Source organism: Papaver somniferum, chromosome 7, assembly GCF_003573695.1.
Source record: "Papaver somniferum cultivar HN1 chromosome 7, ASM357369v1, whole genome shotgun sequence".
Lineage (NCBI taxonomy): Eukaryota > Viridiplantae > Streptophyta > Magnoliopsida > Ranunculales > Papaveraceae > Papaver > Papaver somniferum.
Genome location: NC_039364.1, coordinates 201,039,893 through 201,111,981, shown reverse-complemented (window position 1 = coordinate 201,111,981; position 72,089 = coordinate 201,039,893). Strand labels below are relative to the sequence as shown.

The following is a 72,089-nucleotide window of genomic DNA, read 5'->3' as shown; positions in this document are numbered from 1 at the left end:
CTTGTGTCACACACAAATGAAATGTATTCATTTAGGTTTGAGTAACCGTACCTAAACGTGTACATTGGGTTGGTTCACAAATAGTTAACTAATGATTAGCCATATGAGCACTTTCGTATTAACCGTATTCATCTTTCTCATAACTAGTTCAAATGACTCATAAGAACCAGTTCAAGAGTTGTTCAATTGCTTAGATCTTTGCATAGACACAATTGAAAAAAAATCGGGTTGATTTACTTGAATCAATTCATGAACAATATAGCCACAATTTGCAAAGATTGCATTCCTTATTAAGTTATTGTTTAAGTTCATGAAACTACCGATTTGAGAAATATAACCATCTTAGGTACGCGTACGGGTACGTGTGCCATAGCTACGGGACTTGAATTTGGAAACTCAGCAGAAAATTTCGGTTTGAAAACTTCCGTAGGTACGCGTACGGGTACGTATACCTAGGTGACTGGTTTTTCAGTTTGCAAACTTCACAAATTACAGCAGAAATTTTCGGTATGAAAACTTCCGCCAGTAAGCGTACGGGTACGTGTACCTAACATGTATCCTTCACCAATACCGCATGCACATATATGCACGCACTTGGTTTCCATCACATGGATTTATACACTAATGTGCGAACACACTATGTATGCTTATATCCATAGTTGGTTACGTAATCTCAACTCCACATTTCAATCATTAAAACATTCTTCTATAATGTTATAGTAGTCGTTAGACAAAAAGAATCGACTATCGTCATCAAAGCTATTTTCAAGATGGAAACGTCATCATGACTTTCGTCACAGGTAAAGATGAAATTGGTTAAAGCAAAAGCTTACCAACACATATTTCGAGAAAACGATAGGAGAGTAAACTCGGCTCGAAATAACAAATGTGTATGTATGAAAACTATCATACTTATACGACTTTTGTCTCAAGAGTAGGAGATAGATTAGATAGACTTTTAAGTGACAGATGAGTTCAAGTATCCACATACGTTTTGGTCGGATGAAGTTCCACTGGTTCCTTGAGTAGTTCTTCGTCTTCATAAGATAATCGTCATGGAGTTTGGAGCTCAATTATACCTAACTATCCTAGACCGATTCTTAGTCATAAGTAAACTAGAAATCAAGATATATAGTTTTGATCACTAACATTGACAAACATGCTTGAGATATCAACGCATGCGAGTTCGACCGAGCAATGCTCTAACAGTGTTCTTGTGTAATTCTATGATAATATACCAATTGAACAACTCTTTAACTAGTTCCATTTGAGCCATTTGAACTAGTTATGGTTAAGATGAATAAGGTTGATATGAGAGTAATCATATGGCTAACCTCGGTTAACTATTTGTGAACCAACATGGTGTACACGGTTGGGTACGGTTACATAAACCTAAATGAGGGTACATTTCATTTGTGTGTAACAATCTAAGTTCGATCTAACGGTTGAAAGATATTAGCTTGGTTGAATCAGGTATTTCATCTAACCGTGATTATTGAATGTTTTGTTACCAAGGTAACTTGGATTCCAAACCCTGATTTGAAAACTATATAAAGGAGAACTCTAGCAACTGGGAAACCTAATCCCCACACCGCCTGTGTGATACTAATTGCATAACTAGAGTTGATTCTCCTTTAACCTTAGGTTTCTTCTCGAGACCCTGTAGGTTAACGACTTAAAGACTTCATTGGGATTGTGAAGCCAGACCGAACTACTTTTCTTGTAGTTAAGTGATCTGATCTTGTTGTATCTATCGTACAAGTACAATTGTAAAATTGACTGAGATTTATTTCTCCGATAGGCAAGATAAAAAAGTAATCACAAACATCTTTGTCTAATCGTTTGTGATTCCACAATGTATAGTTACGCCATCATACGATTTAGATTATTGTGAGGTGATTGATAATACTAGGTTGTTCTTCGGGAATATAAGACCGGTTTATTGGTTCCTGTTCACCTTGATTTATCAAAAGACGGAACAAAAACTCTTGGGTATTAATCGAATTTTAGATAGTGGTAAATAGAGTTGTCGTTCATTCGGACTTGATGAAATTGAATTTTAGATTTAAATTATAAAACTAGCAAATATATACAAAATAATAACAATGTTTCGAGAGGTACTAGGACTAGGATTCCACCAAATATTCAAATTCATGTGATTCACCTATTTATTCTAAACCATTATAGCTCATTCAATATGAATTTTGACTCTATTTCTTTACCTAAGGTAGATTCTTAAAATATTAATTGTAAATGTTAAGCATGGCATATCAAAAGAATTAATCCTAAGCATAAACCATCAAACGAAATGACAATTAATTAAGAAAATCTTTTTCTAATTTTAATTTAATGCAAATAGTCATATAAATAATTAAATGAATTTACCACATGACGAATTTTGGTTTCCTCCGTGGTCCCAGAGAAAGGTTTAGCTCCACATAGTGAAAAACACGCTCAAAATATATTTTATACCTCAAATGGTGTTTACAAAGAAGAAAAGGGAGGAAATTAATATAAACCAGAAGTTTGCAACGCTTAATGGTCGTTACAACTCACTGTTACAACTGTTACGAAGCACTATTGTTATATGGTGTCGCAGAAGATCTGTCGTGTATGGTATAAATATGTGACGGTCAAGAACGACAGTTCTTATTGGTTTATCCTTCTCTGCAGCAGCAGAGAAATCTTCTTTGCATCTTCTTATTTTTCTTTGTAGCCTCTCCCAACTCTCGATGTCCCTTTCTGTGATCCCAGAAGCGTATATATACCCATTTGGACCGAGAATAAATCCCTAGAACTCCAAATAATCTCGGAAATCAATCAAACATATTTTATTTTACTCCCATGCAAGATACGGGATTTTTCTTCCCTTTCAAATCAATCTTTAACTGACACACTTCAAATTGACTGAAACACGTTCCAGAAGTAGTTATGGTCGTGCTGTCTCATGAAATCTTTCAAAAATACAACCAATCCCGTGACTATCTCTCGGTCAAATATTCCTTCTTCAAGCGTCTGTTGATGTTTGTAGCTATTATTTTCTCCCTTTTTATCTCCTACACGTTTCAAATTGTAGTATAAGTCCTCGCAAACATAGTGAAGATTGATTCCAACCCACAACAAACTCGGGACAGCAAGGAAAACCCGTGATTATCCCACTTGTCTCTGTTTTATTCCACGCGTGTATATATCCTTTTACCTCCGAAACAAAGCCAACTATCATCCCTAGTTTATCAAAACATTCCCATATGCATCCAAACCAACAAGGAAATCACTAGAAAATCTCTCCACATTCATTCCAGAAATACGCAAGTGATAAACATCTTTTGCCGCCAAAATGATTTTCAAAAGGTTAGGGATGGAGTGCCCTTATCCTGTACGGGGTCTGAATAGAATGTGGGGTGCAAATAAAAATGGGGTGTAAATAGCAGCGACTGTCCCTTATCAACTTGAGTGCCCCTTATCCGAAAGTGAGAGCCCGAATAACACGTGTCCTCCGGGGTGCCTTTAACAACTTTTCGAGCCGAATTTTCCAAAAACGTTTATTTCCAAAAAATACCTACAACTAAAGTTTATTAGTGATAAAAAGAGTCCCAGCTAATGTAGTTATGGGTGAAAATGCGTCGCACTTTCGTGCTTATCAAATTCCCCACACTTACATTTTGCTAGTCCTCGAGCAAAACAGAAGAAGATCCGCTACACAGCTGGTCATATCATAAGAGAAAATTAGACCCGCTACACAGCAAGTCATAACCCTAAAAATCATAGTGATAATAAATATTTTTTTTCAGACCCGCTACACAGCTGGTCGTAGATAATACCCTATAAAAGACCCGCTACATAGCTGGTCATAATACGCAAGCAAATTTCTGAAAAATAAAAAGACAAAATTAATAACCACTCCCCCACACTTAAATCTAACATTGTCCTCAATGTTCTAAAGATGGAATTAAAAACATGAACAAAAAGAAATTGTTACTATTTAAATGAAGTGAGGAAGGATATTACCAGAGTACCGAAAACATGGGTTACCTCCCACCAAGTTCTCAGCCAGACTAGGAAAGGATTAGTCACCTCATAGAATCATAAAGAAGTAACCTGAACAACTGCGGGTCATCTGAATCAAAAAGGGCTATCACAAGTAAAAGGAATCTGCAACATGCCAAGAAAATTAACAGATAAAGCACACCCTTGTCTCCTGTTTAAAACAACCACATCTAGTTGTGGTTCAGGTTCTATAACCTGACCACAATGAGAGTGGTGGTCTTCCTTAAACAAATGTGTCGACCCTAATCTCCTAAAGTAATTAGGTTTAGTTTCAGAACTTAATAACAGACACATTTGAAGCTCATATGTTCCCACATTTGGAAGAAAAATATTTGGTGGGAAAACAAAATCAATCTCGGTATCATAGCCTGGGTCAACCACATCAACCAGAGGATGGGTTTCTAACAACTGAACTTCCTTATGGACATTACTAGGCTCAGGAAAACGTGTATGAAGATAATCATGTAAAATGGTTGAGACACAAATGTCAAGTCCCAAGTGAGGGTCCTTTCTAAGAGTTAAAGCACATGGAGAATGATAATCACCCCCAAACTTAGAATTTTTAGTGTCTCTAGAAAGACTAGTCACAATTTCCTAGTTTCAAGGTCATCAGATTCCTGAAAATGGTCAATCGATTCTTCTAAGTCAGGTTCATCCTCACTCATCTCTACGAGTTCATTTTCTTTTTCTAAGTCTAATGTTTCTAAATCACTAGACTCTAAAACAATATTCTCAGAATAAACTCGTTCCTCAAAACTATCATCGGCTTCGTAAAAAGGAAATGCAACATCGTCTAAAACTGGGGTATTTCTAGTCAAATCCTCATCCTTTTGAATAGGTGAATAATTATTAAAATTATTTGGATTTAAACCAGAAATATTACTATCATTATAAAGCTCAATTGGAATAACAAATTCCTGATCACTATGCCTAAAAACTTCAGATTCTTCATCAACACTATCCACATCATGATCATCATTATAATAACATGAAAATGATCGAACCTCATCTAAACAAGTAGTGTTACCAACTCTAACCTAGTCATCTTGATTATAAAAATTTTCCTCATTTTCAAGGGTACTATTGGAAACACTATATCGAGCATTATGCGCCTCTAACAAACACTTCTGAATCGACTCACAAGACTTCCTGATGGTATCATGTATAGAAGGTTCACTCTTGGTTACGATTATTTCGTCCATAACTAAGTCATTTGTCTCAGTTGACTCATACGTCGACTCAAGTAACTTACATGTTGACTCAATTATCCTACGTGTCGACTCTAGTTGAGGAGAAATATAAGAATCTTGCTCGTATGACCGGTACGCGTGTGGATAGTAATTGGGCTCACCATGGTATGACCCATATCCTTCAAAAGGATGGCGTTCTCAACCACTATTCACACTATGATTATAATAGGAATAATGTCCATGTTGCTCAGTCGGATATTCGTTGTATTGGCTATTATAATACCAGTTCGACATTCTCAACACAAAATAAACCCACTGACAGGGGATTCATGGGTGTTCAGAAAACCTTACCTCCCGTTCCAGATGGGGGATGAACTGCTGAAGTCGACCTAGGCCACCAACTCCTATGTTAGTGTACGAACCTGAGGGGCCGAGACAGTATCGTAACTGTCGTCCTTCCCTGCAGCAGTTTTATTTAAATTAACCCTTCCTTAGGGTTTTAAAAATAATAAAAATGTCCAATGTCCCAAAAATAAAGTCCAAAAAAAAATGTCCAAAAATAAAAGATTATAAAAATATAACCTTAATTATAGTTTCTAAAAAAAAAAAAAACAAACAAACAAATATAAAAAATAAATTAAATAGGGGTAATTTGCGTTACCTCCCCTGTAAAAATTGGTAATTTGCATTACCTCCCCTACAAAATTTAAATTAGCAAAACCTCCTCTCGACAATAATTCCGTTTATTCCAAGTTAGCTGTCTCAGCACTAACTTATACATGGTTTTTATTTTTTTGGAGTAATTTGCATTACCTCCCCTGTAAAGATTGGTAATTTGCATTACCTACCCTGTAAAGATTAGTAATTTGCATTACCTCCCCTACAAAAAACCACGTATAAGTTTGTGCTGAGTCAGCTAACTTGGAATAGACGGAATTATTGAGGAGAGGAGGTTTTGCTAATTTTATTTTTATAGGGGAGGTAATGCAAATTATCAATCTTTACAGGGGAGGTAACACAAATTATCCCAATTAACTATATACAAAAATGTTCTTCTTTACTCCTTTGGATTTCTCTTTTCTTTTCTTCTTTGGTTTCGCTTTACTTTTCAACACTTTCTCTTTTTCATAAGCTTCACACCAAATCTGAAAGCAAACAGAAAATACCAAAACGCATAAAAATGAACAAAAATAATAAAAATAAAAACCTAAAAACAAATCTAAAAACAAGTCCGCGCCGGCGGCGACAGAAATTGATGGTTATTTTTAATGATGGTGGTAAATAGAGTTGTTGTTCACTCCGACTTGATGAAATTGAATTTTAGATTTAAATTATAAAACTAGCAAATATATACAAAATAATAACAATGTTTCGAGAGGTGCTAGGACTAGGATTCCACCAAATATTCAAATTCATGCAATTCACCTATTTATTCTAAACCATTATAGCTCATTCAATAAGAATTTTGACTCTATTTCTTTGCCTAAGGTAGATTCTTAAAATATTAATTGTAAATCTTAAGCATGGCATATCAAAAGAATTAATCCTAAGCATAAACCATCAAAAGAAATGACAATTAATTAAGAAAAATATTTTTCTAATTTTAATTTAATGCAAATAGGCATATAAATAATTAAATGAATTTACCACATGACGAATTTTGGTTTACTCCGTCGTCCCAGAGAAAGGTTTAGCTTCACATAGTGAAAACACGCTCAAAATATATTTTGTAGCTCTAATGGTGTTTACAAAGAAGAAAATGGAGGAAAATAATATAAACCAGAAGTTTGCATCGCTTAATGGTCGTTACAACTCACTGTTACAACTGTTACGAAGCACTATTGTTATATAGTTTCGCAGAAGAGTTGTCGTTTATGGGATGAATATGTGACGGTCAAGAACGACAGTTCTTATTGGTTTATTGTTCTTCAGAAATCTGCTCTGCAGCTTCTTATTCTTCTTTGTATCCTCTCCCAACTCTCGATATCCCTTTCTGTGATCCCAGAAGCGTATATATACCCATTTGGACCGAGAATAAATCCCTAGAACTCCAAATAATCTCGGAAATCAATCAAACATATTTTCTTTTACTCCCATGCAAGATACGAGATTTTTCTTCCCTTTCAAATCTCTGCTCGCGAAAATCTTCAACTGACACACTCCAAATTGACTGAAACACGTTCCAGAAGTAGTTATGGTCGTGCTGTCTCATGAAATCTTTCAAAAATACAACCAATCCCGTGACTATCTCTCGGTCAAATATTCTTCTTCAAGCGTCTGTTGATGTTTGTAGCTATTATTTTCTCCCTTTTTATCTCCTACACGTTTCAAATTGTAGTATAAGTCCTCGCAAAAATAGTGAAGATTGATTCCAACCCACAACAAACTCGGAACAACAAAGGAAACCCGTGATTATCCCACTTCTCTTTGTTTTCTTCCACGCATGTATATATCCTTTTACCTTCGAAAGAAAGCCAACTACCATCCCTAGTTTATCAAAACAGGCTCATATGCATCTAAATCAACAAGGAAATCACTAGAAACTCTCTCCACATTCATTCCAGAAATACGCAGGTGATAAACATCTTTTGCCGCCAAAAATGATTTTCAAAAGGTTAGGGATGGTGTGCCCTTATCCTGTACGGGGTCTGAATAGCATGTGGGTGCAAATAAAAATGGGGTGTAAATAGCAGCGACTGCCCCTTATCAACTTGAGTGCCCCTTATCCGAAAGTGAGAGCCCGAATAACATGTGTCCTCCGGGGTGCCTTTAACAACTTTTCGAGCCGAATTTTCCAAAAATGTTTATTTCCAAAAAATACCTACAAATAAAGTTTATTAGTGATAAAAAGAGTCCCAACTAATGTAGTTATGGGTGAAAATGCGTCGCACTTTTGTGCTTATCAGGTATTTCTGTGGAAAACAGATTTATTCAATCCTATAGACTTTTTTGTGTGAGACAGATTTGTTTATCAAGTCTTCGACTTTGGGTCGTAGCAACTCTTGGTTGTGGGTGAGATCAACTAAGGGAATCAAGTGCGTAGTATCCTGCTGGGATCAGAGACGTAAGGAGCGCAACTGTACCTTGAATCAGTGTGAGATTGATTAGGGTTCAACTATAGTCCAGTCCGAAGTTAATTGGTAGTAGGCTAGTGTCTGTGGCGGCTTAATACAGTGTGGTGTTCAATCTGGACTAGGTCCCGGGGTTTTTCCGCATTTGCGGTTTCCTCGTTAACAAAATTTTGGTGTCTATGTTATTTCTTTTCCGCACTATATTTTGTTATATAATTGAAATGTCACAGGTTGTGCGTTAAGATCAATCAATTAAAATATCCAACCTTTGGTTGTTGATTTACATTCATTGACACTTGAAAATTGGTCTTTGGTACCGTTCAAGTATCTCCTCTTATATTCAATTGGGCTCGCAGATTTCTATTTGTTGATTACGGGATTGAATTAAGAGTTAGAGATATTAAACTCTTTGATATACTTTATTCTTGATTGACTCTGACTGTCTAGTTGATTCTCTAAAAAGTGTATTGGAGTAAGTCCTCTCAGATTGCCAAACGAATTGTTGGGTGTGGTTGTTAGACCCCCACATTTTCACCTTCCCAGATGCAATTGCAATTATATCCTTGGACGCTTCGCGGACTTGGTTTTCACTAAAACCCAGAGAATCGAAGAACTGTTGAGCCAAAATAATTTGAGCAAACTTACTAGCAACTCCATTCACATCCGGAAATACTGCTGCCTCAGAAGCTTCACATGCTTCTTCTTCTTCCGTATCTTCCCAAGGCCTCAAAGTTTCTCCCTAGGTAGGGTCATGTGAGATCATCATAACTTGATGTTGAGGAAGCGGATCGTTCTTGATGCTTTGCTCCCCTATCTCTATCTCGCCTCTGGCTCGTTTCCTTTGTACAATATACCGAAGGGAATAACACTCCACGGTCGGATGGTGAACTCTTTTATGGTAGTGGCAGTATCGCTCGTGCGTCTTATCCGTTGCGGTGGGTTCTGCAGATACTGGTAGTAGAGTCTCTTCCTTGTTCGATACCCATTGTTCCAGAAGCCCTATTATCTGTTTTTTACTACACGGTAAAGGTGGTGGAAGATTGGACCTTCCTCCATCCGCTCTTCCTCCTCTTCTTCCGGACTGCCTGCGGTAGGAACCAAAAGCATCTCCACCTTTTCCTCTTTCATTCACTTGATCGTTAAAAGCAGGTGTGGATGCAACGTTAACAGAGTGTTGTTGCCATGTGTGTCCACCCACTCCTGAGTGCATAGCGTCCGTACAATATGATATCTGGGTTGCAGCTTCTTCGACCTCCACAAAGGTTTGGAATTTGAAGTTTGTCAGATTTAGCCGGAAGAAAGCATCCATTCCTTTGATACAGATATCCACTAAGCGCTCCTATGGAATATCCTCATGGAATTATAACGTGAAATCTCGAAAACGAGCGATGTATTTTCCGATTTCTTCTCCTACCCGCTGGGTACACCTTCCCAAATCTATTGTTGTGACCCTTCTATGGGCTGAGTAAAATTTCTTCAAAAAAAGTTGCACCATGGCGGACCATGAGCTGATACTTCCGGGTTTTAAGTTGTCATACCAGGTGAAGGCATTGTTTGTCAGTGACTTTGGGAATTCTCTCATGCAGAGGCTTTCATCCTTAGCATAGGCGTTCATTGCTGATATAAAGCGACTCACATGTTCTCGTGAATTCCCTTTTCCTCCATATGTTTTTAACTTTGGCGATGTATAGTCCTCAGTATATAAGTAGTCGGCGACCTCCACGGAGTATGGTGGTTTTATAAAGTCATATGTATCATGCTTTGTTACTCAGTAATTAGTTTCCAAGTACTTCGCGATCGCGTCTTCCGTCATACCCTGAATGGTGTTCTTCGCGCTGACCATCATGGATGTTGTCACATTTTTCTCCCTTGCTCGCTTCAGGAGTCCGCGCAGTTCCTGCTGCCTCTTGATGGACGCGTCTAACTCCTCTTGTATCTCGGACATCTCTCGCTCACTTGTCTCAGCTGCGCCTTTTTCTTTAAGAGTCTCTCCTTTCTTCTGAGACGTTCCGGCGCCCTGGGATGTTCCTTATCCTTGCACAATGGGTGTAGTAACCACTGCTCGGAAACATATCTCCTCATCACTTTCTCCATGTACGTCTTCAATAGAAATATTATCTAAGTTTTGGGGTGCTCCGCCCGCTGGTACTTCTTGGATCACACTTGGGAGTATCATGCTGGAAAAGAGGCTAAGAACCTCCCACTGTGGTCGGAATGTTGATAGGGTAAAACGTGGGAAGGAGGAACTAGCCCTAATCACAGAAAGTACTCTCATGATGTAGAGAGGTTTATGAGAAGTAATGGTGGATTAATGATGTCCCATAAGTATGCCTTCTTTCTCCTTTTATAATGACCTTCTTATGGATAAATGCCCATAAGATTAATATATTACTAAACTACCATTTCGCTTTCCTTAAGTTATTATCAAACCCTAAGAGGCTTTCTTCTTGGACTAAATCCCAACTAGTTTAATATACTCTTGGATGGACTAGAACTATCCCATCCTTGTGGGTTAGGCCTAGTCCCCTAGTTTCTATATCCTATAGGGGACCCTTGATAAGTTAAGGGGCTATCTATTTTAGGATTGGTTATTTTCATGTATCAGCAAAGATCAACCGAAGATTTTGAAGAACTTCATCAACAAAAGGTAAGTGAAGACTGAACCGCCTATTTCTCAAGTTATATTCAATTTTCTATCCTTGAGACGATTGTCGTATAACTAATTAGACTAGCTTGCATAGACAAGAATTTCGAGTCGAGAACTAATTATTTAGTTTGCGAATTTCTTGAAATATAATGAATAATCTTAATGAGCATTTGTTCATACTTGATCAAATTTCGGTGGAGAACAATTTATTGTTCGGAACCAAATCATGATTCAAGTTCATCAATCGAAAATAGCCTGGAACAATGATATGTGACATTGATGTTATTCAGGAATGTTTCAAATTGATTTAGAGAAATATAGAACTACTATATTCGGAATACAAGACAGTGTTATCAGTCTTACAAACTGAGAAAAGTGTTATATGTCTGAAATCGTATTACATGTATTCGTACACCTAGCGGAGTAGCTATATATCGACTTTCAAATTTGTGTGATATACATATTTGTATGTACATCATGGGAAAATCTATTTGTTTCGTGATCCAGATAGGTATGCATATTCGTATGCAAACCATTTTGGAACTGTGGTAAGGGAACCGGGTTAAAATAATCAAAGCGGCATGCGAGACAAAACAATTCTATGTTCTAGAACCAGTTTCGTACCCAAAACGGTACGTGAACTAAAAAAGTTATGTTAACTCTGGAACCGGTTAAAAGTCTTAAGTTTGCAAACCGGTACGTGAACTGAAAAGGTTCTGTCAACTCCGGAACTTTGAGTTGCACCTAAGTTTGCAAATCGGTACATGAACTGCAAAAGTTCTGTCAACTCCGGAACTCGGTTATTACTTATAAGTTTGCAACCCGGTCCGCGTACTATGACTCAATCGATTCAAGAATGATTCAAGTAATTGTACTTTGTACATTTACAAACTATGTCAATTATGATTCAAGTATAATTAAATTATTTCTATGAAGTGATTTGCATTTGATCAATTCTCTAATTAACACTAGACTCATTTGATCACATAATTGTGACTCAATATTAATGTCTTAGTGAACATGAAAATGAGTGTTAAGCTTTTAAAGTTCAAATCGGCTAGTTTCGGCTAACCATGTTGAACATAGTCTTTATACACGGTTCGGTTACGGTTCTACCTAACCAGAGCGTATATCTTGTTTACGTGATTAAGATTCAAAGCTTTTATCTAACAGTGAATATTGTTTGCTTGGTTCCAAAGCTATCTTAGCTTAAACCTAAAGCAACCTAGGCTTTGAAGTCTATATAAGGGGAACTCTTGGCAACTGGGATCTTTGAATCCTGACACTACTTTTTTGGTGTGTCCTAGTTATATCTAGAGTCGTCCTCTCCACAAACCCTGTTAAGGTGTAGAGACTATAAAGACTTTATAGGGATTTGTGAAATCAGGTCCAGTTATCTTTTATCTTGATAACTCGAGTATCCTGATCTTGATTGTTTGTAGAGCCTTGCTCCATCAATCAAGATAGACAGTAATCATCAAAGTTCTTTTCGTCTCAGACTTTGTTGATTCCGTAAGTTTTATACTTGTGATGTGAATAATAATCTATGCTGCACTTAGGGTTGCATAAGTTTGTATTTTGAGGATAGCCTGATTTTTGTCAAGTTGATATCGATTTCCATCACATGGATCTTTCATTTGATCTGATCATCCGTTTAGATCGTAAATCAGGAAATCAATCGTAGGCTTAATCTGTGGGAGGCAGATTTGGTTTAAAGTCTTCAATTGAGTTGAAGCAACTCTTGGATGGTGTGAGACCGTCTAAGGGAATCAGTTGCGCGGAGTCCTGCTGGAATTCAAGAGGCGTAAGGAGCGCGACTGTAACTGAATATGTGGGAGGCCGAGTTCGGGCTCAACTACATTCCAGACCGTAAGTTAATTGGTAGTATGCTAGTGTCTGTAGTGGCTTAATACAGTTTGGTTTTCAATATGGACTAGCTAGGTCCCGGGGTTTTCCTGCATTCGCGGTTTCCTCATTAACAAAATTTATGGTGTCTGTGGTATTTCTTTTTCCGCATTATATTGTTTATCTTTATAATTGAAATATCACAGGTTGTGCATTGATCAATCACATTAGATAGGTCTAACCTTTTTTGTTGGATAAGACTTGATTGATCCTTGGATATTGGTCTTTGGTACCGTCCAAGAACTCTCTTTGTAGTGAGGTTCACGGATATAGTTCTGTAAACTTTCTAACAACAAAGAGAGATATAACTCTAGACACTTTCCTTGATTGAGTTTTTACTCTCGGAGTTGTATTGAGTTTGTCCATACAGATTGTCTAAGAAAAAGTTGGTTGTGTATTTTGGTACCCCCGGTGTTTTCAAGCAGCATTTATCAAGGAGGAGTCTCATCAACCTCCTCAATAATTAAGCCGACATGATTTTCGACAATACCGCTAAACATTATTTGGCGATTTTTCTTCGAAGGCGGAAAATTAATTATGGAACCCATGTCATTGAGACTAGTTGCTGAGATTTTGTTTGGATCACTAAAGGATTTAGGGAAGAAACCCGTAGTTTTGGATTTTAAACTTAATTTTCTATTTGAAATCGAAAATGGTTCCGACGAGGACGGTTTTTTGATGCTCAGCTCTGAGTCTTCCACTACTAACTTTGAAGTAGCAACCTCCTCTTCTTCAATCCCTTAAAATCAATTGTAAGTTTCAAAATGGGGGGATGGATGGATCAGTTGAAGAGGTGCTTCCGCAACCGGATTAGCACATCTTTTGACCTCCTTATCTAACTTAATACCTTCTTCAATCTCTTCAACTGATAAGTTTTTTTTATTATTTTTGGATCTTCGTTTTTTCTTCTTAATAGTTTCTCTAGTAACTTTAGTAGCTTCAATCTTATTATATACAGTTGAATCCTTAATTTTTAATCTACATTTAGAGACCAGATGTCCTATAATTTTGTAATGAGAGAAAAAATTTGGGACTTTATGGATCTCAACAAAATGCCAAAACCCTTCTTCACTGTTGTCATCATCGTCTCCCATCCAAGCTCGATCTTGAACCTTCTTCGTAAAACCACTTCTACATATACTAGCAAAAAAACCAAAATCCATAGAGAGAGTGTTGTAATCTACCTGAATATGTTTACCGAAAGCCTTGGCCAAAGCCAACAAATTTTCCTTTGTCTTGTATTCCAAGCATAGCCCATGAAATTTGATCCAAACCTTTGCAAGAGAAGTTCTCTGATTTTCCGGCTTGAATTTCGGCTCCCAATCTCTTACCTGCAAAGAATGATTAGCCACCTTTCATGAAGCCCCTGACCAAATCAGAATCTCATCTTTTTCATTGTATAACTTAATTTATAACAAAGAAGCCTCTCCCCATTGGAATCATTTTAACTTCCCCTTCAATGTTCCATTGAGATAACAGTTGATCTATGGCATCTTCGAACTTAATCTTGTTTAATCAAGTATACCAATTAGACTGAACCTCCAGATTTAAACCTTTTGAATACATACCATTAGTAAGATTAACGACAGGTAAATCTTCTCTCAAATAAGGAGAAAAAAGAGCATTCAAAATAACAGAAGAAACAAATCTTTTACTGGGAGTCTTTGCCTTAAACAAAGAAGAAAACCCTCCATGATAGGGCCATTACTAAATGAAATTGACATGAGATCCAAAACCAAAACCAAAACCAAACTACTTCAAGAGACCCAACAAACATGAAGACATAAGTAATTCGTGAAAAGACCCAAAGAAAGGCTTAAATATGAAGAAATTGAAAGAAAAAAACCCTAAGAAGAAATTAGAAAGAAACTTAAAGGACTGAGAAGAGATCAGGAAGTAGACTAGGAAGAAAAGAAACAAAGAAAATCAAAACAAATTAGAAACATAAAACTGAACTTAAGAGCTCAATCGGGTATTCAAGATGAAATTAAACCATAAAACTGCACCTAACTGAACCAACAACACCGAAAGCATCAACCTATTTCAGTAAACAAATCTATTAAAGAGAAAATCAAGCACAGTGGAGAAAATAATCTAAACCCTAAAAAGGTCAAAATTGCATGAGTGAATTAAAAAAACTAAATCGCCCTTTTATGCTCTATCTCTCTCTTCGGACGAAAATGGATGTTACATCATCAATAATCTTTCCCCAAAAATTTCTTCTACTCTTTCAGTCCAAATGGTCTACCGGATTACAAATGGAAGTAAATCCCAAAGCTTTCACTTTTTTGCACTCCGTTTCTTCTTATTCCATTCTCATAATGCAGCTCCAATAGAATCTTGAATTACCCAATGGACATTAAAACTTGAAAGAAAATAGTTCCATAGCAGTGTGACTTCGCAGTGAAGAAACAAATGCTTGTTGAACTCTATGGCTTTCTTACACATTAATCATTCAGTTATAATGATCACATATCTTAGCTTGTCCAAAGTCGGAGCAACATGGTAACAAAAAGACAAATGAAAGATTACCGTTTTTGGGGAATATTGTGATTCCATAGCAATTTGTGGGGAGAACTAACAAACCATCTACTTCCAATTGAATATAATAACTTGCCACTCAAAAAGTAGAGCCAGGTCTCCAAAATCTACTATCATTTGGCTTAGGGATACCTTTAATCAGCTGACTGACATCATTAACTTCTTCATTTTTCAAAATTCTTGAAAAATTAAAATTTCTTAGTCAGATTACAATCAGTTTGAGTAACCATTTGTCTTACAGTATGATGTTCGCTTCTAGATTAAATAGAGAAAGGAAAAGGGTATTTAGGATCGGAAAAAAAAATGTAATTACAATGTTTTTTTTGAAGCATGTATTTTTATTGAACTACGTATTAGAGGGCTATTACAAGAGAGTATTCGATACCTAAAGATTCGAATACAGATGGACCGGAATGCCAAGACATTACAATAACATAATATTGAAGCAAAATGCAAGTGTCGATCTCCGAATTAGCATTGCATTTGGGGTAGATGTTGTAGCTGATGGGGGGATATAGATAAGGTTGTCGAGGATCCGTAGGCCTTCGACGAATGATTTCCATAAAAAAAATTGTATGTTTGATGGACATGGTTGCGTCCATAAGAACTTGGTCGTTGGTGCTGAGGGTTGATGCAACTGATCCGAGTTATGTCTACTACCTTGTTTTCGGAATTTATCCATAATTTCGACCCGAGTCTTTAGCTCTAAATGAGTTTGATGAAGTGTCTAATCTCTGCCCATGAAGTGTATAATCTCTTCCCCAGAAGGATTAAGTTCTAAATAAACTAGTAACGCTATTACAAAGATTACTAAGACCAAAATACAAGCAGAGTTACAACTAAAGTTACCAAACTGTAGAAAAAAAGGATAATTGGTGTTTGGTACTCAAGTTTTGACCAACATTATGCTTTGGTCTAACATTTGTCCAACGTTAGGACTTGGTACCTGGACTGAACGTCGACTACAATTGACTAGGTTAAATGTTTAGAAATTATTAATTAAATTAAAAACAAAAATTTATAAATAAAATAAATGAAATTAAAAGATGACTTTCCTATTATAACCTTCTATTACATTAAGGTGATTATTTCATCTTCTCAACCTTTCGGATGACCACCACCAGCTTCAAAGGAAAAAAATCACCATCTCTGTCTCTTTTTCTTCCCATCAAAAATGCAACCACCATCACAACCAAAGTCCCATCCTTCCCTGTCTCTTTCTTGCCATCGTTAATTTACTGATGAACACAATCAATAAATTTTCACATCGTTAATTTATCAATTCCAATTTCAGATCTTTCATTCTCCAAAGTCCTTTTCTTTAATCAGTAATTTGGAGGTTTCCGATTAGTGAAATTGGGGGTTTGTTTAATTCAGAAATCAGGGTTTCCATTTAGTGAAATTGGGGGTTTGATTCAATTCGTAAATTGGTGTTTTGTTTGATTCAGAATTTTCGGTATTTTTTGATTTAGAAAACTAGGGTTTTATTGTTAAGATAAAGGGAAAAGCCATAAGTTCAATCGGGTGTTGCATAAGATGTTGTTGTTGTGGTTTAATCGGTTTTGTGAAAGGGGATCTGGAACTAATTCATAGAACAGGATGAGATTAAAGAGGAAATAGGGTTTCTGAAGAGAAAGAGGAGACGGATTTGTTGCTTCTAAAGAGGAAATTGAAGAAGTATTGATGTTGATTCTAGGTTACAGGTTAGGGTTTGCTTGAACTGATTCGAATTGGTTGAACTGGGAAGGAAATAAAGACTGGGTTCTTCTGTTGAGATGTTGGTGATGTTTCTGCAAGATGGTGGTCTATGTGAAGACAAGAAGAAGAAAGTCGAGAGAACTCAGGGAGTAAGATTTGAATATGAATTTGAGAGTGATGAGAATTGAAGTTCATCTGAATCTGCTAATCGATGGATCTCAAGAAGATCCAGATAATGACTTTTTGGTGGAATTTGAGATAGAGAGGAGTAGAAGAGTTATGCCCACTGATTGTTATGGCTAATGGAGAAAGCCGAGACTGTGATGTTGTTGCCCTAAGGAGAAATTGGGTTGGGTATTGAGGCGAAGGAAGAACAATTCTCTCTTACATCTATGTTTTCTTTTCCAACCATTGGATCTTAACCCACTTCAGGGATAAAAATGTAAACTCGTTATTTTTTTCTTTACGAAATTAATTAAAGTTAGGTCAAGACAGTCAACTTGGGTCGATGTCCAGTCCAGGTACGAATCCCTAACGTTGGACAAATGTTAGACCAAAGCCTAGTGTTGGTCAAAACCTGAGTACCAAACACCAATTATCCCAAGAAAAAAACAAGAAAGAAATACATAAGAGCTAGCACTATGGTGCTAGCTATCCCTTCCCGATCCCTCAAATGTAGGGAAGGGATGACACATGAAAGGAAATCTTGCTATGGTGTCGTCTCATCCCTTCCCTACACGAGACGCGTACTCAGTACCCGTATGAATAGTGTCAAACGCGTACTCAGTACCCGTATGAGTCAACTCGTTGACTTGACCAAAAAACGAGTACTGAGTACGCGTTTCATAGGTTTAAGGACACATAAGCAGAGCTAGTCGACCATTCTTGTTTTCTTCATCCTTCTTCCATATTTCTCTCCTCCTCAACACTTTCGATTTGAAGACCTTGTTGTGCGATTTTGGAGCTCAAATTGAATGGGTTTGTTCATTACCATCCGGTGAAGCATTTACCTTCTTTAAATTCGTGGTTCATCATCAAAATCCTCCAAGGTGAGTGATTAAAAATTTAGGGTTTAAATTTTATTTGAGTTTGATTATGATTAAATTTGTGATTTTGGGTCGATTACAATGTGTCATTGTTTGTTGTTTGATAGTTCAGGACGTTGTTGATTGATTTTATGGTATTTTGTGGATTGAATCAAATAAGGTGTTGTGTATGAATGAATTTTGATACGGATATGTTGTTGATTGATATGGATATGGTATTGTTTTTGATGATTTAATATTGATGAATGATTAAATTATTGAGGAATGATTAAATGAATATGGATATGGTATTGTTATTGATGATTTAGGATTGTTGTAGTTTAGTAGACAATGTGGCTGATTTTTGTTATTGGTCTTTGTAAAATACATCCATTGTAGATTTTTTGAATAAAATGGATTGTTTTGTGATGATTTATGTGTACTTGTGTGTCGTAGATGGACTCGGATGGATTTCAACGAATTATGGAAGATAAATTACCGGTTTCTTCAATAGAACATAGTGATCATAAATTGAAAATCCTTGATACGATAGTGAGTAGTTCGGAATCGTTGAGACATCGAAGTAGTATAAGTCCAATTCATGAAATGTATACCTCAATTTCTAGGTTTCCAACTGCTAAACATATTTTAGACAACTGTGGGTTCGGTTCCATTTTCAAAGTACAGTATCCAAAACTACAAGACAACTGCCTAACTACCGGTATATTTTCAAGGTGGTGGCATACCACCAATACATTTCACTTCCCTAGTTTTGAAATAGGGTTTACCCCATTATACTTCACCCAAATTACCGGAATTCCTATTGGCGTAGGTATACCCATATCATTAAGTTCAATTAGTAATGAGGAAATACATGTCATGGCTCCCGATGCCATAGACTGTTTGCTCCCATATCTTGAGGCGAAATGTTCTACTAGAAAAAAGAAACGCCAAAATTCAATTGTGGTTATTGGAGTAAAAGAAGTTAGACAAGAAGACATGGTTGCTCTGAGATAAAAAGTTGTGGATAGATGCAAGGGGATCAAGAAGAGTTTAATATTAGCGTTTGTCGAACATAGACTCGGCCTAGAAAACGATGTATTAATGCAGGAGCAAATTGCAAGATGATTTTTTATTTGGTTTTTTGGGAATGTCTTTTTCCCAAACAAGAACAGTGTTGTTGATTGTAAATGGCTTCGTATAATGAGAGATTTAAATTTGCTAAGCCAATATGATTGGGGTTCGGCGGTGTATGCCTATATGTTAAGGGTCTTGAGTACCGGAGTCACGGGTAACGTTCCTGAATTGCAGTTCTTCTCGTTTCCTTTGATGGTAAAATTACAAACCCACTTGTAATCTTACTTTTCTTTTTTGTTTTTTTGTTGGTTACATTATATTGTTTATAGTTGTTAATAATAACTAATAATGTTGCATCCTTGGTTTTGGGCATATTTCCGATGTCTATTTCCCTATACAAAATCTGAAAATGAAAATATGGATTTGTGGCCAGCTGGAAGGTTATACGATGGATCACAAAGACTAGTAGGAAAAGGCAGTCAGGGAGATTCAGGTTCCCATTCTGTGACAACTGTGCGTAACCAGATTGATAACTTTGCATTCGATTATGTATTCTGGTCGCCATGGGAGGATAGTGAATGGAGAACTAGACCAGAGGTGGTAGAGGCTAAACGAATCTCTGTAACACGTAGGGTTTTTTACGATCCTTATGGTCACAACGCCTTGTACCTGGGCGAACGATGTCCCAAGCAAGTTCTTGGAATCACTGTAATACCGTGCAACCCTCCTGATTCAATAATAGACATCACAAATGCATATTTGTACCAGGAGCAGAATGTTAATGGCCTGATTATGATGAAGTATCCAATCAACATTATAAGTTGTGGTGGAAGAAAGAAGTCAGTTGGGAAGTACAAGGGTGTGATTGCACATGAAGGAAACATGGATTTGTATGGCACCTGATTAAAGATTTTTCGTGGGTCGTAGTAATGAGGTTCAAACTCTCGGACTTGTGAAGGATAATTTTTTTAGAAAACAAATATATATACAAATATTGACAAATTGGTAGAGAGTTACTGGGACTAAGGACTTGGCCAATTCTCATGCATATGGTACATTTTATTTATCCTTAACAATTATCGCTCAAAACATAAAATGTAAGGACTATTATTTTGCCAATATAGATTCTTATAATATTAGTTATAAATCGTAAGCATGGGACATCAAACATTTAAGCAAGCATGCCGCATCAAATAAAATGATAACTAATTAATCAAAATCATTTTTCAATTTTAAATCAATGCAAAAGTCATAAAAAGAATAAATTAAATTTACCAGAATGACGAAAATCGCCTCCTCCATTGTCCCAATGTTGGGTTTAGCTCATCATGGTGAAATACCTCTCAAAATATTTTATTAAGCTCAATTGGTGTTTACAATAAAGAGAAGAAGAGAAAATGGTATGAAACTGTAATCTGCGACGCACAAAAGGCGTCCAGAATAAACGATAAAACCTAACTGCTGTTGTCGTTACGGTCCTAAGACCCACACCTACGACCCACGAGCCGCTGTCGTTGTCACTGTTGAAGAACGACGGTTTCTGAGAGTCTGTTCTTCGTGTTCTTCATCTTCATCAGCAACATAAAACAGCAGCAGGAAGCTTGGTGTTCATGGTGATTTCTTGCTCCTCAGTTCTCCTCAAGCCCCCAAACTCTCGACAACCCTTCTAGGCAACCATAGAAACATATTTATAGCCAACAGACCCATCGAATCTCGCTCATTCACTCCATATAATTCTCTTTAACTCGGCAGTAAAGAAAAATATTCTTGGGAATATTTTCTTTCCATTCTTGCTCTGGTACGCATAGATTTCCATCCTGGTCACTCTAGAAGTGTTTACACACGACCCACAACGTTGCTAGAGCCCTCATGCATGATCAGAACACGCTCAAATCTTCTCCAATCCCGTGTCCAACCCGTGTTTTCCTGTTTTGCTTCCGTGAATTGTCCAGCTAATTATGGCCAAATTTGATCGAACCAAAAGCCCAAAACGTGTTTGATAGGACATAACACAACTTCCTACCAAAAATCAGCCATTGAATCGCCCTAGAACACGTTCAAAAATTCCAACAAACATCTGCCAGTTGATATATTTTTTTCCCGCCAATTTTTGGTTTTTGAATTTGGGAAGAAGATGTCCTCCCCCTAACAAGAACTGGGGTGTGAATAGCAGCTGCCTTGGGGGTGACCTGGGGGGTGCCCCTTAGTAATTAGGTTACCCCTTATCCAAAAGCGAGAGTCCGAATAACACTTGTCCTCCGGGTGACAAAATCAACTTTTCGAGACGAATTTTCCAAAAATATTTATTTCCAAAAAAATACCTACAAATACATAAAATAACAAAATTAGTACAAAATCGAGTGCCAACAATATATAGTATTGAGATCAAATTAGACACAAAAATGTGTCTATCAGCACCCAAGATAACGATGCATATGTACACCGACCAACACCTCCAACGACGAAGCACATACACGAAACAATTGGTGTCTGCTGAACATCATCTCTTCCCACATCCACCAAGCGAAATGAAAACTAAAATATGTGGCCCCGACTTTCAGACGACTTATCCTCCTGTTGGAATGGAGTATTTGGGAGTGTTTCTTCATCCCAACTATGAAGTCAGCCTGGGTATACATGTGAGTATAATATAACCTTTAATTCAAATATATTTTACTTGTAAAAAGAATTAAACTCATGTCCTTCCTTGTTGTTTACAGGAGATGTGGCGCGATGCATATCAGGCTATGCAACAAAAATACTTGGCTACACAGCAATGGGTTTACGACTACACATCGGAGCTGCAACACCAAATCAAATACGGTGAACCACCCCCTGTGAGATTTGTGAAACTGTATCAAGCACCATATACATGTGAGTCATCTAGTCAAGGTCAGTCTCGTGATTCGGGTCCGTCGATGGGTTCTTTTGTTCCAAATAGTCAAGAAGAACCTTACTTAGGTTCTAATCCGTCTGAGCCATTAAATCAAAGTACAACCACGTACCAACATCAGGGCAGCGAAAATTTTCCATGGTTTGGAATGTAAAGGGCTAGTTTTTATTTTTAACGGATATGTTTTTTTGCACTGTATAACGGCTATTTTAGATTATCTTAACGGCATATCTATTTTTCACTGGTATTTGTATTGTATAACGATCTATGTTGATCAAGTCTTCAGAATACCAATCCCGGAGAATGATTAAATTTGGATGTTTTATCTTTAATTTATGTTCTTTTCTGTTTTGCTGTGTGTTTCAACATCAGACGTTAATCAAGTCTTCGGAACAAGAATCCCGAAAAATGATTATATTTGAATTTTTTATCTTATATTTATGTAATCTTTTATATTTAAGTCTTCTGGAAATCCATATATGATCTGATGTTCTAGTTTTAAATTAAGATAAGTTTAACATTGATAAAACTAAAATTCCACAAAATAAACAACAATTTCGATTGAACTTAGCACGTGCAACAAGCCTTTAAACCCCTAGGTGACCCTAGTGGACGAGTTATTGTGTCGTGAGGGTTTACACAGAGATTTACCCACAAAATCTTCATAAATATTTATTAAACTTTTAGTCTTCACTGGATGAAGCAGAAGAATTGTCCGGCGATTGGTACTCTGGGAGTTTGGATACCATGAAATGATAGCTTTCATCAAATGTGAATGCTTCACCCTTTTCCTCCAAATAACGCGCTTTAACGACTTCGTGCTACAATAACACATGACATTATACTTATTCTTGTGATTTCAAATCAATCAATTTAGCTTTAGAGGAAAGCAATTCAAAAATACTTACAAAATGTTGAGGGGACAGGCTAATATGGCTGGCGTTGAGGATCCGTTGTTGAATAGCTATAAAATCTGAAATGGCTTTTTGGATTATCTGGTACCGATCATGAATTTGTTGAAGACTTCTTCCCTTCGCATTCCCATAATCTCGTCTATATTGGTTATATATCTTCGCCCAAAAGGTTTCTGGCTCTGGCATTACAGGAGACTGATCTGCTACTCGAGATTCTTTGTACCATGTTTTGGTGATTGCCAAATCTTCAATTGAATCAAATGATCCCATTGTTCTTTTCGTGTAAAGAGTTATGAGAGGTAGTGAAAAATGTGAGAAGTTTTTGAAAGTTTATTAAAACTGGGGTGTTTTTCTTTTTGGAGATAGTTAACACAATTTATAATATCTTTTATAAACTAGCCATAACAAACTAGTCGTTATATACTAGCCGTTGGAAATTAGCCGTTACTAAAGATCCGTTACTACCCCAAAATATAATTCAAATTGTCGAAAATAGAAATACATAAATAATTTTTATCGAAACTACATTATCGTTACTAAACTACAGCATCGGAACTAAAATGCGGCCTTACTTAAATACAAAAATAAGAATTAAACTAATCTATTACAAATTTAACGAATTATCAGAACTGAAATACGACATTACTTAAAAGAAAAAAACCATTAAGCTAAGATATTAAAAATTGAACGGAATATCTTGCTCGCTCTGCATCTTCTTGGCCAATATGACATTCTGTTGATATTCAAAGTACTTTCTTGCCTTTGGAGTCATCTTTTCGAGATCCAACTTCATTATTTCCCTTTCTTCTTTCATTTGAGCAATCTGAATTTGTTGTTGAGTTGTCTCTAACAACCTTTCCATAATTTGGTTTTGTTGGAGTTGACGAGCTGGGACAATCGTTCGGGATTCTTTTAGATAATCAACAAGTTTACTACCTGCGTCACTCATCTGAGAGTCTTGCGAGGGTGGTGTGGCGGATTTACTTTTCCCAACCAAGTTTTTATTAATTTGGGCTTTTTTCGCTGCTCTGGAAATGCGTTTATCTCCGGTAAATCCACCAGAAGATGTTCAAGGTATGGTGATTGGGGTCGTACTAGGGGTATATCCTGATGGAAAAGGGATACAACTAGGGATATTATTTGTAAATTGATTCTCGACAAATTGGCTTGAAGGTGGGTTTTGGGAACTTGAGGGTGGAGAACTAAACATATTAGAGAAATTTGCATGAATTTGAGATGACGGAGGATTACAATCTTGTTCCATATCTTCAGTTTCACCGACGGACACAATTGGAACATCTTTGAGCATGTTCCACTGAACATCTCGTTCAAAATCTCTTTTGTATATGTCAGAATATAAAATTTTCGCAATTAACATCTACATAATTGTAAACAATCCGTTAATAGGATACGCGTATATTAATCTATTTAATAATAACATATACGAAAACTATAATAAACATATTTAAATAACATACCCGGTTAATAGAGTCAATGCCCGGATTAGATATTACGGCTCTTGCAACACAACCAGAGAAATTATCCACTTCACCCTTGATTTTGCTAAACCGATTACAAATGCTTTTTCAAGTGCGGTCATTCCGATTCCTGCCACAAACTTCCACAAATTTACTAAAAAGCACTTCCCAAAATACTTCCTTATCCTAATAATTGTGATAACCAATAGCAAGGTACTGAGTAATCATGTGATGATCTTCCAAAGTAGTAAATCTCGTTATGTGTTTCCTTTTTTGGCTTTGAGTCTCCGCCATTGATGAGCAAAACAAAATTAAAACTATTAAACGAGAATAAAATTAGAAAGATTTAAGTGAAAGAAATCAATTGATGTAGGAAGAAGAAATTGATTTGGTGTGGTTTGAGTAGAGAATTAGAGTGGTATTTATAGAGGATTTTGAAAAAATGGCCGTTGGGACCCGACGGTGTAGAAAATAGAGCCGTTATTAATGATGGATGGTTAGGATCGGGTGTGAGAGAGGAGTAAACGAAAAAAGGTCAAACAAATAAAATTTCGGAAACGCGTACTCAGTACCCGTGTAAAAAGCTACGCGTACTGAATACTCGTATCAACGGATTTACGGGTACTCAGTACGCGTAAAATAAGACGACTACTGAGTATCCGTGTGATTTCCCTTTCCTACAAGGCTGATCAGATCTGATCAGGCAAATAAAGAAAGGGGCGAGTATCCCTACATGAATAGGGATTTAGGAGACCATAATACTTGAGTTTTTGGGGTTTTGAGGGATCCCTCTCCATAGTGCTAGCTCTAATTAACATAGACTTAACCTAGACTAACAGAGGTAAATTAAAAGGGGAAGATAATTTTGCTGAAACAGTAAAATACAAAAGAACTGATAAAGGACTATCAAGTAACTAAAGGTGTCGATTCACCGGACCAATCTCAAATCAAATAGACTTTGTGGTTGTTGTGTGATACGAAGAAACCAAAAAACTGCCAAGCATTCCAGGGAGTGCAACAACCAAAGTTTTTAGAGTGTGGAGATGTTGAATATGCTGCTTGATGTGCTAAATAAGTCATCTTGCTCAAGATTCATAGAATGATCTAATACTCATACATGGGACCAAGGTGAGGAAATGTCGCGAACGGCTTGCTGCAGGTTCCACTAGAAAAAATGCATCGGGATGGCAAAATTCATAGAATGATCTAATACTCATACATGGGACCAAGACGAGGAAATATCGCGAACGGCTTGCTGCAGGTTCCACTAGAAAAAATGCATCGGGATGGCAAATATTGTGAAGTTGTAGGAAGTATTTTTAATCCAGCTGAAGTTGAGGATTGAAATCCCTACGGCTAAGCATCTTGCTTATAGGTGCAGAAGAGGTAATACGTTTAGGCATGAACTCTGTGATGCATTTTCTTTGGTTAAATAGTCTAATACTCACTGATGTTTTCCCAGAGACTAAATAAGTCAATCTCAGATCATAAATACTTTCCAAAAACCTAATTTGGATCAGGGATCTCCAAATCCTTGGTAGAAATAACTAACTAACAAAACCTTATCAAACATATCTAAATACCAAAACCACATTGAACAAGGAAACACAAGGAAATGAGAAGAAACCAACTAGAGAACACCACCAACAATAATAAACCGAAAACTTTTAACTGAACTAACCTGGTGGTTTGAGAAACTGTCTCTCTACTTCAAAACATATTCAAGGAGGAAAACACGCGTGAAAATTGGGCTTCAATAGCCTCATAAAAGAAAAGAACGACCGGAATCATATGCAATTGCTAAACCAGATTACATAGAACACAAAGAGCAAAAGGGGATTGAGAAAAAAGATCGAAAAATAACAGAACAAAAATTTTACGGATCAAGGTTTAATCAAAAGTTAGAAAGCATTTAGTGGTTTATTCGGAATATAGGAATGAAGATAAATGGTCTCATAGGGAATGATAAAATCATCAAGCTAAACTAGATTACCGCTTGCGGTGCGGAGGCCGACCAAGAAAAAGATCAGACAACATCTATCATCACAGACAGTTACCACCCCTAGTTATCAAGCATAACCCGAATGAGTGTATCCTTGTGTTGTGCCCGCCCGTATGTGCAAATATCTTTATTATTTTTAATTTTTTTCAAGTGGTTTAAATACCAACTTTTTTCTTTCTTTTTTTGGTTTTTATATTCGACGCCCAGCTGACAACAAGTATCATTTTACTAGATACGTGCACGTCCAATATCTGGAGTTTCGACACATGTTACCAACCTAGCGATTAGCATGGATTAGAGGGAAGTTTTAAGGTATTTTCCCCCAAGTATCCAGCTCATAATCCTAATTTTCCCAGCTTAATCTTAATTCTCTCGGTCCTCTTCCTCTTTTGTTCTCTCTCCTTCTTGCTCCTACTCTTACACAGTTACAATTTAACAACAACAACAGTATGATCTTTAATAAAATAAACTAAGATGGATATTTAGAAATAGAAATTTATATGAAAGGTTTTGAGAAGAATCAAAATGATGGAGTGATGCAGTTTTTTACACTGACGGACCCATGAAGGGGCTAAAGGGGGCAATAGTCCGGGTCAAATGTGTAGAAAAATAAATTTATAGTCCGGGTCAAATGTGTAGAAAAATAAATTTATGTATGAGTAATCTCATAAGTTTTTGGTTTAGCCCACACGTAGTTCGACAACTGTTCAGAATTAGTTGTAAAATCATAACAACTTGTTATAATTTTTGTCGTAGTCTATGTTTTTGTTGTTTTCTTTGCTTCACATGCAGTAGAAAGTCTTCGTTTGTTCCTTTATTCTCTCGTATGCAATATTTTCTCCATTAGTTTGTACGTTTAAAATTATTTTTAACCCTCTAAAAATTTGTGGCCGCTTAGTGATTGCCTTACCCTATGAACTAGTCCTACCCAACAAATAATTCTGGGTCCGTCCCTGGTTTGTTATGGTTAAATTAAGGTGGTAAATTGACGGAGGATAAATCTGAAAACTAAAGGTACTTTGTAGTGTTATGTGTAACCAACTGTAAATGGTTCAATGCTATTTTTTATTATTTGCTCATGGTTTATCCATATTGTTCTTCTTTTTGCAAACACTGGTTCTTCTACTACTAATGATGTGATGATTCTGTAATTTTGCTTTGGTTTTTCGATCAATTACGGTCGATCTAATGGCTATTTTTATGATCTTTGAACTGTGAGTTAGATTGTTTAATTATATCTGACTGAAATTTATGATCAATTTTATTGATTATATCATATTTAGCCTCAATTTTATGAAATTGTAAGATTTGATATTTCAATTTTAACTTTTTGGGACATTTGTTGTGACCGACAGATCGCAGATTTCTCCTTACATACAAGCGCCTCCCTAAAGGTCGGCCACTGAAGAAGTCTCTGGGCATAACAACGAGATATTGTGGTTTATTGAATACATCTACTATCACGATGTGAACTGTTAGGGATAGAGATAGCATCCAAGGAACAATTCCTATATTTTTCCGATGAGAAGATTCAGATTGATCCAACCTGAGATATTCCTATATTTTTCCGATGCAGGTATTATTATTATTATTTACTTTTTATTTTTTTTAACGGTCCGCGAGTTATAACCCCAAAGGTGTCACTATCCATATGCAAAAACTCCAACAAAACAAATTGTTCACAAAAACCCCATTTAACATAAATTGTCAATATTAGCCTTCTAGTTTAAATCACCCCAACAAAAATAAAAAACAACCCCACCTTTAATTTTAAATCATCCAACAAAAATAAAAAATAATCCCACCATTAATTTCTATTATATTATCACCACCACAAAATAACACCACCAGCAGAACCACCAATGTGTCGCCACCACTGACCACCGCCGTCGCCAAAAACAACCACTGTCAACCGCCGCCACCGCCGTACCGACCACCACCATCACCACCTCCACCGCCGCCAACCACCACCGCGCCACCACCTCCACCACCGCCGTCGCCAACGACCAACGTGCCACCGCCTCCACCACCGCCGCCGCCAACCACCACCGCGCCGCCGCCGTCGCCAACCACCACCGCGCCACCGCCTCCACTGCCACCGCCGTTACCGACCACCACCATCACCACCTCCACCGCCGCCAACCACCACTGCGCCACCACCTACACCGCCGCAAAACCTCCACCACGCCCCCACCTCCACCGCCACCAACCACCACCACCGTGCCACCACCTCCACCGCCGCCAACCACCACCGCGCCACGCCTCCACCATCGCCGCCGCCAACCTCCACCGCCGCCAACCACCACCGCGCCACCGCCTCCACCATCGCCGCCGCCAACCACCGCCGCCGACAGCTACCACCTCGCCACCACCGCCACCCAACACGGCGCCACCACCTCCATCCCCGAAAACCACCACTGCGCCACCGCCGACCACCACAGACCACCACTGTCGCCAACCACCACCACCAGCAACACCACCATTATCGCCGACCACCGCCACCAACCAGTCGCCACCGCCACAAAAAATGAATTTCATTGATCAATATTCAACAAAATAAGAAAAAAATGATGAAACCAAACAGAAAAAATGATGAAACCAAAATTGGTTTCACCAAAACTAGATGAAACCTAATTAGGTTTCATCATTTTTCACATATTGTCATTTCGCCAACACAACTTCAATGATGAAACCAAACCAAAATAAACTAGGCAAAAATGACCAAAACTAGATAAAATCTAATTAGGTTTCATCATTTTTCCACATATTGTCATTTCTCCAACACAGCTTCAATGATGAAACCAAACCAAAATAAACTAGACAAAAATGATGAAACCAAAGTTGGTTTCACCAAAACTAGATGAAACCGAAATTGGTTTCATCAGTTTTCCACATATTTTCATTTCACCAACACAAACTTCAATGATATATTACAGCTGTCGTCTTGATTGCAATAAGAACTAGAGGAATTTTAGTTTGACCACTATGCTGACAGAAAACAGATTTGCACGTGTATCATTTTGATCCATTAATTAATATATTATTTAGATGATAAGTTAATTAGTCACGCCAAATCCTGTTCAACATTAGTCGTACAGGATTTGCTTCGAAAACAGGAAAATCCGAAAATCTTATTACCTATTCGAAAGCATGCGCATGTGCAAAACAATATCAGGATCCGGACCACCACCAAGAACCCAGTTCACTGCTTCCTCAACATTTTTGGTGGGAGAAATGATAACTCTCATCAACTCTCCAAACACATTAGGCCTGGATTGAAAATATCCTGGCTGCCCAAATAATTCAACAGCTGCATTCCGCATCTGAGGGTGTATGTTCTTTAAGAAAAACTGAGCACCCACTGCATCAGTTGTACCTTGAAACCTACCATGGAAAAAATTCAATACCGAATTGATATTGCTGAACCTCATGACAACTAAGTTTCTATACATACTTGCTTACCAGATGATTGGGTGCTTCCAGTTCCTCCAATTGCCGCACAGAACATTTGTTTCTGCAGGTTTCTCAAAATCATCAGTTCTGATGAGGAGTTTTCCATGCTTAGTCGTGCAATTGTTCTGTCTCCAGAGATGTTTTACTTCTTTTAAAGTAAATGAGACATCGGAATAAGATATGTGCTCCCCAAATGGGAAGTTGCCCCTGAATCATGCAAGTAAAACAAAGTTTCAATACAATGTAACTGCGTTCCCCATATAGAATAAAATTTTCATCACGGGATAAATATGAAATTCATTTAAAACACAAAATAGAAAGGCTTGAGAGAGAACCAATATGCCTGGTTTGCCCGATAATCAATGACCGGTTCAACATGATACTCAACGCTGCCCCTGTTAATATCTTGTACATTTCGTTTCCAAATCCTGCTTCCGACGCTTTTCCCAGAACAAATCCTTGCTCACAGAATTCCTCCGGAGGAAGCTCACGTACTCTTGTAGGCCCTAACAGTATTCAAAATTAACATGTGAAAATCCGACAGCAGTCCTCTAATCTCATTAGGATTCCAGCAGACTAGATGAATACACACTATAAACCACTACATGGTAATCACTCAAACCTCCCAATGATGACTACAGGTATCAAACTAGACATTCCAATTCATTAACTGCCACGTTTTCTACTCTTGATACTAAGCCACACTTCATCCTAACAAGTTTCACACTGTGTCAAAACCTTCCAAACATAGTAATGTACTCTATAATTCTAACTACAACTCTGGCAATACGGCTGTAAAGATATTAGGCAGGCGCATCCAACATCATAATTACTACCCTAGAAGTACTACAATGTTCGATATGATATACAGTATGCGTAAAGAGATAAAAATCAAACCAATATGCTAAATTTATCGTAAAGAAATGCAAATCAAACTAATCAATACCGTTTAATATGAAATGATATCGAATCATTTGTCTCACTCTAAGGCTTTCTTTTTCATGTCCATCACCAGCAAAACTCTCTCCCATCTCTTCGACCGTCGCGCACTTACCCGATTCACCGTCCGATTGTTGATTATATTTATTCTGCTCCACTAGCTCATCACTATTAAGCTCATTAGGAAATGTGAGTGAAGTAGAATAAGGAGGAGGTTGATCAATAGACCTTAAAGTTAAAACTAATAATCCAAACCCAGTAATGATTCCACATATTAAAAGAAACCCATGTTCACACAGTCTTCTCCTCCTAGATCCTATGTTATACCTCATTTTTTTCCTAAATCAAGATTTTGAAGAGATGGATAGATCTACCTTTACATCATTATTATTAGTATCGGAACTTCCACTCAAGGAACTATTAAAATGAAAATTCAGAGCTTTGAAATTTCTGCAAAAAAATTTTTTTCAGAAGAAGAGAGTTTAACCCTAGCTAGAAAGATGCAAAACAGAAGAGGAAAAAGTGCTGAGAAGTGAGGAGGATAGGTTCAGAGTTTTTATTTGGAAAACGAAATCAAAATTAGGGAAGATTATAAACCATAATTCTCTACGAAATCAAAATTAAACTTCATACTACCATCTCTACTTCAAATCAGAACAAACCCACTTTAATTCTAACAAACCATTGATATTTAATAAAAAAGAATCAATCAAAACAGAAACCTTAAATTTGACCTCCGATTTACCTTTTCTGTGAATTCTGATTTCAGTAATCGATTTAACAACATCACTCTCAATCAAAGCAAAATTAAACTACAGAGATACGAATTACAATGAAGAATTAAAGAGGTTTGATGCACTAACCCATTTTTAAGAACCACGATCTAGATTTAATCCTCTTTCTCAACTATTACGGAGAAGAAAACCAAATTTTGAAGACGAAATTGATGTTGGTGGTGACGTAGGTGTTGCTGCTTGTGGTGACGGAGGTGTTGCTGCTGGTGTTCGTGGAGATTTGTTGCTGCTGGTGATGATGGTGGTGGGAGAAGGAGACGGAAGAAAGAAGAAAAAAGAAATCAGAGAAGAAGAAGAAGAAAAGGTCAAGGGCATGTTTGTCTTTTTTTAAAGTAACAAAAACTAAATTTACACATTATTATTTGGTTTGGGGTTTTTGTCCCAATTTTATTTGAAACGGTTTTTATTTGGTAGAAATAATATGACCGGTTTTTTCTTATCACTAGTTTGTTCACCTAGGGGTTTTGTCACTAGTTTTGTTTTTTTAATAAAAATCTCTCCTGCTTATTAAATTTTTACAATGTGCGACTACAGAGTACAGATTAGGGGGTTGAGCGACACTTTAAAAAATGTGAGTGAACTACATTTTCCTTGGTCCAAACGCTCTTGCGAAAGCATTACATTTCATTGTCGAAACAATTTTCATTCATCAAGTGCCAGCGAGTTATTTGTTGATTACTTGATTGGCTAGTTAGGTAGACAACATTCTTCCCCACAAAAAAGATTGTGTACACTGTGGCCCATGGATCGCAATAAATTATAACTCCTCCGTCCATTTCAATTACATATATCTGTGGAGGATAATCAATAACGAATTTCCTCGAAATTTTTCAAAATCATTTATGTAGTTTTCGGTAAGCTATAAATTGCGGTAATAACAATAAATGCCTGGCTAAATTGAGGCATATGCCATTTAATTGGGGTTTATAGCTACATGACAAAATAGAGTCATTAACAAGTAATTTCTAGAAATCCCTTAACCACTATTTTTTGTTAATACCTAATATACCCTTATTAAATTAGTGATGATTAATTAAGTTAGTATTAGTTAAATTAATTAGTGTTTGAGTTTGATTATAGTGTTAGGATTAGAGTAGAAATTCATTTCCTCTTTTAAGGTTTGGAGGGAAAGAAGAAGAAGAGGGAAAAAGAAAAAGTTAGGGTTTGTGATTTTTGTTAGTAAAATGAAACTTTGTAGTGATGATGAAGACTCTAGTAGTGATGAAGAAGTGGGTGCATCAGATTGTCATGATTTCGATCCTACCGAATTGGATATTTTGTTGAAAGAAGAAGAAGATGTCAACCAAAGAATGCTTGAGGATATTATTCGAGCACAAGAACAAATTCGTCAAGAAGAAGAAGGTGATAATGCTTCTAATAAACAGGTATGAGTTGTAACGATCTACAAACATGCATTTGCACGTCTCGATCGCCCAAAAAGGAAAAAAAATTCAAAATAGTTTTCCAGAATCGGTTTATTCGATAACACCACATAAACCGATTCTGTGTAAATCCCCAAATTGGGTATCATAATCGATTTTTGTTCATCACCATATAAATCGATTGTAGTAAATTTTTGGGGAGTTGGGTACGTGACCAAAATCGGTTTATGTTGGTGATGTGCATATTCTGATTCCTTAACTTGAATAACCACGTAAGTGGACAATCTGTTTATTTTCGTGTATATGTAATCCGATTCTTAAAGTTCCAGGAGAAATGTGAACAACAATCAGATTAAATGACACGAGACATGAGCCGATTGTGGACTTTGAAATTTTTTAGACAAATCTTTAATCGGTCTTTATAGTTGCACATATAAACCGATTGTGGAAAATCGGTTTAATCGACTGTAACATATAAACCGATTTTGAATCATCAACTTGTTGATATTTGTTGTAGATTGTTGCGACGTTCGACGAAGATCAGTCCAAACCAGTAGGCGTTGATATCTCTGCCCACTATTTCACCGATTTGGAATGGGTAGATAGAAACGATGCAAAACAATGGTTTATAGACAAGGGAATAGAGATCAAATGCGCCTTAGTTTTAGGTCGTCATTCAAGTCAAAGATCGTTTGGAAATTGTTTGTGAGAGAGGTGATAGACGCATATATGTGTCTATTTTGTTCTCAATTCTCTGTATTGTTAGTACTTGTTTTCGTCCTTATTATGGTATTTTGCGTGTTTGTAGGTATTTTTTGGAAATAAATAATTTTGGAAAAATCGGCTCGAAAAATTATGCGGAGCATCCACGGTGGAAATTTGTTATTCGGACTCTCATTTTAGTTAAGGGGAAACCCAATTACTAAGGGGCCCTCAGTTGGGCATTTGCTACTTTCACTCCACAGACGGTTAGGGGGACACCCTTCTTCACGATTTGAAAATTCAAAATGGCGGGAAAGTTCATGCAGTTCAAGGAAGGAATTTGGGTTCGATCTTGTGTGGGCTTTGAGCGAGATTCAATCACTGGATTTTGTTTTGATTGACCTGCTTGGGCTAAACAGGGATTGTATGGTTAATGGATTCGATCCAGTTGGGCTAGAACATCGAGTCTTGGTTAAACAGGGAAGAGAGATTATCACGGGATATTGGATGATACGTAACTGCATGGGAGAATATTTTCTTCTTTATTCAACAATATTCGACCAATCAAGCCAGGATAAACAAGGAAATCCAGCTCAGAACAAACGTGTGAGAAGAGAACATGAAAGTAGCTAACAGAAGACGCGTGAAAGGTGAACAGGGAAAGAAAATATTCCCGTGAAAATAAAAATCATTAAGGGAGAATTATTTGCATTTAACTCGGATTATCTCGGTGCTTTTGAGTATAAATATGTCTATGGGGTTGAATAGAATGGTTGTCGAGAGTTGGGAGGAGAGAAGGAACGCTGCAGAATCGAGAACCATGATTTCTCTCTGCTGCTGTTGCTGCCATTGATGAAGATGAAGAACACGAAGAACAGACAACCAAAGACCGTCGTTCTTCAACAGTGTCTAAGACGCACGCCCGAGGGTCGTAGTTCGTCGTACAACAGCAGTTACAATTTATCGTTCTTCTTGTAACAGCTGAACAGCGCCTTTGCAACAGTTATTTCTGTTGCGATTTTTTTGTTCAATTGTTTTACACCTTTTCATCATTTGTAAACCACTTTTTGAGCAATAAATAATTATTTTGAGAGCATTTTTACTATGATGAGCTAAAACCCAACACTGGGACGACGGAGGAGGCCAAACTTCATACTTGGGGTAATTTCATTTAATTCTTTTTTATGACTTTTGCATTAATTTAAAATTGAAATATGATTTGAATTAATTGGTTGTTATTTAATTTGATGATGTATGCTTGGCTTAGGTGTTTTGATACATCATGCTTAGGACAAACAATCAATGTTTTGAGAATCAATCTTGGCAATAAATTAGAGTCGATATATTTAATATATTTTTTGAGCTATTATTGATAAAAGAATTATTATTTGAACCTTAAGAAATGAAATTGGCGGAATCCTAGTCCCAGTACCTCTCGCCCATTGTGACAAATATTGTGTATATATTTTTATTTTTAAATCTTTACAAGTCCGAGCAACGAACTTTTACTACCACTTTCAAAACTACAACAAGAGGTGGAAAGCAAGAAAGTCATTGGGCAAAGGAAAAACTGTACGTGAAGAAGACGACAAGGGAATACATTACTAAATCAAAGAAGTATGGTTGCCCGTTTAAGATTATATTTAATAAACCCAAGAGACCTGATGGTAGTAAGGTATACAAGTTCTCTAAAGTGATGATGTTATACATATGAGGATCGGAGAATTGTTTTATTCAACCATAACAACATACATTATATCGGTCATAGAGTACGTGATGATTGTCCATTACCACCGGTAGATAAGTTAAATGAGGTCTCGGAGCTCGCCAAGGAGTGGCTTAAAAAATACGATGCCAACATGAGGCGATGGGAGGAATTGATCGAGCCGGATCAATTCGAGGGTCTCCATTTGTTGGAATGAGTATTTTCCTTATGTTAAAAACTTGATCTATCGGATGCTTGTATTTTGTCGCTTTCTTATATTGTATTTTGCAAACTTGAACCAAGCTTAATGAATGAAAGTGGTTTTTTTTTTGGGGAAACTTGGACTCATGAAATTTGTTCCAGAATCGGACTTTAAGTTTATTTATAAAGTCCGATTCTTGAAGTAGTTTGTTGCAGCTTTTTCAGAATCAGTTTATATGGAGTATAATGTAATCTGATTATTGGATACAGATATTTTTATCTAAACAATCGGATTACATATGGTACAAAATGATCCGAACATGAATCAAGAATCAGTTGATTTGTGTATTAACGTAATCCGATTATAGTTGATGTTCATCACATCAACTCAGAATCAGCGTATGCAGGTTCACAGTAAAATCCGATTAGCTTCAAAATCAGATTACTATGGTTTATATATAAACCGATTCTGGGTGATTTTCAGATACCTTGATGAGCGAATTTCAAAGTTTTAGAGGTAAATCATTGTAGAGTATCTCTTAGAAGGAAGGGGTTAAAGGGATTTAACTCAATCACTTGAATTGTCTGTTTTTGGGGTTTTTTTTTTTTGTAAACCAAAAGGAAATTAGATTATAATTGTTGTTTGTGATTGATTAGGATTTAGTTTTAATTTTGATGGAAGTTGAGTTTTGATTAATAGTTTTTGTATTTGTTAATTGAGTTATGATTTTGTATTTGTATTTGTGTTAGAATAATTAAAGTTTTTTTAAGGTTAATCTAGTAATTTTACAATCTTTAGACATCCCTTATCATTTTCAATTGGGTGGATGAAGAAATCCATAGGCCCCAATTAAGTGGCATAGGCCGCAATTTAGCCAGGCAATAAATGAGATCGACTAGATTTTGTGGACACCTATGCCAACATGGAAAAACAATTTTCGTCGAGCAAACAAAGAATGAGAATATGGGCTCCGTGATAAATTAAATGAATCATATATATTTAATCGGGGAAATTAGGCTAAGGCCCAACCCATGGATAACCCATAATATGAGGCCCTTAATTAAAAGAAGTTTAAATCTAGGCCCCGGGTTATTAAAAGACATCCATGCCCTTTTATATATTGTCAATCCCCAAATTAAATAAAATTTAAATTTAAACCCAAAATTTTTAAATCTAGGCCCAAAATTGTTAAAATACAGTGTGAATGTGTAAACAGAAGTTACACATACATATGGCATGTGTATCCTGAAGTTACACATCCTTATGACATGTGTAATGCAAAATTACACATCAAAAAATAGACATCAAAAAGAACACATACAAAAAATACATGTATTACTTTAATATTCATTTACAATAATTTATTAGCATGTATAACTAGAAGTTACACACGCATCTATCTAGTGTAATTGAGAGTTACATATGCATCTATCTAGTGTAACTGAGAGTTACACATGCGTCTGACGTATGATTTGTGCTTTTATGAAGTTTAAATATTTGCCTTTCCTTCTTGTCTTCCTCCCTCCAAAATGCTTGCATATCTGCAACGAAATAAACATCCATAGATCAGGTTGGATGAACAAAAAACAAAAATAACAATATTATAGAACAATTGTAAGGCAAGATTATAGAACAAAGACCACAGAAAAGACACATGATAACCTATCTTAACATGTGTAACTAGGAGCTACACATGCATCTGTCATGTGTAATTGACAGTTATACATGCATATGACTTGGATACCTAGCATGTGGAATTTTTTGGTTGCAAGTTTGTTCATTTTAGCATGTGTAACTAGGAGTTACATGTGCATCTGTCTAGTGTAAAGAGGAGTTACATGCATATAGTATGTGTAATTAGGAGTTACACATGCATATAGCATGTGTAATTGAGAGTTACAAATGCACCTTACTTGTGTAATTGAGATTTACACATCCATATAAATCACACATTTTCAACTATAAAAGACCTAAAAATCATCACTTCTCACCTGGGCAGTGGCCAACATCCTTATCTATCCAGCCATAAACTGCAAGAATATCCCAGAGCTTTGATAAATGTTTTTGGTTCTCTTGGTAAGCTAGTGTCTTGCCAGTGTGCGCAAACAACATCGAGACCTGCATAAACATTAATTGATATAGAAAAAGTTACAATTATTCAGAAATTACTTCCATAGAAACATTGAAATACCACAGTCAAAACACCCTTAAACAAGCATGTGTAATCATCTGAGATGCATACAAAATCCATGCGTAATTCGAAGTTACACATGCATCCTTCTAGTGTAACTGGGAGTTACACATGCATATGTCATGTGTAACTGAGAATTACACTGGCAGCAACAACATTCACATCGACCATAAAAAAAGACTCATACAAAAACAGATAAAAACATAATTCACCACAAAAATTTCTTAGAAATTACACATGCAATTAGGTTGTGTATGTAGGAGTTGCACATGTTATTTAACGTGTGTAATCAGAAGTTACACATGTACTTATCTTACCTGAAAAAAACCCAATTTCCATTGAGTTTCCGTAGTAATTCAAACATTTTAACTTTAATATCCCCTCTTATGTACTGCCATACCTAAATTTCTATGTCATATTATTACTTGAATCAATTTTACGAACAATCACAGCTGGAAAAAACAGTATTGGAATTGCATGGTAAATGATACTTCTAATTAATACTTCAAATGAACATATCTTAGCATGGTACTCCACCAATTCTTCACTGAACGGCTACCAGAACTCATGGAAAAACAACTGCAGCAGGCAGGTAAATACCATGCATTTATATAGAACATGGACTTTATATTCCACCATGTGTAACTAGAAATTATACATCCAATTATTTTGTCATAATAAGATAAAGAAAGCCATTCGATGTGCCACGAAATGAGTAACAAAATAGTCCAACATACTTATAATAGAGCAGACATCTTCAAGAAAAATGCATAATCAGTTAAACACTCATAAAACAAGCATGTATAATCAGCTAGTACACATAAAAATGCATGTAGAGGTAACAAATCAATTCTATATACACGGTTAACAAATATGTTACTAATAGCTTAGAACCAACTCACGAACAAAATACAAGTATTATTTCTATTCATCAACAAAATATGCATAAAAATTGATGTATCACTGTATTCAATGATCGAAAACCTCCATAAGAGTAATAACACTCAATCAATCAGAATTGTAAACAGCTAGATCAGATCCCTAGGGCAATTTACACAGCATAATCAAGGATCCAAGTATAAATTTACACAGAATTATCTCAGAACCAGCTCGGGTACAACAATAACAAGATCTATCGGAAGAATTCAATAGCTACATACTGAAACCCTAACTACAAAATTTTGAATCAAACTCGACAAGACGAGTAGTAAAATTCACCAATTTTTGCACCGAGACCTTGCATCCCAGAGACAAGGATGTTAGAAGCAAAAAGTCTCCGCATAATTTCCCGTCCATAAAAAGCAAGCTCTAAGCTCACCACCAAGTCCGTTCTGCAGCTTCAATTGCAACCACCATATGTTTCACTGTCTGAAATTCAGCATAGTTAACAACAAACTATGAAGCCACACATGTAATATCTTGACTCTTAACTACCACACTGTAAAACAAGTTTCATATGTGTAACTAAGAGTTACACATGCTATATGCATGTGTAACTAGAAGTTACACATTCATATGACTTATGTACTAGGAGTTAAACATCCGCATATTAAGGGTTACAGAGCTAATCCCAATGAAGAATAAGAAATGCATGCATGACCAGGCTTAGTTATCGCAGAATTATTAACCTTGGGAAGCTCTATAAGCTTAATGAGACATAACTTACACCATAAACACCATAAACATTAACACTAGCTCTCTCCCTATCTTGTATTACCATGTGAATACCACCACTAGGTCCAAATAAAAACATCCTATCTAAAATTAACATAACCATCACCATGAATTACTTCAACAGCTACACAGACACAAGCGTTCAAGGCCATGTTCAATATGCAGTCACCAAAAGCTTTAAATGTAAATTTTTTTTTGCATATGTTGCAACTAGTTACATCCTATGTTACTGTAACATCATTTATAACCAAAACAGACAGGCAATCATAGTATGTTAAACCGTTCTTATCTCCTATGCGATACAAATCCTCCTATTCAACCAAAATACTGAAAAACTTTGCATAAGCAAACAGTTTTTTAGCAGCACAAACCTCATCTGAACGTTGTTTCCCAGCAACCAAAAGTTACACCTGCACTTCGATGCAACATTCATTTTCACAAGTAAAACAAAATTTGCAAAATACATGCTATAGCACACAACAGTTCAGAACAATCCCATCAGTTTTTTACACCAAACACCATAACTGGACATATCACATTCCTTATGAACACTAACCTGATCCCAAATAACTTTCTACCACATATACATGGATATAACACATACATTTTCCCAAAATTTCACAGCAACGTAACGGTTGGAATTTTAATTATAACTGATTCTCTATGTTTTTCTCAGGCTGGATTCCTACGGACACATCTGACAAAGTCAGTTGGTTGGAGTACTTCTGAAACTCCAATTCAAGTGAAATTTTTACAGCGAACTCTTCACCTAAATGGGTTACTTCCATTAAAATTTCAAAGAATTCTATGTAGTATAACTAAAGAATTTCAGGTTTTCAGAACTGTTGAATTACAAAAAACCTACAGAAACAGTCTCTGAAACACAGGAGTTTAAGTGGCGTCTCCTGGTCTGATCCTTCTGAATTTTTGGTCTAGTTGTGACAACACAGTAACGTATAACATATTAAAAAATCACAAAGATCCGATGGTTGGATCTCAGTTTAAGAATCAATCAGTAACTAACTTTTCAGGTGCCAGGAAATAATACTTAATACGAATTTAACCTAAAATCTCCACTTCCTGACCTATTTTTTTTTAAAGAAAGAACAATCGAAGCTTACACACTAACAGTAGTACATGATAAAAGCAAGAAAGAACTTGCCTTTGACTTGAGCAAGCCTTGAAAATTCCTAGTTTCAGTTGAAACTAAGTCCATTCTGCAGCTTCAATTGCAACCACCTTTAGTTTTAATGCCTGAAATTCAGCATAGTCAACCACAAGCATCTCAATATTGCCTGTTAACATCCACTCCAAACAAATTCAAACTGAATTACCACCTATCCAAGCATCACCAGTAGATGAATAATCAAAAACCTACTCATCAACAGCAGCAGATAGATCGAAACTAGATATAGATACATACAACGATTTTAACGAAGAACAGTTCCAAAAATTTTGTTCAAATTTTTTCAAAAAATTTACATTAAAACAACCAAAGTAAGAAGATGATTGTAAATCTAATCTCTGATTTCGATTTAGATAAGATAATTGAGAAGCATCTAAAGATTTAGGTTTATAAAATCCTAATATACTTTTCTGAAGGAAAAAAATCTGAGTTAAATCAACTAAAAACTCTCAATCGAAGCATCATCAGAAAGATAGGAGGATACTTACCTGTATACTTAGCTTGTTGATGAATTTGTATTGAAGCTGCAGATCAACTATTGAATAAAACCTAATCGGAAATGATTTCTGCTGCTTCGAATCGACTGAAAGTTAGATTCGATTCAAAATATATTAAATCGATACAAAGACTGATTCGTATTAGTAGATTAACTGATGATTACCTGCAAAATCTATCAAATCGTCTCGTCTTCTTCTTCACAGATCTAAAATCGCAGGAGCAGAGAGAGAAAGAGAATGCAGAAGAGAGAGAAAGAGAAATGGGAAATGAAAATATCTACTGAGATTTCTCTTATATATATAGTGAAGGGTAGTATTGCCGTTATCAAAATTCATAATAATTAATTATGGGCCAGATCTGAAGAAAATTTGATATTTTGGGCCTAGTAATATCATTTTATGAAAGTATGGAGTTGACAATGTATGATCCATTTGGTGGGGCTTCAAAATACTGAACCCATATAGTAGGGGTTCTAGTATTTTTCACTATCTAATATCTATGTTGGTCGGCTAAGATCTTTCTTCTAGATATGGGCAGAGGATAATTTTGTTTAATGGAAACCTTGTAAAGGCGTAGATTAGTAGACTTCTAAGGTGAAGAGCTGCTCGCAACATTTGCCAGGAAATGTCCATCTCACGGTCATGAAGCCAAACTTATATGCAGCAAGACATCAAGCTACAAGGAAAGTTGCAAAGCCAGGAAAAATACTAGATGATATTTGCCAAGTGCCAACCTACCTTGTGTTCTTTTTATAAGCAGTCAAATGCAAAACTAATCAACCAAGAAAATGCAGTCAATGAAGCAGGTTGATGGGAACGAATAAGCAGATGAACAAAGGAGGAACGTGCTAATAGGGTGTAATATTAATTAATTAAAAAGTCAGACTCGACCTATTCCCATAAAAATACCACCATATTACTAGTCTAAAAACCTAGATTCTACTAGGAAACGGAATATGAACCTTTTTAGTGGTTTATATTTTCTTTGAATTTGGGTATATTTCTCGAGATGCCAAGCAGATCAAAGAGAATATACGCTGAAAAGGGTTCAACTAATGTTTATTGTTGTTAACATCCAATATCGTTACCTCACTCTGCTATCACCTCAGCACGATTACACGATAATTATCTACCGAATGCCTTAAGAACGGTCTAACTAGTTACTAGACCGGAGCCAAATCCTCAACAATCTTTCATGGATAAGAGTACTAGAGAAACCAACAGAAGCAAATGTCCAAGTTCGAACGAGCTGGGGTACTAGATTAAGTCGCTTACGCGGGTAGTTTACCACTGCAACTGCGCAAGTAAGTCATAAAGAAGCTTACCGAAATCTGTCGACGCGCGCGTAAAATATCAACCGCATACTCGAATAATCTAGAAGGTTAGAATCGTCATTAATGCAAACAGAAAAAATCTTACATCTCTATAAATAGACCCTTCTTCTTTCATTCTATATACCTCTGAGGGTTAAATCACAAATATCATTATTATAAGTCATTCTGCTTCTCAACTCAAGAATCCAAGTTCTCAGTCTACAATCATCAAATCACAAAAAATCCATCAACCCACACTTCCAAAAACATATTAGTTCTCCGTGGAAAGTGAAAAATTCCATCAATTTGCCGTGAAGAGAAAGAAAGAAAGAAAGATGTGTTTTTTGTTTATATGCAGTGGAGAAGAGAAGATTTTAGGGAGACAACAAGCGCCAGGATTATGTCCGTATTGTGGTGGGAAAGTAGAATCCATGGATGTTGAAGTTCAATGGAGGTTCTGTTGGTTACCACTCTGTTTTAAAACTAAGAGAAGGTTTTTCTGTACGAATTGTTCTAAAAGATTAGAAGTGTTCTGAAGATTTTGTAAACTAAAGGGGGTGTTGATTTAGGTGTTAGTTATGTGATCAATGGAGAAATTCTGATTTTGATTTTTCTTTTCTTCCAATTTTTGCTCATGTTCTTGAAGAAATTGAATTTTTGTTAGCTTAGTTGTTTTAGTTGTTTTTGTAGTAAGATCTGAAGGAATTGAATGTAAATATACAACTGCCATTTCTGAACTAACGAGTTTTCTATCAATTTCTTTCATTGTTCTTAGTTGAATGTAGTAGTAGAATGGTTGGTGTGTTGTGTGGTGACTTCATTATCTCTTTGTGAGGTTTGATTAGAACAGTAAAAAAATTAGTTGAATGTGTGAAACAGAAAATAAAATAAAATCGGGATGCAGTTGGAATCCAGGAGGCCGTTTCTGTTTGAATTTACAGTGTTGATGAGAGCCTATTGGTCCGATCCAACCACATTCTAAACCGATTCGATAAGCTGCAATTTCAATACGAAGTAATGTTCAAATTAATACTTCATTTGTAAGCGTTTTATTGATCTTGCATTCTAGATTGTCTTGAAATTTTAGCATTTTCTAATTTTGTTGAGGTGACAGTCTTCCTAAACTGATCATTAATTAAATCCGATCCAAACCAATCCCAGCTGGATCAAATGAAAACCAATCAAACTATTAAATCGGATTTGGGTAGGGTATATAATGCTAGCTATTCGGATGTGACCAAATAATTCGGGCATAGATGAGGAACACCTGTTATTGATGAAGCTCCATTAAGAAAAAGAAAGCCAATATTTGTAAAACATCACATCATAGACGCTGTTTTTACACTATTGACCGGACGACTACAACCCTTCACTAAACAGTTAGTACAATTTGTCTCATGTGTTAATCTGGAGCTTTTCATAATTTGGACAATCTTTTTCTTCTTATAATTTGTACAATTTATGACTTAATTTCCCTTACCAAAAGTAGAATTGTCTTGATTTTTAAGATAAACAGTTGCATACATTAGTTATAATCCAAAGTGCACACGTATATTCTTGTTCGGTAATGGTAACTTTCCTCATGTCCCTGTTAGCCAGGTTGTTTTCCTTCACATCTCTGATCATTCCAGGAGTTCTTTCCTGCCGTGTTAATTTTCATTTTTCATTTTTTTGATCGATAAATAATTTGCCACAGTTTCTAACTCAGCTCATTAGTAACATTATCTAAAGTCTTTCCAGGTAGAAAGCCAGCGGTTCGAGTTTGCATTATACACCATCTTTCTGCTAATCCTGCACACCATCTTTCTGCTAATCCAGCGGGATGGTTAAATATCCTCCATAGAGTCACTGTTAGCCTAAGGAAACTAAAAATTTACTCAAATGCGAGGAACTAAATTCTAATATCATTTGGTTAAAAAAGTACGCAATGACTATCCCCACCATTCCATGCATATCCATATACTGATAAAATATTCCAACCACAATCTAGACGTGTATATCCACTTCCAAAAAAAAACTACGAAGGCGTGTGATAAAGGAACACAAGTCTACTTATATGGCTTTTGATGACGACAAGAGACACAATTGGCCGTAGCCGAGTGGGACTAGAATGGTCTATTCAAAATAAAAAGAAAAAAGGGCAAAAGATTTTGTTGTGCCAAGAAACAAAACTCAGTTACGACAAGCCAGCACCAACAGCATCACCTATCGCGATTTAGGATCAGGTTTGATACATTATAAGTTGTTAGTGCTTGAACCTCGAATCAAAAATCTGATTAGTTCTCAGTACATGCTCAAATCACAAACTAATTAGTGTTCAGAGATGGTTCACATCACAAACCACGATGGCTGACCATATCAATACCCCACAACCCGCAGTCGCTAAAATAATTTTTCAATGGACAAGGACAACTACCACCACCATTCCACCTGTTTGTTTGGGTGTCCAATTCATCCACCCATATCTATGCCCCATTTCTCTGGAGGTTGGCTTAGAAAGCCATTCGAAAACGAAATAAATATCCTCGGTCGAAAGGTTGGTCTTAATAAACTCTGCACTCACCCTAACAGCTAACCACTCCATACAGGCGCAATTTTACTTCCATAGCAAGATAAATCAAATTATTCGGAAAAACAAAATAATCTGGAGATATGATCGCATAACAAAGAAACTTCGTATATTGGGGTGGGACCTAAATCACAAGGAAGGTTGGGCATTCTAAGAAGTGTGGAGCACAACAAAGACATGTAGATGAAATAGCATGGCTCCTGCATGATAAGCTAGGAGTCCATTTGGATCATAGTGTAAAAAATGTTGGAGAAAATGAGTTTATTTATGTTTTGTTTTTGGTCATGGTAAGGAATGGAAGTTAAGATCACATGAGTCAGGAAAGACACTAGCTCATTTTCTATATTTGTGAATGAAATTTTTAGTTCCACGTAGGGAAAATTGAGGGGATTTTAATGAAGTATCACACTTCCAATTTCATGTTCAAGAAAGTGCCATCATTTTTTTCAGAATTTATTTCATGCCACACATTTGACCTTTTCCATTCCGTTATTTTCAAAAAACAGTTAACTTCCGTTAGTGCATAGGTGGCAGTTATTCAGCTTAGTAAAAGACATCTATGCCCTGGAATCATCTCACTATACTGAGTTAGATCAAGTTATCATAGCGAGTCATTACCGATTTAAGTCGTGAGTCACTGCAACAACAGAACACAACCCGCAACTCAATACCACCTCAATCCATAGTCTGCACTTTAGCTGCAACACTTGTATTTTCTCAGCTTCAAGCTCCATTATTCTCTTGCTAAAATCATTTGATCCAGCACCACCCACTGCTCAAAATAGCATCCACCTGCAACTGTCCCCTAGCTACCAGCGTTTCATTCTCATTGAAGTATAATTATAACCATAACAGCATCATATACACTGCAATAACCAGCACCATTTTAAAAATCTCTGCATCTGTAGTTTGTACCTTCCTTAGACATTCATCTAAACAGTTCAATACATCCTGTAATAGCATCATTCAATTGCAACACCACCAACATCAGACTTGCATCTCAACTTTAGTTCAAAGCACAACAACAACACAAGCTAACTGCAGGAGTTCCTGTACCTCCAATTCCATCTTAGACTCACCAATAGTTCAATTTGTAAATCAATTTCAAACAAAATCAAAATAAGATAGCATGAAAAAGCTCACAATAAGAATATAGATGAACCAAATGGTATTATTACCGAAGAATTGAACCAAGATTCTTGAAATTTTCCATTCGATTCAACCACTGGACTAGATATCTGCACCTTGCCATTAACATGAGCCCCATTCATTTGTGTTTTTCCTTTTTTCAATTAATTTTAACAGATTTCCACCTCTTCAGTAGCTTCTGCGTCACCTACACCTCAAACTAGTCCAAACCTTAACTCAATCATATCACACAAACCCTAATTCCAGAATCCCCAACTTCCTTGTTCGAAACTGAATCCAGCCTAGATTTCTTATCGATCTGCTCTCAGCCACCAGCAACAATCCCTAACCTAACTTAGAAGCAAACCCATTGAGTAATTCTTCATAAACTCTCGTTTTCTCCTTAGAACGGCTTCATCTTCTCAATTTCTCCCCTAAGTTCTTCACGAATTGATCCACTAAACCTAACTCTGAAATAAAAAGCATAACTTTATCTCTGTATGGAGAAGAAGAAGATTAGAAGAAGAAGGAAAAAGAGGTGGTGATTATGGTGGTTCTGATGGAGATGATATCATGGATTCATGGCTGTCGCTGTGAGTGAAGCGAGTGAAGAAAAAATAAGAAACCGAATATGAAGGGTAAATGGGTGAAGATGGACATTTGCTTGACTTGTTCAATGATTATAGACCAGTTTGGTGGGCCTTAACGGAATATCTAACGGTTGTGACATTTTATAAATTCCAAAAAAAACAATGGCACTTTCTTAAACAGGAAATTGGAAGTGTGGCATTTTTTTAAAATTCCCGAAAATCAAAGGCAGTGACTAAATACATCTAAGTTAAATACAACCTTCTCTAAATATTGTGGACCTAACTAATGTGGGTAATTAAAACCTATGCTCATGGTCTTCCTTTACAATCAACACTAAGTTAAGTTACAATACCTACCACCAGAAACGACTCTGCCAGCCGCTCCATCAAAATCCAGATGTACAAAAACCCATCATTATCAAATAGGCCAGATGATCAAACCATCACCATTATGATAACATGAACAACAACAGATCAAAATTATGAAGAAAACAAATATTACAATTAGAAATATCAATTACAATTATGAAACCTTTAAGTTCAGAAGATGGAGGAGGAGAAGATAATAATTAAACCCAGTTTTGATGGTTATTCGTCACTCTTTGTTGCATAAGCACTTAAACTTATTCATATAAGAGACCTGATGATCTTGAAGTTAACAAATAAAAATTGATTTGATTTAGGGATTTTTAGATTTTTAGTTTTGGGGAATTTCATAGTTGGAAACGGATTTCAACTATGTGTATGGTTGTATGCTGTGCAAAGATTCCTCGCTCAATCGAAATTGTTAATAAATTGATTCTTAATCATGGAATGTTATGTGAGTGGGAAAAGAAATCAATTATGCATGATGATGTTACAAGTTTCTCTGATAGGACGACTAGGTCAAGGAGGTTTTAATTACCCATATTAATTAGGTACACAATATTTAGAGAGGGTTGTAATTAACTTAAGTGTGGGTTATATTTAGTCACTGCCAAACCAAATTTCTCCATATTACTAGTAAAAATTTTGAATCTAAGAGTGGCCCTTCAGGCCCATACACTTTTGTGCAATGGGCTATATAGTTGGTGTAAGCACATAATTTTTTGGGAAAATTAGGTGCAGGCCCGAAAAAAAAAGGCTATTATTGGGGCGTCACATTCCATTAGAGGGGCGTCACCTAATAGGACAAAAACGGGTCATCCATAAGTAATATCAAAAATCCCTTATCTCAAATAATTTTGTAATGACTAAACAACCCTCATTTAGTTAATTTTAACTTAATTTAATTAGATAAAAATTAAATTAATGAATTTTGTTGTATACTTGGTGAATTCTGGGGCAAAGTTTTTGTGGGAAGAAAAATTGGCCGTAAAATAAACTTCTACGGTTGGAAATAATCCAAATCTAGACGTAAAATCACTTCTACGGTTGGAAATATTCCAAACCTAGACGTAAAATCACTTATACGGTTGGAATTAAAAGGAACCTGGACGTAAAATGAGCTTCTACGGTTGAAACTAATTCAAACCTGGACGTAAAACTACGCACATATAAAATTCTACGGTTGGAATTAATCCAAACCTAGACGTAAAATCACATCTACGGTTGGAAATAATCCAAACCTGGACGCAAAATCACTTCTACAGTTGGAATTAAAAGAAAACTGGACGTAAAATCGGATTCTACGGTTGGAATTAAAAGAAACCTAAACGTTAAATGAGCTTCTACGGTTGGAACTAATCCAAACCTAGACGTAAAATTACATGCAAATAAAATTTTACGGTTGGAATTAATCCAAACCTGAACGTAAAATCACTTCTAGTTAAAGGGTAATCTAGATATTTTGTATATGTGTTAGGATATCCCACAACCACTTTTTTGGACATTAAGAATTCAAGTGAAGTCCCTCTATTGGAGTGTGACGCCCCAATAATAGCCTTCCAAAAAAAATAATATTCTCATTGTCAGACCCACAATTAATTTTAGGTACTGTGACACCCATAATTATATGAAATTATTGAAAATGTCTGCATGACGGATTATACATCCGCATGACGGGTTATGCATCAGGGGTATGATTGCCAACGCAACTTGGATATAACATATCTAAAAATCCGCGCCTTAGAATTTTACAAATTTTATATCGTTGGAAATCTTTTTAAGAGAGCTACGCAACGAGTATAAACAAGAATATCAAAATTTTGTTTTTCACGAAAAAAATCGGAGGTGAACATCATTTTAGGCAAAATTTTCGAAAACTTGATACATAACCATTATGCAGCCACCAAAAAAGATGCATAACACATTCTGCAGACGCATACAAATTATGCAACCATTTTCTCCACTGCATGACAAATTATGCATTTGGATAACAAAGTTATGCATCTATAACAAGTTATGTAACCATTATTTTGGTTGATTTTAGTGGGTACATAAAAAAATTGATGCGTAATGCAGTATGCATCCATATTTACGGATGCATATTAGGTTATGCATCTATTTTCTCGATGCATAAAAGATTGTGCAACAATTTCTCGATGCATAATGCATTATGCAGTCATATTTTCGGATGCATAACAGGTTATGCATCCATTTTCTCGATTGCATAACATGTTATGCAGATATTATGCAGCCTTTTTTTGTTGGTTTCAATACTAACAAAAAAGTAGTTGCATAACGTGTTATGCTACTATTTCTGTACTGCATAACAAGTTATGCAAAAAAAAGGCTGCATAACTTGTCATTCACCTACAATAATAGTTGCGTAATATGTTATGCAATCATTTTCGGAACTGCATAACAGGTTATGCAACAAATTTTGTAGATGCATAACAGGTTACACAACCATTTTCATAGCTGCATAACGGATTATTCAACCATTATGACTAACACCAATACCAATACATTCGTAGCCTCCCTACCAGAGATGTGTTGATATATATATTAAAATTGAGAAATGTCATTAAAACCTAATCTCGAACTATATAAGAACCCTCAAAATCTATATACAATTAGCCAGTTCACGGCTAACTTTGACTGCAACATTCTCGTCAGCTACAGATTCAAGCTAAATACCACCTGAAGTTATTATCAACTCGAGCCAATAATTCTCCACAGTCTCCTGCACTCTAAATGAGATGACACCACCAGTTTCACTTTACAGTTCCGGTGCTTACCCGTCAACAAACCGATTCCAGCAAAGTACCCACAACGACAGCCATCAATTCTCGACTATTTCCACATTCTCCATCTTTTCTTCGCAGGCACATCATCTCAATCAAGTCTAGTCTCTTAAAATGTCCAATTAAGCCCAACTGCAGTTAACTTCTGCTCTTAACCCCAGTTCAGGATACCCCGTTCATTCCTTTACAACATCACCAGCGTCCCACAACCATTTCAGACCCACTTTCCGTTCACAACAAACTCCAGTTCTAGCTTCTTAGTTTACGTCTCTAATCACCAGTTCACCACCACTGACTGCTGCAAAGGCCTTATAAGAAATTCATTGTCGCCCAATTGCAGTTAACTGCTGCTCTTAACCTCAGTTTCACTTACTAGAAAACAAAAAATCAAAATTAGTAAGGTTCATCCCACTGTATCCTAGTTTTAATGTGGTGACTCACTAAATGTGTATGTGTACCAGCGGGATCCTTAGAATGGTAAATGGAAATCCAGAGCACGTCCCAAGATACAAAGAGCATTTCTATTTTTGCTCTATCAAAATGTACTATTTACTCAAAATCAACGTCTACAGCATAGATGGGAACAATAAGATCCCATCAAACAAATTAAATCTTAAGCCAATGGAAAAACAACTTTGCACGAACCTGCAATACTTACCCCGTCCTTTACTCCGTGAAGGAAGATTGGCTTCCCATTGTGTCATCCAGGCTTTATTATTAAGCAAAGTAAATCCTCCAATGCTCGGCAGCAAGCATCTGGCTCATTGCAGTACCATCCCAATCACAGTATCACCGAAATATCATTCCAAAACCCATTCTTCCACTGAATTCATCTCGGTTCATCAACAGTTGCCACACCTTCGATTCCAACAGCATCATCTCTTCATTTCAACAACAAACCCCCATCATTCCCATGAACATCAGCGAAAACCCTAATCTTCCCTGATTCTTTATGGCAGAAAACCCAATTTCTTCTTCATCTGTTTCTAATCAGTCATAACTACAAACCCATTCTAAAATCGTTTGATTTATCCACCAGAACCGTCTTTTAGAAATCATTTGCAATGGAATTACACTCCAATCGAAAATTGAGATCTAAAGCCTAATCGAAAATTCCGATTCAAAACGAAAATCTAAAAACAAAATCGAACTTGGAGAGAACAAAATAAACAAGAGTTGATAAGAATCAAGAGTAGAAATTGATAGAACTTGGAGAGAACAAAATAAACAGCTTCTTCTTCTGTTGTCTCGCCTCTTTCTCCATTTCTAATTAAGAAAAATATGGGTCTCGTAATAATTTTTCCGAATAAATGGGTGTGCACCTGAAGTTTTGGGACGGTGGGTTTGACAATTAGAAAAATCTGACAAATGGGTGTTGTAGTAGTTTTCACAATTTCTTTCACCCAGACACCCACACGCTAGCTGAAGCATGTAATCGGCCGTCTAGATGTGGGTCAACGAAGACTTAACAAAAATTATTATTTTCTTGGGACGGTAGGAGGCCCTTCTGACCCGGGGAAATATATTTTTCTTTCCGTACACATGTGAACCAGGACTTAACAAAATAAATTTTGTCTTAACGTGGGAGGCATCTGACCCGGCGGAACATATTTTTCTTTCCATTTTATTTCTTTTGTAGACGTAATGTGCAATTGCCTAGCTGTTTTGCCTGTTTGAAAAAATCTTGTATTAATTCGTATTTAGTTCTGTCTTTTATCCAGATTTTATTCTCTCATTAATTCGCGCTAACTGCACATTATTTTCGAAATTCTCTTTGCTCTTCTATATGAACCACTTGATTTTTTTCATTCCAAAATGTATCCAGAGCGGCTATAACCCCCTTATTTTCGTCTCTTCTCACTTTGTTTTGGTTGTGTGTGTTTAATTCTTTCTCTAAACTGAGATCGTATGAATTGGAAAGTATTGTGGTGTTATACAATATTAGTATCGGGTATTTTTATCCTGGATACAGTGTCATTATTGAGGTGTATCTGTGAACTGTTGCGTTAAGGACAACTTGGTGATGAAGTGATTATGTCCTCAGTATGTCGTTTGCAATTCAGTGATTCATTTCATTTTTTTTAGAATTCTGGTTAACATTATTTTTTTCAGTATTTTGTTATTGCAGAACCAACAATTTTAATACAATATTTCTTTTTCTGTAACAATGGGAAAGAATGATATTGATAAGCCTGCAAAATTCAATGGAAAAGATCTTAAGAGATGGCAGTAAGATGTTGTTTTTCCTGAGCTATCATTTACTAGATTCATGTGTTATGAAATCTTTTGATGAGTCTTTGTATGAAGATGGTCGTGCATCTGAATTATAAGAATGAAATAGGAAAAATTATATGGCGAAAAACCAAATTATGAACTGTTTTGGAGGGTGCGTTGTATAACTTTTACAACGCAAAAAAGAACTTTACTGCATTTGATTTATGGGTTGCATTAGAGGCTAAGTACCAAGCTAAAACTGCTGGAAGTAAGAAATGCAAGAAGGTTGTGAACATTCAAGCAATAATTGTGATACTCAAGACAAAATAAAAATCCATAAACACAAAGTGATTTAGTAAATAAAGTTATTTCTGAAAAAGCGGGGTATACCAACCACACCCAATATTTCGCTTAGCAATCTGTATGGACAAACTCCAATATACTTTCTACAGAATCAACTAGACAGTCAGACTCAATCTAGATAAAAGTATATCGAGGAGTTAATATCTCTCTCACTTGATTTGATCTTTACTCAAGCAAATACAAATATGCGAGTCTTTATCAAATACAAGGATAATAACTTGGATGGTACCAAAGACCAATATCCAAGTGTCAATCAATTTAAATCAACAACCAAAGGTTGGATATTCTAATTGATTGATCTTTACGCACAACATGTGATATTTCAATTATATAACAAAATATAATGCGGAATAGAAATAACACAGACACCAGAAATTTTGTTAACGAGGAAACCGCAAATGCAGAAAACCCCCGGGACCTAGTCCAGATTGAACACCACACTGTATTAAGCCGCTACAGACTCTAGCCTACTACAAACTAACTTCGGTCTGGACTGTAGTTGAACCCTAATAAATCTCACATTGATTCAAGGTACAATTACGCTCTTTACGTCTCTGATCTCAGCAGGATACTACGCACTTGATTCCCTTAGCTGATCTCACCCACAACTAAGAGTTGCTACGACCCAAAGTCGAAGACTTCAATAAACAAATCTGTATCACACAGAAAAGTCTATGATGATAGATAAATATGTCTCCCATAAATAAACCTATGAGTTGTGTTCCGTCTTTTGATAAATCAAGGTGAACAGGAACTAATTGATAATCCAGACTTATATTCCCGAAGAACAGCCTAGTACTATCAATCATCTCACAATAATCTAAATCGTATGGTAGCAAAACTAGATATTGTGGAATCACAAACGATGAGACGAAGATGTTTGTGATTTCTTTTTATCTTGCCTTATCGGAGATATAATCTCAAGTCAATTATTCAATTGAACTCATACGATAGAAAATGCAAGATCAAATCGCTCAACTACAAGAGAAGTAGTTTCGTCTGGCTTCACAACCCCAATGAAGTCTTTCAGTCGTTAACCTACAGGGTCTCCCATAAATAAACCTATGAGTTGTGTTCCGTCTTTTGATAAATCAAGGTGAACAGGAACTAATTGATAATCCAGACTTATATTCCCGAAGAACAGCCTAGTACTATCAATCATCTCACAATAATCTAAATCGTATGGTAGCAAAACTAGATATTGTGGAATCACAAACGATGAGACGAAGATGTTTGTGATTTCTTTTTATCTTGCCTTATCGGAGATATAATCTCAAGTCAATTATTCAATTGAACTCATACGATAGAAAATGCAAGATCAAATCGCTCAACTACAAGAGAAGTAGTTTCGTCTGGCTTCACAACCCCAATGAAGTCTTTCAGTCGTTAACCTACAGGGTCTCGAGAAGAAACCTAAGGTTAAAGGAGAATCTATTCTAGCAAACCCAACTAGTATCACACAGGAGGTGTGGGAATTAGTTTTTCCAATTGCGAGATGTCTCCTTTATATAGTTTTCAAATCAGGGTTTGCAATCCAAGTTACCTTGGTAACAAAGCATTCAATATTCACCGTTTGATGAAAAACCTGATTCAACCAAGCTAATATCTTTCAACCGTTAGATCGAAACTTAGCTTGTTACACACAAATGAAATGTATTCATTTAGGTTTGAGTAACCGTACCTAAACGTGTACACATAGTTGGTTCACAAATAGTTAACCAATGGTTAGCCATATAAGCACTTTCATATTAACCGTATTCATCTTTCTCATAACTAGTTCAAATGACTCATAAGAACTAGTTCAAGAGTTATTCAATTGCTTAGGTCTTTATTCATAGACATAACTGAAAAAAAAATCAGTTTAATTCACTTGAATCAATTCATGAAAAATATAGCCACGGTTTGCAAAGATTGCATTCCTTATAATTTATCGTTTTAAGCTCATGAACTATCGATTTGAGAAATAACCAGCTTGGGTACGCGTACGGGTATGCGTACCTTAGCTACCAGATTTGAGTTTACAAACTCAGTAGAAATTTTTGGTTCGAAAACTTCCGTGGGTACGCGGATGCGTACCTAAGGCGACTGGTTTACTAGTTTGCAAACTTACAAACTCATCAGAAATTTCGGTTCGAAAACTTCCGCAGGTATGCGTACGGGTATGCGTACTCAACCTGTCTCCTTTACCAATACCGCATGCACACATATGCACGCACTTGGTTTCCGGCACATGGATTTATACACTAATGTGCGAACACACTATATATGCTTATATCCATAGTTGGTAATCTCAAATCTACATTTTAATCATTGAAACATTCTTCTATAATGTTATAATAATCATTATTCACGACTATCGTCATCAAAGCTATTTTCAAGATTGAAATGTCATCATGACTTTCATCACAGGTAAAGATGAAAATGGTCAAAGCAAAAGCTCACCAACACATATTTCGAGAAAAAGATATGCGAGTAAACTCGGCTCGAAATAGCAAATGTATATGTATGAAAACTATCATACTTATACGACTTTGTCTCAAGAGTAGGAGATAGAATAGACTTTTGAGTGACAGATAAGTTCAAGTCTCCACATGCCTTTTTGTCGGATGAAGTTCCACTTATTCCTCGAGTAGTTTTTCGTCTTCGTAAGATGATCGCCATGGAGTCTGGAGATCAACTGCACTTAACTATCCTAGACAGAGACTTAGTCATAAGTAAACTAGAAATCAAGACACATAGTTTTGATCATCAATATTGACAAACATGCTTGAGATAGCAACGATGCGAGTTCGACCGAGCAATGCTCTAACAATCTCCCCCTTTGTCAATTTTAGTGACAAAACTATTGTTAGAACATTGCTCGGTCGAACTCGCATGCGTTGCTATCTCAAGCATGTTTGTCAATGTTAGTGATCAAAACTATAAGTCTTGATTTCTAGCCTGTATACCTAAAGGTCTCAGACTAGAATAGAAAGTGTAGTTGAGCTCAAGACTCCATGGCAATCATCATACAAGACGAAGGACTACTCAAGGAACTGGTGGATATTCATTGACTAAAAGGTATGTGGAGACTTGAACTTATCTGTCACTCAAAAGTATATCTACTCTATCTCCTATTCTTGAGACAAAAGTCGTTTTGATATATAGACTTTCATTATACACATTTGTTATTTCGAGTCGAGTGTAACTCGCCTATCTATTTCTCGAAATATGTGTTGGTAAGCTTTCGCTTTAGCCAAATTCATCTTTACCTAGTGACGAATGTCATGTTATGTTTCAATCACTTTGGAAATTTCTCTGACGAAAAATGGTATGTGAATAACGGCTATATAACGTCCTCTGAGAATGTTTCAATGATTGAAATGAGAGTTTAGATTACATAACCATTGGTAGGATATAAGCATTGTTGTGGAAACACATATATGTATAAGTCCTTATTCCTTGAACCAAAGTTTGCGAACTTTGTTGATCAAGAGAAACGGAATGTGGCGTGAGCCAAGTCCGTGAACTGGCGGAAGTTCTCGACCCGAGAATTTCTACTGGAGTTTGTGAACTCCTTCCGTGAGCTTAAGTCCGCGAACTTGAGCATGTTATATCTAAAATCGGTTGTTCTTGAACTCATGTTTATATAAACTAAGGAATGCCTTTTCAAACCGTGGCTATAAAGTTCATGAACCGATTCGAGCGAATCAAACCGTTTTTGCTTCGATTGTATCTTGTGTAGTTACATAAGATCTAAGCAATTGAGAAACTCTCTACATAGTTCATTTGAGTCATTTGAACTAGTTATGGTGAAGAAGAATATGGTGGATATGAAAGTAATCATATGGATAACTATTGTTGAACCAACAAATGTTAATCTTTGGGAACGGTTACATAAACCCAAAATTGGACATTTCATTTGTGTGTAACAAGCTAAGTTTTCCATCCAACGGTTGAGAAATATTAGCTTGAATCTAATCAGGTTTTCATCTAACGGTGAATATTGAATGCTTTGTTACCAAGCTAACATTGACTGCAAACCCTGATTTGAAAGACTATATAAAGGAGAACTCTAGCAACTGGGAAACCTAATCCCCACACCTTACGTGTGATACTAGTTGCATAGCTATAGTCGATTCTCCTTTAACCTTTGGTTTCTTCTTCTAAAACCAGGTTAACGACTTAAACTTCATTGGGATTGTGAAGCCAGACCGATACTACTTTTCTTGTAGTTGTGTGATCTGATCTTGCATCTTCTATCGTTACGAGTACAATTGTAATAATTGGCTCGATATTTATATCTCCGATAGGCAAGATAGAAAAGTAATCACAAACACTTCGTCTCATCGTTTGTGATTCCACAATATCTTTTTTCGCTGCGTCGATTAGGATTATTGTGAGGTGATTGATAATACTAGGTTGTTCTTCGGGAATATAAGTCCGGTTTATCAATTGGATCCTGTTCACCTTGATTTATCAAAATACGGAACAAAACTCGTAGGTATATTCGTGGGAGACGGATTTATCTATTACCGTAGACTTTTCTTTGTAATACAGATTTGTTTATTAAAGTCTTCGACTTTGGGTCGTAGCAACTCTTAGTTGTGGGTGAGATCAGCTAAGGGAATCAAGTACGTAGCATCATGCTGGGAACATAGACGTAGGAGTATAACTGTACCTTGGATCAGTGTGAGATTGATTGGGGTTCAATTACAGTCCAGACCGAAGTTAGTTTGGAGTAGGCTAGTGTCTGTAGCAGCTTAATACAATGTGTGTTCAATCTGGACCAAGTACCGGGGTTTTCTGCATTTGCGGTTTCCTCGTTACAAAATTCTGGTGTCTGTGTTATTTCTTTTCCGCATTATATTTTGTTATATAATTGAAATATCACAGGTTGTGCGTTGTTCAATCAATTAGAATATCCGACCTTTTGGTTGTTGATTTAAATTGATTCATACTTGGATATTGGTCTTTGGTACCATCCAAGTTATCTCTCTAGTATTTGATAAAGACTCGCGGATTTCTATTTGCTTGAGTATATATCAAATCGAGAGATTGAGATATAAACTCTTTGATATACTTTTTATCTAGATTGAGTCTGACTGTCTAGTTGATTCTTTAGAAAGTATATTGGAGTTTGTCCATACAGATTGCTAAGCGAAATATTGGGTGTGGTTGTTGTACCCAAACTTTTTCAACTATCAATACATATGGATTACAAAATAGATAAAACTTTGTAGCTTCTCGTCCACATGCTTGATCTCCTTGGCGCTTCAACATTACTCGAAAACTTCACTTTTCCAAGTACTCCCATGATTCCAAAGGTTGTAAGTTCAACATCATAGTTGTTGAAGTTCCGTAGCCATAACAATGAGAAAACAAAAGCTCTTGATCATTGTTATACAGTGTCATAGTATTATTACACAACATCAAAGTTCTCATATCACAACTTCGACAACAATACTATGGTGATATGTATCACTCCCCCTTAGTCAATACTTCGTATCAACACGAAAACCACTCCCCCTTACATAATGATCCGTAAACCATATGTATTAGTAGTATGAACTACATATTAATTCTCCCCCTTTTTGTCAATAAAATTTGCAAAGGTACGAAAAAGGGATCCTAATGAAAATTTTCATGGAGACACTACAAGACCAAAGAAAAGTACATATCAGCTTTGTTTAGATGCAATCATAAAGCCGAAGCTAAATGCATTCATCACGGAGTTTATAAAGATACAAGATAACTCCTCAAATATTCCACAGCCGCGCTCCCCACAAAGATATGGCAATTAAGCACAAGTTCAAAAGAACTCTCCCCCATTTGATGTCATTCCCGCAAGAACAACAAGAGCGACCTTACTTTTACAAGAAAAGAAGGATTTCTTTGGACACGAAAAACCACAAAATGATTTTGTATCCAAAATTCTCAATTAAACTAACTACAAGAGAACCCATGATTAATTTAATCGGAATACACAACCAAAATAACCACAAACAAATCTATGATTAGTCTAGTTGGAAATGCTCACACAAGAAGACTTATGGAGCCGCACAGTATATACATAAAATATGGATCAGGGAAGATCAATACTGCGGAATATACAAGGATTCATCCTATTTTCCATCACTATTTTCACTATGACATATAATACATAATCCTTGTAAACAAAATATTTAACCTATCTTCCATAAAAAATATGACATAATAGGCTTAACTTTTGTTTGTCAAAAGTTCATCGATCTTGTATTAATACATGCATATCGACATATAAACGAGATAACTTTTGACAATATATGGGACAATAATAGTTCACGGACGCAAACATACATATCCCATAACACATTGCAATATATAAAATCATAAAGATTAATACTGCAAAAATCATCTTCCAAACCGATCTTTAGAATTTAAACAAATAAATCTAAAAACATGAAGATGAAAACGTTGGACATAGCTATCTGTACTCACAATAATGGTTATTCCAAACCCTAGTTATCCTTCTTAAACAAAAACAAGAATAAAATTCTTTTAAGAAGTTTTACTAGACATTATAGAGCTTTCTCAGAGCGTCTACAGAGAATTCCTTCTCATTATTGAAGAGACTATTGATTATGGTATCATTCAATTCCTCTAGGTCTTCAGAAATGTCAGTTAACTCACTAAGTTCTCTTTTTAGTTCACACAAGGTGTTCTTGGTTAGAGACAACATTTGTTCATAGTGAGTTATCTTTTCCAAAGAGGAAACGATTTGAGATTTTAAATCATTTCCCTTGTTGATGAAATCTTTCACCATGCCTCTAAAATCATTATCATAATGACAAACAGACAAGAGATGGTTAGAGGAAGAACCTTCTCCATTGATTGTCGACTTCACTTTCTTTACTCTTGAGGAAGAGATTCCTTCACAAAGATACACATTAACTTCTTCAACTGCATCTCTTTTTGTGATCCCTCTAGTCACAGGAGCCACGAGACTGTATCTTTTGAACAGAAATGAGAAAGAGAGGACACAAGAATATCAACGGATTTATGAACCCAAAACCCTAGAAGACATTGAATAAGTCTTTCAGGATTTGTTATCTGCCTTCCATCCTTTTAGGAGAATATTTTCTTAACAAATATAAGAAAAAGATTTACAAAAAATAACAACTTGAGCAATTTTTAATGCAAACCTCATTTTTCCCAAGCTAAAAATGTGGATGCGCAAGTCACCAGCATTAGTTGGTGACAGAGTGAGCCATATGCTCATACCTCTTATTTTTTCGTGACTTATCACTGGTTGTCGTGTAAACATATTTCTTACCTCGTCTAGATCTGGATTTTTTTAAGAGAGCTTGGTTACCCGGACCCAGATTCATTTTCTGCATGTTCTCTTGAAGTTTGGTGATTCTCTTATTGCTCCTTCTGAATCTCCAACAAGTGTTCTGATCATGCTTAGAATGTCCACAAAAATAACAAATTAATGAGGATTTTTCGTCTTTATGTGACTCTTCATGTTTACAACAATCAACAGTCGTTGTTCCTTGATTAGTTGGAATGGACAACTTTGAGCTTCGAGTTTTGCTTTTGAACCCCAACCCATTAGTGTTTCCAAAGGATCTCTGACCAAATAACATTGCTGCAATTTTTTCAGAGCTTCCAGATAACCTTTGCAGGTCATACTTGAGGGTGATAATCTCTTCTTCCTTTAGAGACATGGTTCTGACGAACTTATCATTAAGACGCTCTATCTCAATATTTTTCGCCTGGAGTGATGATTCAATTTTTTTCAAGGAGGACTTTAAGTGAAGGTTATGTTGAAGAATATCTTTATTCAAGAGATCAAGAAACTCTGTGTCATACTCAAGTTCTGAATCAGAAGTTGAAGTGGAGAGAGAATCTGTAGTAGACTCATCTGAGACATTCAGAGTAGATTTGTCTTCTATTGAATCATCTGAAGCATTAACTGAAGATGGGAATTCATCACATCTATTCCTCATCTTTATCAAATCCTTGACCTTTCTGATTATCAGTGATTTATCAAGATCAACGTGATTGGAGAAACATTCATTAGCCCAAGTCAAGTGAGAGGATACACCTGTTTTGGTCACAGCGTTGAGCACGAACGTTCTGCCTGTGTCAAGATCAAGAATTTTTAACTTTCCTATTAGAGTGTTTATGGAAAGTGTATCAAGGTTATTTCCCTCAACGATGGCATGCTTCTTAGAGTCGTATATAGACGGCAGCGATCTGAGAATTTTCATCACAATGTCCTTTTCAGGAATAGTCTTACCCAATGCAAAATATGCATTAACAATTTCAGACACTTTGTGATTAAACTCATCAAATGAATCTTCATATACCATACGAAGGTTTTCCCAATTGGAATTAAGGTTTTGAAGCCTAGCTTCTTTTTCACTGGTATTACCTTCGAATACGGTTTCTAAGATATCCCACGCATATTTAGACCTAGTGCAATTTGACACATGGTGCTGAAGATTTGGGGTAATGGCATGTATGATGGCATTCAAACCGTCGGAATTTTTCTTTGCAGCAAGTATCTCGGCAGGACTGTATTCACCAATATTCTTGGGAACGTTTACATTTCCTATTGTCACAACGGGAGCATCATAGCCATTAACTACATATAACCATGATTGAAAATCACGTGCTTGAAGAAAAGCTCGCATAGAAATTTTCCACCATAAGTAATTAGAGCCATCAAAGACTGGTGGTACGTTAATATAGATAACACCTCTATCCATAAAGTAAGATCGCTACAAATACAGACTTTTGAGGTCTTAAATGTGTTTGCCTGCTCTGATACCAATTGAAAAAGCGGGGGTATAACAACCACACCCAATATTTCGATTAGCAATCTGTATGGACTAACTCCAATATACTTTCTAGAGAATCAACTATACAGTCAGACTCAATCTAGAGAAAAGTATATTGAGGAGTTAATATCTCTCTCACTTGATTTGATCTTTACTCAAGCAAATAGAAATCTGCGAGTCTTTATCAAATACAAGGATAATAACTTGGATGGTACCAAAGACCAATATCCAAGTGTCAATCAATTTAAATCAACAACCAAAGGTTGGATATTCTAATTGATTGATCTTTACGCACAACTTGTGATATTTCAATTATATAACAAAATATAATGCGGAATAGAAATAACACAGACACCAGAATTTTGTTAATGAGGAAACCGCAAATGTAGAAAAACCCCGGAACCTAGTCCAGATTGAACACCACACTGTATTAAGCCGCTACAGACACTAGCCTACAGTCCAGATTGATCCCAGCAGGATACTACGCACTTGATTCCCTTAGATGATCTCACCCACAACTAAGAGTTGCTACGACCCAAAGTCGAAGACTTCAATAAACAAATATGTATCACACACAAAAGTCTATGATGATTGATAAATCTGTCTCCCACAGATAAACCTATGAGTTTTGTTCCGTATTTTGATAAATCAAGGTGAACAGGAACTAATTGATAATCCAGGCTTATATTCCCGAAGAACAACCTAGTATTACCAATCACCTCACAATAATCTAAATCGTATGGTGGCGAAACTAGATATTGTGGAATCACAAACGATTAGACGAAGATGTTTGTGATTTCTTTTTATCTTGCCCTATCGGAGATATAATCTCAAGTCAATTATTCAATTGAACTCGTACGATAGGAAATGGCAAGATCGCTCAACTACAAAAGAAGTAGTTTCGTCTGGCTTCACAATCCCAATGAAGTCTTTCAGTCGTTAACCTACATGGTCTCGAGAAGAAACCTAAGGTTAAAGGATAATCGACTCTATCAAACCCAACTAGTATCACACAGGAGGTGTGTGGATTAATTTTTCCAAATGTTAGATGTCTCCTTTATATAGTTTTCAAATCAGGGTTTGCAATCCAAGTTACCTTGGTAACAAAGCATTCAATATTCACCGTTTGATGAAAAACCTGATTCAACCAAGCTAATATCTTTCAACCGTTAGATCGAAACTTAGCTTGTCACACATAAATGAAATGTATTCATTTAGGTTTGAGTAACCGTACCTAAACATGTACACTTAGTTGGTTCACAAATAGTTAACCAATGGTTATCCATATGAGCACTTTCATATTAACTGTATTCATCTTTCTCATAACTTGTTCAAATGACTCATAAGAACTAGTTCAAGAGTTGTTCAATTGATTAGTCTTTATTCATAGACACAATTGAAACAAAATCGGTTTCATTCACTTGAATCAATTCATGAACAATGTAGCCACGGTTTGCAAAGATTGCATTCCTTATAATTTATTGTTTTAATCTCATGAACTACCGATTTGAGAAATAACAAGCTTGGGTACGCGTACGGGTATGCGTACCTTAGCTACCGAATTTGAGTTTACAAACACAACATAAATTTTCGGTTCGAAAACTTTCGTGGGTACGCGTACCTAAGGCGACTGGTTTACTAGTTTGCAAACTTACAAACTCAGCAGAAATTTTCGGTTCGAAAACTTCCGCATGTACGCGTACTCAACCTGTCTCCTTTACTAATACCGCATGCACACATATGCACGCACTTGGTTTCCGGCACATGGATTTATACACTAATGTGCGAACACACTATATATGCTTATATCCATAGTTGGTAATCTCAACTCTACAGTTAAATCAGTGAAACATTCTTCTATAATGTTATAATAATCGCTATTCACGACTATTGCTCATTCGATGGATTGGTGAATATTGATAGTTAAACCAATATTCCTTAGTATGAGCAGATATTGCTCATCTGAGCAAATATTGCTCGTTTGATGAATTATTGGTAAAAAACCAAATAAAATATTAATTTAGAATACTGGAAACTGAACCGAGTATAATTAATTAAAATGTTGATCACGGGATCAACGTGAAAAAGCGGGAGTCTAACAACCACACCCAATATTTCGCTTAGTAATCTGTATGGACAAACTCCAATATACTTTTATGAGAATCAACTAGACAGTTAGACTCAATCAGTCAAAAGTATATCAAAGAGTTTTATATCTCAATCTCTCGATTTGATCTTTACTCAAGCAAATAGAAATCCGCGAGTCTTTATCAAAGAGAGATAACTTGGATGGTACCAAAGACCAATATCCAAGTTTCAATCAATTTAAATCAACAACCAAAAAGGTCGGATATTCTAATTGATTGAACAACACACAACCTGTGATATTTCAATTATATAAACAAATATAATGCAGAATAGAAATAACACAGACACCATAATTTTGTTAACGAGGAAACCACAAATGCAGAAAAACCTCGGGACCTAGTCCAGATTGAACACACACTGTATTAAGCCACTACAGACACTATATTACTCCAAATTAACTTCGGTCTGGACCCCAATCAATCTCACACTGATCCAAGGTACAGTTATGCTCCTACGCCTCTGATCCCAGCAAGATACTGCGCACTTGATTCCCTTAGCTGATCTCACCCACAACTAAGAGTTGCTACGACCCAAAGTCGAAGACTTTAATAAACAAATCTGTATGACACAGAAAAGTCTACGATAATAGATAAATCCGTCTCCCACGAATATACCTACGATTTTTGTTTCGTCTTTTGATAAATCAAGGTGAACAGGAACCAATCAATAATACCAAACTTAATATTCCCGAAGAACATCTTAGTATTATCAATCACCTCACAATAATCCGAATCGACGCAGCGAAAAAAGATATTGCGGAATCACAAACGATGAGACGAAGTTTGTTTGTGATTACTTTTGTATCTTTCCTATCGGAGATATAAAATCTCAAGCCAATTATTTCAATTGTACTCGTACGATGGAAGATGCAAGATCAGATCACACAACTACGATAAAAGTAGTATCGGTCTGGCTTCACAATCCCAATGAAGTCTTTAAGTCGTTAACCTGGTTTAGAAGAAGAAACCAAAGGTTAAAGGAAAATCGACTCTAGCTTAGCACAACTAGTATCACACAGGATGTGTGGTGATTAGGTTTTCCAGTTGCTAGAGTTCTCCCTTATATCCACTTTCAAATCAGGGTTTGCAATCAATGTTAGCTTAGTAACAAAGCATTCAATATTCACCGTTAGATGAAAACCTGATTAGATTCAAGCTAATATTTCTCAACCGTTAGATCGAAAACTTAGCTTGTCACACACAAATGAAATGTCCAATTTTGGGTTTATGAATCGTACCCAAACATTAACATTTGTTGTTTCAACAAGTCAACCAAATGGTTAGCCATATGATTACTCTCATATCAACCTTATTCTTCTTCACCATAACTAGTTCAAATGACTCAAATGAACTAGTTAGAGAGTTGTTCAATCGCAAGGAAATCTTATGTAACTACGCAAGACACAATTGAAGCAAAATCGGTTTAATTCACTCGAATCGGTTCATGAACTTTATAGCCACGGTTTGCAAAAGCATTCCTTAGTTTATTTAAACATTAGTTCAAGAACAACCGACTTTAGATATAACCTGCTCAAGTTCGCGGACTGGGTTCGCGAACTTAAGCTCATGGAAGGAGTACACAAACTCCAGCAGAAAATCTCGGGCCGAGAAGTTCCGCAAGTTCGCGGACTGAGTTCGCGGACTTGGCTCACGCCACTTCCATTTCTCTTGATCAACAAAGTTCGCAAACTTTGGTTCAAGGAATAAGGACTTATACATATATGTGTTTCCACAACAATGCTTATATCCTACTAATGGTTATGTAATCTAAACTCTCATTTCAATCATTGAAACATTCTCAGAGAATGTTATATAGCCGTTATTCACAGAACATTTTTCGTCAGAGCAATTTTCAAAGTGATTGAAACATAACATGACTTTCGTCACTTGGTAAAGATGAATTCGGCTAAAGCGAAAGCTTAGAAACACACATTTCGAGAAATAGATAGGCGAGATAAACTCGGCTCGAAATAGAAAATGTGTATAATGAAAGTTTATATATCAAAACGACTTTTGTCTCAAGAGTAGGAGATAGAGTAAATAGACTTTTGAGTGACAGATAAGTTCAAGTCTCCACATACCTTTTAGTCGATGAAGATTCACCAGTTCCTTGAGTAGTCCTTCATCTTGTATGATGATTGCCATGGAGTCTTGAGCTCAACTACACTTTCTATCCTAATCCAAGACCTTAGCTCTAATAGGCTAGTAATCAAGACTTATGGTTTTGATCACTAATATCGACAAACATGCTTGAGATAGCAACGCATGCGAGTTCGACCGAGCAATGCTCTAACAATCTCCCCCTTTGTCAATTTTAGTGGAAAAACTATTAATACATATGGAATACAAAAAATAATTAAATTAAATTTTGTAGCTCCTATTCCACATGTCTAACCTTCAACATTACTCGAAATCTTCGTCACTTCCAAGTACTCCAATGATCCCAAAGGTTGTAAGTTTAGCATCATCGTTGTTGAAAATCCGTAGCTATAACAACAAGAAAACAATAGTTCTCAATTATTGTTATACAGTGTCACAATATCATTATATAGCGTCAAAGTTCAATTGTATCACAACTTCAACAACAATACTATGGTGATATGTATCACTCCCCCTTAGTCAATACTCCATCTCACATGGAAACCACTCCCCCTTACATAATGATCCGAAAACCATATGTATTTGTAGTGTGAACTACATATTAATTCTCCCCCTTTTTGTCAATAAAATTGGCAAAGGTACAAGAACGGGATCCTAATGAAATTTGCGAAAGAGACATTTCATGACCAAAAGAAAGAACAGACATCATCTTATTTAGATGCAATCATAAAGCCGAAGCTAAATGCATTCATCAAGGAGTTTAAAGATACAAGATAACCCCTATAATATTCCACAGCCGCACTCCCCACAAAGATTTGCCAATTAGGCGCAAGTTCAAAAAGAACTCTCCCCCATAAAATGTCATTCCCAAGGGAACAACAAGAGCGACCTTAATTTCGAAAGAGAAAAGAAGGATTTCTTTGGACATAACAAATCACATACAAGTATGAATTTGAATCCAAAAATATTAAATTAACCACAAGAAGTTCATGATTAATTTAATCGAAAATGCTCAACACAAGTAAACTTATGGAGACTTAAGAGCGCTCAATTAGATTAATCACAAGTAAACCCATAATTAATCTAATCGAAATACACAACCAAATTAACCACAAAAGTAATCAATTTAATTGGTCATACTCATATAAGAGAGTCTATGGATTAATGACTAAGTTAAAAAATCAACCCAGTCATGAACGCTCAAACATAAGAAGACTTATGGAGTCATAACTAAATAACCAAACAAGATGATTAATTTAGTTCAAAATGCTCGACATAAAGTACCTCACGGAACATCAACATAGCTAATCAAAAATAATCAACTTGGTTGTTTAATGCTCAACATAAGACACTTTACGGAAGCTCACAGTAATACATAAAATATGGATCAGGGAAGATCAATTACGGCGGAATACACAAGGATTCATTCTATTTTCCATCACTATTTGCATAACGACATTTAATAGACATAATCCTTGCAAACAAAAGATTTTAACCTATATTCCATCAATAATTGACAATATAGGCTTAACTTTTGTATTTGTCAAAAGTCCATTCATTCTTTCATCAATACATGCATATCAATTCATGAACGACTTTACTTTTGACAAGATATGGGACAATCAAGTTCACGGACGCAAACACACATATCCGATAACAATATTGCAATATATAAAACCATAAAGATTAATACTGCAAATATCATCTTCCAAACAAATTTAGAATTTAAACCAATAAATCTAAAAACATGAAGATGAAAACGTTGGACATAGCTATGTGTAATCACAATAATGGCTATTCCAAACTCTAGTTATTCTTCTAAACAAAACAAATAAAATAGAAGATTTACTAGATACTGTAGATCTTTCTCAGAACATGTACTGATAATTCCTTCTCATTATTGAAAAAACCATTGATTATGGGATCGTTCAGTTACTCTAATTCTTTAGAAATATCAGTCAACTCACTAAGTTCTCTTTTTAGTTCACGCAAGGTGTTCTTGGTTAGAGACAACATTTGTTCATAGTGAGTTATCTTTTCCAAAGAGGAAATGATTTGTGATTTTAAATCATTTCTCTTGTTGATGAAATCTTTCACCATTCCTTTGAAATCAATATCATAATGACAAACAGATAAGAGACAGTTAGAGGAAGAACCTTCTCTATTGATTGTTGACTTCGCTTTCTTTACTCTTGAGGTAGATATTCCTTTAAAAAGATACACATTAACTGCTTCAACTGCATCTCTTTTTGTGATACCTCTAGTCACAGGAGCCATGAGTATGTATCTTTTAGAGTAGAGAAGAGAAAGAGAAGACACAAGAATAAGAACGGATTTATGAACCACAAACTCTAGTGACACAGAAAGTCCTTCAGGATTTATAATTCGTCCTCCATTTTTAGGTGAAAATTTTCTTAACAAACATAAGAAAAAGTAAAGAAAAAAAAATCTTGGGCTATTTTTAGCGCAAAACCTCATTTTTCCCAAGCTAAACAATGAGGATGCGAACGTCTCTGAAGCTAGACAGTGACGCTGTGAGCCAAACGCTCCCCTTGTTTATCACATGGTGATTTACCAAGGTTTGTTGTATAAAAAGGTTTCCTAACTCTTCTGACTCTGGAAGCATTGGTTTTATGAGACCCATGTTGATTATCCAGATTAATCTTTTGCATGTTCTTTTGCAGTCTGAAAATTCTTTTGTTGTTCCTCCTGAATCTCCATCACATGCTTTGAACATGATTTGCATTTCCACAAAACGAACAAATCGGGGATCCTTTGTCTTGTTGAAGTGCCTTCTGTTTATCACAACTGTCAACCTTTGTTTTTACATGAATAGAGGCAGCGTGGTTGACAATACTTGCAATCTTGCTTTTAAATCCTAAACCATTTGTGTTTCCAAAGGATTTATGACCAAATAACATTGTTGAGATTTTGTCAGAACTACCAGATAATCTTTGTAGATCATCTTTGAGAGTATTAGTCTCTTTCTCCTTTAGAGCAATGGTCCTTGTAAGTTTATCATTAAGACAGTCTATCTCAAGATCTTTCACCTGGATTAATGATTCTAGTTTCTTCAATGAAGCCTTTAATCGAAGATTTTCTTGAAGAACCTCCCTTTTCAAGAATTCAAAAATCTCTGTGTCAGATTCAATTTCTGAATCAAACTTTGTGTATGTAGATGTTTCTGCTGCAAGAGCTGCTGGTTCATCACATTCATCAGAATGTTGACACTTAAGGATTTTTCTTTCACAGAATCATTAGCAGCAAGAGCTGACAAAAAATCCTTGATCCTTCCTGTTATCAATGGTTTATCGAACTAGTCATCATATGAACAACATTCATCAGCCCAAGACAAGTTAAAAGATTCACTTGTCTCGGAAACAACATTGAATGCAAAGGTCTGAACATAATTTGGATCGAGAATTTTTACCTTTTCAAGAGAGGTATTTTTGAAAAGTGTATTGAGGTTATTTCCTCCATCGATGACGTGCTTCTTAGAAACGTATTTATTGTCTTCAAATACAGTTTCTAAGATATCCCAGGCATCTTTAGACTTAGTGCAGGTAGACACATAGTGCTAGAGATTTGGGGTAACGGCTTGTCTGATAGCATTTAATCCGTCAGAGTTTTGCATTACAGCAAGAGATTCTTCAGGATTATAACTACCGACATCCTTAGATATAAATACATCTGCTTTTGTATTAACCGGAGGAACATAGTCGTTAACAACGCGTACCCAGGCTTGAAAATCACGCGCTTGAAGATAAGCACACATAGAAACTTTCCACCATGGGTAGTTTGAGACATCGAAGACTGGTGGTACGTTAATTGAGATAACACCTCTGTCCAAAGAGTCAGAACGCTACAAACACAGACTTGTAAGGTCTTGAACGTGTTTGCCTGCTCTGATACCAATTGAAAAACCGGGGGTCTAACAACCACACCCATATTTCGCTTAGCAATCTGTATGGACAAACTCCAATATACTTTTATGAGAATCAACTAGACAGTTAGACTCAATCAATGAAAAGTATATCAAATAGTTTTATATCTCAATCTCTCGATTTGATCTTTACTCAAGCAAATAGAAATCTGCGAGTCTTTATCAAAGAGAGATAACTTGGATGGTACCAAAGACCAATATCCAAGTGTCAATCAATTCAAATCAACAACCAAAAAGGTCGGATATTCTAATTGATTGAACAACACACAACCTGTGATATTTCAATTATATAAACAAATATAATGCAGAATAGAAATAACACAGACACCAGAATTTTGTTAACGAGGAAACCAAAAATGCAGAAAAACCCCGGGACCTAGTCCAGATTGAACAAACACTGTATTAAGCCGCTACAGACACTAGCCTACTCCAAATTAACTTCGGTCTGGACTGTAGTTGAACCCCAATCAATCTCACACTGATCCAAGGTACAATTATGCTCCTATGCCTCTGATCCCAGCAAGATACTGCGCACTTGATTCCCTTAGCTGATCTCACCCACAACTAAGAGTTGCTACGACCCAAAGTCGAAGACTTTAATAAACAAATCTGTATCACACAGAAAAGTCTACGATAATAGATAAATCCGTCTCCCACGAATATGCCTACGAGTTTTGTTCCGTATTTTGATAAGTCAAGGTGAACATGAGCCAATCAATAATACCATACTTATATTCCCGAAGAACATCTTAGTATTATCAATCACCTCACAATAATCCTAATCGACGCAGCGAAAAAAGATATTGCGGAATCACAGACGATGAGACGAAGTTTGTTTGTGATTACTTTTCTATCTTGCCTATCGGAGATATAAAATCTCAAGCCAATTATTTCAATTGTACTCGTCCGATAGAAGATGCAAGATCAGATCACACGACTACGATAAAAGTAGTATCGGTATGGCTTCACAATCCCAATGAAGTCTTTAAGTCGTTAACCTGGTTTAGAAGAAAAAACCAAAGGTTAAAGGAGAATCGACTCTAGCTTAGCACAACTAGTATCACACAGAATGTGTGGGGATTAGGTTTCCCAGTTGCTAGAGTTCTCCCTTATATACACTTTCAAATCAGGGTTTGCAATCAATGTTACCTTAGTAACAAAGCATTCAATATTCACCGTTAGATGAAAACCTGATTAGATTCAAGCTAATATTTCTCAATCGTTAGATCGAAAACTTAGCTTGTCACACACAAATGAAATGTCCAATTTTGGGTTTATGAACCGTACCCAAACATTAACATTTGTTGGTTCAACAAGTCAACCAAGTGGTTAGCCATATGATTACTCTCATATCAACCTTATTCTTCTTCACCATAACTAGTTCAAATGACTCAAATGAACTAGTTAGAGAGTTGTTCAATTGCAAGGAAATCTTATGTAACTACACAAGATACAATTGAAGCAAAATCATTTTGATTCACTCGAATCTGTTCATGAACTTTATAGCCACAGTTTTCAAAAGCATTCCTTAGTTTATTTAAACATTAGTTCAAGAACAACCGACTTTAGATATAACCTGCTCAAGTTCACAGACTGGGTTCGCGGAATTAAGCTCATGGAAGGAGTACACAAACTCCAGCAGAAAATCTAGGGCCGAGAAGTTCCGCAAGTTCGCGGACTGAGTTCGTGGACTTGGCTCACGCCACTTCCATTTCTTTTGATCAACAAAGTTCTCAAACTTTGGTTCAAGGAATTAGGACTTATACATATATGTGTTTCCACAATAATGGTTATATCCTACTAATGGTTATGTAATCTAAACTCTCATTTCAATCATTGAAACATTCTCAAAGAACGTTATATAGCCGTTATTCACAGACCATTTTTCATCAGAGAAATTTTCAAAGTGATTGAAACATAACATGACTTTCGTCACTTGGTAAAGATGAATTCGGCTAAAGCGAAAGCTTACCAACACACATTTTGAGAAATAGATAGGCGAGATAAACTCGGCTCAAAATAGAAAATATGTATAATGAAAGTCTATATATCAAAACGACTCTTGTCTCGAGAGTAGGAGATAAACTAAATAGACTTTTGAGTGACAGATAAGTTCAAGTCTCCACATACCTTTTAGTCGATGAAGGTCCACCAGTTCCTTGAGTAGTCCTTCGTCTTGTATGATGATTGCCATGGAGTATTGAGCTCAACTACACTTTATATCCTAATCCAAGACCTTAGCTCTAATAGGCTAGTAATCAAGACTTATAGTTTTGATTACTAATATTGACAAACATGCTTGAGATAGCAACACATACGAGTTCAACCGAGCAATTCTCTAACACAACGTAAAATTATTAGCGTTTGAATATGGAATTATGAACCTTGGATTCGAAAACCCTAATTTTGATCAATTGATGGTCAATTGATGATTTATTGAAAATCAACCACAGAGTGAAGGAGGGACCAGCTACATGGGATGATGAGTCGACCATGTAACGCCCATATGCTCTAGTGAGAAAAATACCAAAGTCT

General features: G+C 36.2%; 2 protein-coding genes and 1 long non-coding RNA gene across 3 annotated transcripts; 1 reads left to right on the top strand and 2 right to left on the bottom strand.

Annotated features, from left to right (window-relative positions):
- Positions 1-28,842: 28,842 nt before the first annotated feature.
- LOC113295807 lies at positions 28,843-31,720 on the bottom strand. Its single transcript, XM_026544133.1, has 5 exons — positions 30,888-31,720; positions 30,285-30,447; positions 29,951-30,148; positions 29,627-29,872; positions 28,843-28,936 (listed from the first exon to the last, which is right to left on the bottom strand). The coding sequence occupies exons 1-5, from the start codon at positions 31,210-31,212 to the stop codon at positions 28,843-28,845; spliced, it is 1,026 nt and encodes a 341-aa protein (XP_026399918.1). The 5' UTR covers positions 31,213-31,720.
- Positions 31,721-42,684: 10,964 nt separating this feature from the next.
- Positions 42,685-43,267, top strand: LOC113293283. The gene has a single exon (XM_026541972.1). The coding sequence runs from the start codon at positions 42,862-42,864 to the stop codon at positions 43,060-43,062; it is 201 nt and encodes a 66-aa protein (XP_026397757.1). The 5' UTR covers positions 42,685-42,861; the 3' UTR covers positions 43,063-43,267.
- A 6,440-nt stretch (positions 43,268-49,707) lies between these two features.
- Positions 49,708-51,307, bottom strand: LOC113299374. Its single transcript, XR_003334844.1, has 2 exons — positions 50,639-51,307; positions 49,708-50,352 (listed from the first exon to the last, which is right to left on the bottom strand). It is a non-coding gene; the product is annotated as an uncharacterized LOC113299374 (long non-coding RNA).
- Positions 51,308-72,089: the final 20,782 nt, after the last annotated feature.

What these genes read in the sequence shown, in the direction of transcription:
- LOC113295807 (XM_026544133.1), bottom strand. Translation starts at nt 31,212, where the DNA reads ATGAGGTATAACATAGGATCTAGGAGGAGAAGACTGTGTGAACATGGG. An exon ending in TTGATTATCGGGCAAACCAG is followed by an intron (nt 30,149 to 30,284) that starts GCATATTGGTTC and finishes TGCATGATTCAG; the next exon opens with GGGCAACTTCCCATTTGGGG. An exon ending in ATGCGCATGCTTTCGAATAG is followed by an intron (nt 28,937 to 29,626) that starts GTAATAAGATTT and finishes GGTTGGCGACAG; the next exon opens with TGGTGGTCTGTGGTGGTCGG.
- LOC113293283 (XM_026541972.1), top strand. Translation starts at nt 42,862, where the DNA reads ATGTGTTTTTTGTTTATATGCAGTGGAGAAGAGAAGATTTTAGGGAGA.